The 70,902-nt window shown below is 46.7% G+C and overlaps 3 long non-coding RNA genes across 3 annotated transcripts; 2 read left to right on the top strand and 1 right to left on the bottom strand.

The window, feature by feature from the left end:
• Nucleotides 1–15,798: 15,798 nt before the first annotated feature.
• On the bottom strand, nt 15,799–17,176 carry LOC147596057 (uncharacterized). Its single transcript, XR_015261641.1, has 3 exons — nt 17,069–17,176; nt 16,699–16,800; nt 15,799–15,859 (listed from the first exon to the last, which is right to left on the bottom strand). It is a non-coding gene; the product is annotated as an uncharacterized LOC147596057 (long non-coding RNA).
• A 26,523-nt stretch (nt 17,177–43,699) lies between these two features.
• On the top strand, nt 43,700–51,719 carry LOC147596056 (uncharacterized). The gene is made up of 2 exons (XR_015261644.1): nt 43,700–43,823; nt 51,507–51,719. It is a non-coding gene; the product is annotated as an uncharacterized LOC147596056 (long non-coding RNA).
• A 13,883-nt stretch (nt 51,720–65,602) lies between these two features.
• On the top strand, nt 65,603–69,076 carry LOC147596055 (uncharacterized). Its single transcript, XR_015261642.1, has 3 exons — nt 65,603–65,646; nt 67,330–67,582; nt 67,695–69,076. It is a non-coding gene; the product is annotated as an uncharacterized LOC147596055 (long non-coding RNA).
• The last annotated feature ends 1,826 nt before the right edge of the window (nt 69,077–70,902 follow it).

Here is a 70,902-nt window from a genome sequence, read left to right as displayed (position 1 = left end):
AACCCGTGCTGTTGATCAAATGGGTGCGCACGCTAGGTGGAGCGATCCCCCGTGCACCCAGCGCTGCAATAAAGAAGTGCCTGCTTCTTAACTTCTCGTTGCTGTTAAGGAGTTTTATTCCGGATTTCGGTAACAGTTTTGGCGACCCAGATGGGACCTTGCGAGTGAGACTGAACGAGATCGAGTGTTGATCGAACTCCAGCCGGCACCGAGGTATTCTCGGGGAGACCCATCGCTCTCGACTCACAAAGCTCCTCGCAACGTTCCCTGGAGAAAAGGGTAAGGCACTTCTTCTTTGAAATCTGTCTGCTCTGGATAGCCTGCCCGTAAGGCGCGGCGAAAGCTTCGCAGGGTTGGGGCTTAGAGGGTACCCGTTTGGTTTGGAAGCCTAGGCGTCTGCCCGTAAGTCATAAGCGAAAGCTATTGCTGGGTTGGACATTTGTGTATTTGGGACAATTGTCATTTGCATTTGTTTGGTTTTTGTATTTGGGACAACTGTCATTTGCATTTGTTTGGTTTTTGTATTTGGGACAATTGTCATTTGCATTTGTTTGGTTTTTGTATTTGGGACAATTGTCATTTGCATTTATCTGGTATTTGGCATTTAATCTAAATTGTTTAAGAGTAAGAGTATGGGGAGTATTGGTAAGATTTGTACATAGCTTGGAAAGGGGCCCCAGGGTGTTTTAGAAGTGATTTACAAGCTGGTAATTGTTGCTTCAGTGCGTTTTTGTTTTGTTTTGTTTTGTTTTGTTTTTAAGTCTGTATGCATGTGTTGCAGTGTAGGGACTTGAATGATATACAGTATTGCATTTGGGGTTTTAAACTTTTCTTGGTGACGGGATTGACTTTGTTTGTAGAACAGTGTTATTGTCTTTTTGGTACCAAAAACTCCTTTGTAAAATATGGGAAAACACATATCTTCTATGTCTACCTCAATGGTAGGGGAAATATTAATGAAGTCTCCACTGGGATGTGTTCTTAAACATTGGGAGGATATAAGGGGAGACCCAGTAACTAGAAAAAAAAATTGATACAATATTTTACAGTTGATGTTATCTTGTAGAAGGGAAGGAAAGTGAGATGTGGTCCCCGATGTTGATTTGTTCTTTACTTTGGGAAATCATCCCAAGTGGCAGAAAGATTGCAGATACGTCCCCAAGGATCCGATGGTTTTGGCATAAAAAAAAAAAACAAAAAAAAAAAAAAAAAAGGAAAAAGGTTGAAAAGATCCTGGCTTGTAGTATAGAAAGTGATGTTTAAAATGTGGAACTGAAGAGGAAAGCATAGAATTCATGTGTTAAATTTCTGTATTATCTTTATGTGTGGTCTGGAAGTGTTGATGCAGGTTTAACAAATGAAACAGTAGAAAAAGGGGCCAGAACACCGAACCCCTGGTGGGAGCTGTAGAGTGGGACAGTTGAATTATGAGGGTTTCAGTCCTATTGCAGGGAGAACTGGAAGCTGACAAGGCCAGATAGAACAAGGAGCGGCTCAAGCCTTGCCCCCCCTACCACTTCGACAAGCAGTAGGGGAACAAACCGGGGATGAGGTCGGGGTGTGGTAGAGGAATGGATAAAATAACTGCAGTAGGAGAGAGATTGGGAATATCAGTGTGCAAAGTGTGAAGCATGGTGGCACTGGAAAAATGCGTGTCCTTATTCTGAAAAAGAAACAAAAAACTGGCAGCACAGCAGATGCCTTTGTCAGAGGTGCAAAGAGGACTGGGGGAGAATTCCGCAGCAGAACCCCTGGTTACAATCCAGCTGGGGACCCAAACCATGGATTTTCTATTTTGATACTGGAGCTATTCATTTTAAGTACTGGTAGAAGAAAATTGAGTAAAAAGCATGTAGACAAAATTGGTGCCACAGGGAAAGCTGAAAATAATTTTTTCATTCAATCCTTAACTTTAAGGTGGGTAAAAATGGGGAACTGGCCAATTTTTATATATACCAGAGTGTCCTGTTGCCTTATTGGGGAGAGATTTATTGAGCAAATTGAAAGCACAAATTAATTTTTAAAACTGTGACATTCAATTAAATATACCCTAATCAAAAGCCAGAGAGGCAAGAATTTTTATGTTGCAGACAACTTCAGAGCCATATGAAATCCCTCAAGAAGTGGACAATGCAGTAACCCTTTGGTGTGGGCTGGCGAAGTTCCCGGACATTCAAAAGCAGCAGAACCGGTAAAGATTTTTCTAAAGGAGAGCACCAAACCGGTAAGACAAAAACAGTACCCTTTAAAATTAGAAGCTAGAAGAGGCCTTGAGAAAATGATTGAAAATTTTTTAAAAAAATATCGACTATTAGTCGAATGTGAATCAGAATTCAATACTCCCATTTTACCTGTGAAAAAGCCAGAAAGTGAGGAATATAGGTTAGTACAAGATTTTAATAGCAATAAATTTAATAGTTCAAGATATTCACCCCTTAGTGGCAAACCTGTATCCTTGTTGACAGCTTTAAAAGAAAATCACAAGTGGTTCACTGTATTGAACTTATAGGATGCCTTTTTCTGTATTCTTCTTGACAAAAATAGTCAGGCATATTTTGCCTTTGAACTGCAAAATCCCACAACTAGGCAGAAGACTCAGCTCACCTGGGCAGTGCTACCTCAAGGATTTAAAAATAGCCCAATGATCTTTGGAAATCAATTGGCTAAGGAATTAGAAACATGCAAAATAATTTATCCTGAAAGACTGGTGTTGCAATATGTAGATGATATTTTAATAGCCACAGAAACCAGAGAAGAATATTTCAACTTGACTACTAACCTGCTAAATTTCTTGGGCCAAAGTGATAACAGATTTTCCAAGAAGAAAGCACAGATTGGAAAAGAGACTGTCATGTATTTGGGATTTGAAATCACACAGGGACAAAGACAACTGGGAAATGAGAGAAAAGAGGCAATTTGCCAAATGCCGGAGCCAAAAGGAGCTAAGGAGCTGCAAACATTTCTGGGAATGGCTGGCTGGTGTCACCTGTGGATTAAAGGAATTGAAGGAGGGACCCCTTGTGTGAGAACCTGAAGCTCGAAAGGCATTCCAGAATGTAAAGGTAGCTCTGATGTTCACTCCTGCTCTAGGGTTGCCCGATTTAACCAAACCCTTTGAACTGTTTGTTCATGAAAGACAACATTTGGCCCTCAGAAGAATCCTTTCTCAGAAAAATGGAGAATGAAGAAGACCGGTTGGTTATTTCTCCAAACAATTGGACAATGTTAGCTAAGGATGACCAGGTTGTCTATGGGCTGTAGCAGCAACTGTCCTCCTGACTTAAGAAGCTTGTAAGCTGACAACGGGACACCCAAGAACAGCTTATGTACCGCATATGGTACTTTCTGTTCTGGAACAGAAAGGAGGACACTGGTTATCCCCAAGCAGGATGCTCAAACATCACATTGTCCTGTTGGAACAAGATTATGTCAAATCAAAAACAACTACAACAATAAATCCTGCCATCTTTTTAAGTTCAATAGAAGAAGAAGTTCTAAGTCATGACTGTCTACAGACCATCAAACAAGTTTATTCCAGCAGAAGTAACAGAAGAGTGAACATACCTGACCCAGAATTCGAGATATGTACTGATGGAAGCAGCCTCGTGAGAAATGGAAGAAGATTGGCTGGATATGCAATAACAATAACAAACTCTGTTATTGATGCAAAGCCGCTCTCAGTGAACACCTCAGCACAAAAGGCTGAATTGATAACTAGCCCTCATAAAAGCCCTAAAATGGACAGAACATAAAAAGTGAATATATGGACTGATTTAAAGTATGCTTTTGGAGTAGTACATGCCCATGGAGCCACATGGAAAGAAAGAGGAATGCTGACAGCACAAGGAACATCCATGAAACACCAAGAAGAAATTCTGCAATTGCTCCAAGTGGTGCAGAAACCCAAAGAAGCTGCAGTAATGCACTGCAAAGCCCACCAATTTGGGAATTTCCCAGTGAATATTGGAAATAAATTAGTCAATAAAAAGGCAAAGAAGAGAGCAGAAAAAGGCATCATGACAATAATACTAGTTAAAGAAGTGAAATTTGAACAACAAACCCCAAATTACAGTAAGGTTGATTTGGAATTAGCTAAATCAATTCAAATAAATATGAAAAATGATCATTAGTCCTAAAAATCAAGTTGTGGTCTCACCACAATCAAAGCTAAAAGCATAGAAAAATTCATTGGGAAACAGAGGCAATGATCAGTGATTTAAGAAGACAGGTGATTAGTGTTAGGATGATAAAGCTAATAAAATCAGTAACAAAAAGTGTGAAACTTGTTTAAAGAATAACCCGAGAAATATTAAATAACCACCCCCAGGAACCATATATATGGGAAACTTGCCTGAAAATTATTGGCAGATTGATTTTTCAGAATTGCCACAACAAAATGGATATAGATATCTATTGGTATTAGTAAATATGGCCAAAAGATTTTCTTTTCCTGTCGCACCAATAGGCAAGAGAAGTGGCTAAAAATATGTTAAAAGAAATAATATCATGGTTTGGAATCCCCAAAAGAATATAATCAAATAGAGGTCCTCATTTTGTGTCTGAAATTATTCAAATATTGAGGAAAATTCTGGGAATCAAATTGAATTTACACACTCCTTGAAGGCCACAATCTAATAGACAAGTAAAATTTGTCAGAAAATATCTTTAAAATGGCCTCATGCTCTTCCTTAAGCACTTCCGAGAATCAAGATTCAATCCAGATCTAGGACTAAAATTAGTCCATATGTTAATGTATGGAAAATCTTATCAGACTCTAACCCTTATTCAAAATGTGACTGCTACTGGGGATAATGAAATGGAATTGTATTTGATATCCCTTGGAAGAACTCTGATATGGATATGGAACTGCCACAGAGCCTCTTTCTTTAGATTCCCCAGTTCATCATTTTTAACCAGGAGATTACGTGTACCTGAAAATTTGGGAATCAGAAACTCTTCAATAAAAATGGAAAGAACCATATCAGGTGCTTCTAGCAATATATACAGCCCCTAAATTTGAAGATATTGATTCTTGGATTCATTATTTGAGAGTCAAGAAGCACAGCCTCCAAAACAGAAACAATGGATTTCTAAAGAAATATGTCATTTAAAGTTAACAGTCTCTCATTTTTAATGAATTAGACAAAATCATATCAAAATAATGAAATCTATCAAAGGAATTTTAGTAGTAATGCTAATAATACTTTTTGGTTTACTGATTATGGAGATTAGTTATAAGTAAATGAGACTTATTGAAAAAAATTAAATAAGTCTCAAAGGGGGGAAATGTTACATGACATAAATGTTGAAAATTAAATATCAGTATGAGGTGATTCTTGCTAACTGTAGAACTGTAGTCACATAGGTTAAGTTTTATACGAAATCTATTTGTCCTTAGAGGGAGTGGGACCCTAGAGATCTTATAATACGCATTTGTTAGAAGCTAGCCTAGCATATCTTTAATACAATGGTAAGTCCCAAACACCCCCAAACCCCACCTGCAGAAATAGGCCCTGAGCCATCACTTTGGAGCCAGGAAAATCAAGCAGCACCGCGACCTGTTCTCAAGACCAGATATGGAGATTTCAAGGAGGAGTTTGACCAGCGAATTCGAGGAGGGGGCGTTTTGATGACCACCAAGACCACCAAAAGACCCTCGACTCAAAAGACTGGGCATGCGCGAGTGGGTAGGGAAATGATGTAATGGTTTCTCAGAAAATTTATGTTTATGCATATTATTTCTTGGAATTTAATGAATATGTATAATTAATGTGTATTTAACCCGTGCTGTTGATCAAATGGGTGCGCACGCTAGGTGGAGCGATCCCCCGTGCGCCCAGCGCTGCAATAAAGAAGTGCCTGCTTCTTAACTTCTCGTTGCTGTTAAGGAGTTTTATTCCGGATTTCGGTAACAGCTCCATCCGTTCATTTTCGCTCCCGCACCGCCAGGAGAGCGCGGCCGGGCAGAGACAGCCCACACAAGCCTGAGGCGAGTGCAGTCAACAGCGTTCCCAGGGGAGGAACGGACAGCCACGGCCTCTGGGAGAGGGAAAGAAGAAGCAGCGACCGTTATTACCGCACGCGGCCCCTGGCCGGAGCGCCTGCTGCCGCAGGGGATTCTCCAGATACACTGAGGTCCCCCCTCGCAGCCTTCAGGGCAGGGTGTGGCCCGGTGCTACGGGACAGGCTTCAGGGGACGCGCCGGAGCGGCGGGCAGCTGCACGGGGCCGGGGGAGGCTCGGGGGGAGCTCTGGCGAGCTGGGGAGGTGCCCGGCGTCTCCGCCCGGGAGGGGGGGCCCCCTCCTGCCCCTCTTCCCTTCTCTCTGCTCTCGGGTCACTCCCCGGGGCTGCCCTCGCCCGGCTCGGCTCCGAGCGGGCGGCTTGAGGCTCCCCGGGCGGGCAGGAGACAGCGCTGCAGCCACGAAAGGGGCTCGCTCACCTCACGGGTGCCCTCGGTACTCACCCGTCACCGCCGCCGGGACCCGCCGGCCGCACACCGCCATGCTGCTCCCGGCCGCATGCGCAGTCCGAAGTCCGAACACAGTGCCTGCCGGGAGAAGGGCAGAGCACTGCGCACGCGCGACTCCCGAGCTGCAGTTCCCGCTTTCCGTCACCAGGTGGCAGCAGCCCCCTACCGCTCCGGTCCTGGGTGTTCAGCCGGACGAGCCACGGCCGGTTCCTCCTGACGTGCGGAAAACGGACTCCACAATCCGTAAGACTGTAAAGTAGGTATGCTTATTCAGCGCTGGGCAGCACCGGGGGGTAGTCCCACCAAAACCGTGCGCGCCTTACGTGGCAACTCACTTTAAATTTATACAACCAAATGTTACATATACATCAAGTTTCACAATACGCCTAGACATATGCATGACCTATCCCCGCTTCGTATTAAAATTAGTCCCAAGGGGTCATTTTCATAAACTCCTCCTGTCTGGGCTTGCGCAGTGCCTCCTGCTGGTGGTCGTCGGGGGTCGTGGGGATGAAGGCAGGTGACTCCTCTTCGTCACCGCTAGTAACCTTTTGTTCCTGCGCAAACTCAGTTATCCCTTGGCTTTCATTCAAGCTGCAGGGTCGGTTTTAGCTGGTTCTTGAAGCGACCCCCCTAGTCCTTACCGGGAACTGTCTTTCGTGAAGAATTGCAAGACTTTCTGCTTCAAATAGTTTGCACAATGGTTAGCAAATTATTAAGCAAGTAGTTAACAAAACATTAAGCACTATTTATCAACTTGATTCCTTAGGATGCACAGCAATAATTAATCAATGCCATATCTATTAAGATTTCTTTAACTCCTTCTCTCAGTCCCCCCTTTTCTAGAAAATTAGTAAATTCTTTTACTGCCAGCTATGTTCATCGTTTGTAGATTTACCAGGATTACACAAACCTTAATCCACATTCTACCTTCTCAGTTTAAGCTTTAGGGGTCCCTGAACTTCAGAAGTCCAGAGTTTTTGTGGTGCCTTTTTTACCCTAGTGTGGTGTATCCAGGCATTCTGCTCTCTGATCTTGATTGCTGTAAAGGAGGTGAGGAGTACCTGGTATGGTCCTTCCCACTGTGGTTCCAAGGTTTTTTCTGCAAGAGACTTTACATATACATCATCTCCAGGTTGTATATCATGCACAGGTTCATCTAGACCTCTTCCCCGGGTCCCAATTACATGCTTTCCAATTTTATTGAGCTGTTTGCCCAATGCCACCATGTAGGAAGTCATAATTTCATCCCCAGCTTGCGTAGACATTCCCCTCTGTATTCCATAGGGTCGTCCATACAAAATTTCAAAGGGACTCAGTCCTTCCTTTGCCCTTGGTCTCGTTCGTATACGCAGAAGGGCTAAAGGGAGTGACTGAGGCCACGTTAAGTTTGCTTCTTGTCCCAATTTCACAATTTGCTGCTTGATTAAGTGATTCATTTTCTCTACTTGGCCACTCGACTGAGGGCGATACGGGGTATGAAGTTGCCAATCTATACCTAAATGGTGGCTGATTTGTTGCACTATTTTTGAGACAAAATGTGGTCCTCTGTCTGAGGATATGGTTGCTGGAACCCCAAAACGTGGTATTCTCTCTTGTACCAACACTTTAGTTACCTCCCGAGCCTTGGCTGTCCTAGTTGGGAACGCTTCTGGCCAACCTGAAAAGGTATCAGTTAATACCAGCAAATAGCGATACCCCCCTTTTCTTGGAAGTTCTGTAAAATCAACCTGCCATTGTTGTCCAGGCCCATTGCCCTTCCCAATCTGGCCCATTTCTGGTTTGGGAGTATTTTTTGGATTAGTCTGGAGGCAAAGGTCACACTGTTGAGTCACCTGTCTCACTGTGGTATATAAGTTTCTAGCCACGATTTCCCTTATCAAATGTTTATACAGAGCCTCTGTTCCCCAATGCCTTTTTCTATGTTCCTCCCGTTATCAAGTGCCACAGTAAACAAGAGGGAATAATTAGTCTTCCCTGTGGGGTATAAGCCCACCCCTCTTCATTATATGACCCTTCCAAGTCTGTGATAAGTTTCTGATCTTCCTTGGTATATTCTGGCTTACCTTCTAGAGAGATTTGCCTATCAGGAATTAGAGCCCCTTCTATTCTCACCTTCATTTTGGCCGCTTGTTTTGCCTCTCTGTCCGCCAGTTCATTCCCTTTCTCCAAATCGGAGCTCACTCTCTGCTGTGCCTTAATATGCATAATTGCCACTTTCTCAGGGAGCTGGACAGCTTCTAGTAGCTTCAAAATTTCTTCTGCATGTTTGATATTTTTTCCCTGGGAGTTCAATAGTCCTCTTTCTTTCCAGATTGCTCCATGTGCGTGCACAACTCCGAAGGCATATTTTGAGTCCGTGTCAATGTTCACAGTTTTGCCCTGGGCCAACTCCAGGGCTCGGGTTAGGGCAATTATTTCTGCCTTCTGTGCGGAGGTGTTCATGGGCAAAGGCCCTGACTCTATTACCTGCTGGCTGGTAGTGATGGCATATCCCGCGTGTCGATTGCCATTTAAGACATAACTGCTCCCGTCTGTGAACCAGTTTTCCCCATTTTCCATGGGGCTATCCTTCAGGTCTGGGCGGCTTGCATATGTTGCTTCGATGGTTTCCAAACAGTCATGGTGCACTGGTTCTCCTGTGTTCCCACCGAGAAAAGAAGCTGGGTTGACAATGTTAGTGACCACGATTTCCACATCGTCCTGTTCTACTAATACAGCTTGATATCTCAGGAACCTTTGTGGAGAGAGCCAGTGCCCACCCTTTGCTTCCAGTACTGCTGATACTGTATGAGACACCAAAACAGTCATTTTCTGGCCCAGGGTAAACTTTCGGGCTTCCTGTATGTTCAGTATCACAGCTGCAACCGCCCGTAGGCATCCAGGCCAACCCTTTGCAGTGGCGTCTCACTGCTTAGAGAGATAGGCAACTGCCCGTCGATATGGACCCAGATCTTGTGCTAATATTCCCAGGGCAATACCCTGTTTCTCATGGGAGAAAAGAAGAAACGGCTTACTCACATCTGGGAGTCCTAAGGCCGGGGCCGACATCAACGCCTTTTTCAGTAGCTCAAAGGCTCGTTCGGTCTCTTTGTTCCACTCAAGGTGCTTCTGCTCAGTAGCTGTCAGAGCATACAGTGGTTTAACAAGCAGTCCATAATTATAGATCCACAATCGGCACCACCCGGTCATTCCCAGAAAAGTCCGTAACTCCTTTACTGTCTGAGGTCTCTGAGTCTGGCATATTGCCTCTTTGCGGGCCTGTCCCAAAGTTCTCTGCCCCGCACTAATTTCATAGCCCAAATAATTCACTTTACGTTGCATTACCTGGGCTTTCTTCTTGGAGACACGGTATCCCTGGAGTCCCAAGAAATTCAACAGACTCACCGTCCATGCCATACAGTCTTCCTCTGTTTTCGTGGCAATCAGGATATCATCTACATACTGCAACAATTTTCCTTCCCCAGATGGGGTTTCCCAGGATTCTAAGTCTTTTGCAAGCTGATTCCCAAAAATGGTAGGACTATTTTTAAATCCTTGTGGCAACGCCGCCCAAGTGAGCTGGGTCTTCCGACCACTTTTAGGGTTTTCCCATTCGAACGCAAACAATTTTTGACTGGCTTCATGGAGAGGGAGGCAAAAGAAAGCATCCTTCAAATCTAAAACAGTAAACCAAATTAGTTCAGGTGTCAACACAGTCAGCAGGGTATATGGATTGGCCACTACTGGGTAGAGGTCCTCAGTTATCTTATTCACCGCCCGTAAGTCTTGGACCACCCTATATGACCCATCGGGTTTCCGAACAGGTAATATAGGGGTATTGAATTCTGACTCACACTCCTTTAATAGTCCTAACTGTAGAAATTTTTCTATCACCGGCCGGATTCCTTCTCTGTCTTCCTTCTTTAGGGGATATTGTTTAATTCTTACCGGTCGTCGGCCTTCCTTAACCTTAACTTCAACAGGTGGAGCACTTTTCGCCCTTCCAGGTACATCAGTAGCCCATACCCCCGGGTACACTTGGTTTAGGATTTCCTCACTAATTTTTCCTTCTGAGGGGAGACTGGTTAAGGTTAGACTCAATATCTGAATATATTGCTGATCTTTTACCTCCAGAGTAATTTCTCCTTTTTCAAATATAATTTTTGCTCCCAATTGTTCCAATAGATCTCTCCCCAAAAGTGCTTTCGGGGAGTTGGGCATATATAAAAATTTGTGGATACCCCATTGTTTTCCCAATTTGTATTTTAGAGGCTTACAAAAATATGCCTTTTCACTTTGGCCAGTCGCTCCTTTTACCATGACATAATCATTTCCCAGGGGCATCAAAGCTTGATTCAGAACCGAATATGTTGCCCCTGTATCTACTAAGAATTCTACTTGTTGTTGTTTTTCCCCTAGCTTAATTATAACCAGTGGATCCGCTAGGGTAGACTCCCCACGTTCCCGTCAGTCTTCTATCACATTAGCTATCCTCACATTCGCCGGGATCCTCCGGCCTTCTTTCTTGTTCCTTGGGCATTCCTTTTTCCAGTGGCCAAAGCCCTTGCACATTGCACACTGATCCTTTTCCAACCCCAACCGAGGCTGATTTCGCCTACCTCTCCACTCCCCATCTCCCCGAACGACAGCCACCAACCTTCTTTGTCCCTGCCGATACCCTTCTTCTCTATTACTGAACACTCTCCAAGCCTCATCCAGCAATATCTCTAAATTCCTGCTTTCCGCAGGAAAAAGCAACTTTTGAAGCTTTCGTCTTATGTCCCCCGTAGACTGACCCAGGAACAGAGCAGAGAAACTAGTTGCTGTATCCCTACCTCAGACCCCGGGTCCAGCGGCGTGCTACGACGCATCACATCCCTCAGTCGATCCGGGAATTCAGATGGAGACTCGGAAGGACCTTGTTTAATTGCATATAAGGCTGACCAATTTATAGTCTTAGGGATTGCCCGTTCCATCCCCTTCGAAATCCACTCCTGATATTCCTGCAATCTTTCCATATGTACTGACCTGTTTACCTCCCATTTCGGGTCCTGGAGGGGGAAGTGTTCCTTAACATCTCCCCCGGTAACTTTATAATAATCCTCGGCTAGATTTCCTGCCGTTTTTAAAATCAACTGCTTCTCCGTTTCAGTCATGTATTCTAATAGCAGCTGTATGTCTTTCCAGTCCGGATTATGTTGTTTTACAATGAACTGGAAATGTTTAGCCACACTTACCGGATCGCTTCTGTAATCTTTAGCAATTTTTCTCCACTCTCCCAAGTCAGCGGTGGAGAAGGGTACTTTAATTAACATTGTTCCGCCATCCGGCCCCACCGCCTCCCGGAGGGGTGCTTGTAAGATTGTCGGAGCAGATTTCTGTCTAGTACGGGAAGATACAGGGCTATCAGGGGGATTCGATGTCCCTTCCGAGTCTGCGTCCTGGTCCTGTGATCGGGGGGGGAGGTTTAAACAAATCACTTAAATCTTGTTCTGGAACCTGGCGTACTTTATCTGCTTTCGTACACCTCTGCCCAATGCTGCATGATGAACAGCACCTTTTTAACCTGCCCCCACCCCCCTTGTTCTCCCGTTCGAGTGCGAGTACCATAGGGTCCTGCGGGGATATCATCCCACAGTCCCTTTGCCACTCTGGGTGATTTCGTAGGGTAAAAAACATATCTGCATACGACACCTCGTCCCATTTCCCTTCTCTTCTAAGAAACAACATAAGCTGCAACACAGTATTGTAATCCAACGTTCCATTGAACGGCCACTTGACTTCACCCTCTAACTTATACAATGGCCACCACTGATTGCAATATTTAATAAGAGTCTTTTTACTTTCCGTACCTCCACCCCCGGCAATATCTTTCCAGTGGGCGAGTATGCAGCCCAGGGGGCTTTTCCTTAATATTCCCCCTTGAGTGTTGCCCATTTTATATTTCCTCTGTGAGAGGGTCTCAAGGAATGATTCAAATTTAGACTAACTATTTCACTCCTCCACACCACACTTACAATCAATCACTCAACCACACTCTCTTAACCATACAGCACAGGGATCCCTCATTCATACCAGCCTTTTAAAGCAGCTGCAAAACGGTTGCAAGAACAAACTCACCTACTGATGTTAAACTATCTCCAAATCCGGGTTAAAGAGGCCCGCTTACCCTTCTCCTGCTTCTCATGTACCGATCATCAGCAGGTCCATCCTGGCTCCCAGCAATGGGATGCAGCGGTTACCTCGGACTCGCTCGATCTACCCCCAAGATCGCTAGCGGCCGCTCTATCGGTCAGCGAGTCCCCTTTGATGCTCCAAACTAACCTGGGTACCCAACCAACGGGGACTATGCTGCACGCCAGACGTCTCTGCGCGATTTACCAGCTGCCCCAGCCACGCGTACGACTTACAGGCCCCTACCATTAAACATACCGTTTGGTCCGCGGCTTCAGGAGGTCGTTGTCTGCTCCTGCGGTGAGCGGCTGGCAGCGGAGGCTCCTCCGAGGAAAGTGCTCGGGGCGCGCCTAGGGGCGTCCGCTCCGCAGTCGATCCCGCAGCCAAGCAGAGATCCTCCTGGCTGGCTCGCCAAACTGACGTGCGGAAAACGGACTCCACAATCTGTAAGATTGTAAAGTAGGTATGTTTATTCAGCGCTGGGCAGCACAGGGGGGTAGTCCCACCAAAACCGTGCGCGCCTTACGTGGCAACTCACGTTGGGGGTGGGGGGCACTGGGCAAGTTGGGGAACACAGGCAGCGCCCCCAGGATCCCGAGACAGAGGGGTCATGGGGAGGCAGCGCCAAAAAGGGGGGCGTCGAACAGGGACACAAAACAAGAGTGCAGGGCACGCAACGGGCAAAACACAGGGGAAAAAAAACTCACAAGGGAGGAAAACCTCACACGGTGGGGGGGTGTTTTAGTGAAAAGCATTTGCAAGTGATACAGGGAATTAACGGTCTGCTAAATATTGCTTGATTTAGAAGACTGACTGTCTGCATACTGCTTGATTTAGGAGACTAACTGTCTGCTAGACAATGCCTAACAATCCTCTTTGCCTTGAAACTCACTTAAGCTTATCAGGGACTGGTACTTGTCAAGAAACTGGTATTCAGTCAAGGACTAATATGTCAAGCAAAGGACATGATAACAGGAGTCGTTCAGAAACTGCTGAAATCCCCAAGTGAAAGGAGAGCATGGGTGAATGACTGAAGTTCATCTAGAGGAAGATCAGACCCCTGAAGAAGTAAACGACCACCAGAGACAGATCTGAAATGCTAACGCAAGTGGTTTTTTAATAACCCCGCCTCGCTTATGCACATGTATGTCTGTATTGTGCAATCCTAGGAATGTGTGTACCTGCACTGGATACATTTTTGGTAAAATGTGCTGTCAGTGTGCGTGCTTTTGGAGAAGCAATCCCCCACGCACCCGGTGCCAAATAAACATGCCTGCTTTATAACTCTCTCCGAGTTGTAGAGTTTGATCCACGCGTCAGGAGGGCTGAGAAACACAGAGCGGGACAGTGGGGACGGATACGAGGGAGAGACGGACACGCAAGGACAAGGGGTACGTGCGGGAAGAAAGGTGCGTAAGGATGACCTATAGCAGGGAGTCCACGCAGGACAATCCACAGCACGTAACTCACCCGGCATAACCTGCACGAGATGACCCACACCGGACAATGGACCCACACTGCGTAATCCCCAGCGAGAACCCCTCCGTCTCCCACTGGGTCACACCAACTATCCCCAAATTGAGTGGCTTTTTTTTTTTTCCTTGTCCAGAATATTTTTTTTCCCATGGCCAGACTATGCTCCAGACCACACCTCATTTGATTTTTCCTGTGTCTGAATATTTAGTTAAAAGACTACAGAAGGAAAATCACCACATTCTTAACATTCACTCTAAAATCCATGCGGCAAGTCCCTTAGGAAAAATGCAGTCACGCATCGCAGACGTACCTTGTACTTGCAGACCGCTGCGGCTCCTTTCCATCCATCTCGTACTTTCACGGCCAAGGAAAGGGCGACCACGGTGAAACGCTGGCAGCAGACATTCAGCAGAGAGAGGGAAAAACCCCTTAGTTTGAAGCTAGGCAGGAATCTAACTCTTCCTTTTGGGGCGAGGTTTCTCAGGACTAAAACCACGTGAAGGACAGAGTATCTTGCAGCACCTTTGGTACAGCTGCTGATACCGGCCTTTAAAGCTTTTGCATTTTTCAGACACCCAGGCCTTTTTTTGACTCATTGGCAGCTTTAGTTTCACTCGAACCGCTGTCCTACATACAGGCAGGGGACAGACACAGATGCCTACATACATTTTCTGAACCCTAAGTACAGCCGAGATCTCCTCACCCTCTATGTGCCAAGTTGAATATTTGTTTGTTAAGGAGCACAGCAACACTTCTGTCCTCGTGAACTGCCTCCGAGCAGAGGAGGGCTCTGGGATTTCCTGGACGCCAGTGCTCCCGCTTTCACTGTCAGCTCCGCACGGCCACCCACCGGAAAAAAGGCCTCAAAATAACGAACGTCAGACGATTGCTGCCACACCAAAAGTGCCAGCACTGAAAGCTCGTGCTGCTCCTCGCCGGCCCTTGCCAGCGCCTCTACAGGCCCACAAACGTTATCCAGCCTAGAGACTGCATAAAAGGCAGACCGCCCCAGGCTGCAACACTCTTGCCCAGCGTACACTGACCAGTAACGTCTCCCCCTTCACCTTCCCGAGAGAGACTGTTCCCAGGGAGCCCTCTTCCTCCCATCAATTTACTACACCCTCCCTGCAGTTTTCAGCCTTGTTCCCTCCTCGGCTGTGGTCCCTCAACTTAGCTCTCAAATGGCCAGAAATCAGATTACATCCTCAAAAGAACAACCCCATGCTAACTAAGATGGCGCTTCCTCGCCCAGCTCCTCATCACCATCTGCAAAAAAAAAAAACCCAAAAATAAAACCTACCAAACAGCACCGCCCTTCAACATCACACCACTTACCACCAATCTCTTCTATGGCACTCTCCTCCTCAAAAGCGCCGCAGTGCTCTGCTCACCGGCTCCACTCATTGCCAAGAAGTCCGACGCCGCAACTGCCGCTCGTGGTGCTTCAGATGCTGAGAGACGCAAAGCTCAACTTACTTTTTCTGGGGTGTAGGTAGAAAAAATAGGTGTCATACCAAGCTAACTAGAAAAGTATGTCATTACATGCAATGACAACATTATCAAAAACCACCTGCTTTAGCTTCCTACAAGAAAACAAATGCTCCAGGCTTCATTTCTAGCAAGACCATGCATGCTATCTAACTTCTACCACAGCTACGTTCTGGACAGGGCTGAATGACAAATGTAGCAGAACGTGGTGGCTCGCACACGTGGCCAACAGAGGCACGGAGCTCCTGGCACTGCGTCCTGGTGTCTGCTCTGTCAGGGAGGGCTCAGATGGACCAGCCTCTCCTTGCTGGAGGCACCTGCCTGTGATTCACTCCTCAGTCCCCTCCAGCAGCCATGCCCAGGCGGCCCCCTTTACAGCTGGAGGCCCCTCATACAGCAGGGCCAGGGCCAGGGCCAGGGCCACCCTCAGCCTCACTGGACCCATCTGGGGCTGCCCCACCTCCAGCCCCAGCTGGAGCCCATCAGGAGCAGGGGCCCTTGCCAAAGCCCCACAGCACATCACCCCCTTCCCTGTGCCTGTCCTCAGCCATCAGCTCTGCACCCAGGGGCTGCAAACACATCCAGGGGCACAGAGGAGGTCACAGACAGTGAGATACAGAACAGAAAAAAAAAAACAGTGACAGTACGCAAGACAAAGAGATAGAGAAAGAAAGATAAGAAAAGAAAGAGAGAGATAGAAAGGCAGAGGCACAGGGCAGGCATGCAGAGGCGCAAAGAAAAGCAGGCCAGAAAACAGGCTGGAGAAATTAGTTGGGGGGAGAAGACGGATGCAGATCAGGACAAAGAGATGGAAAAGGCAAAAACAGCAATGGGCCGCAGGACAGAGACAGAGGACAAACAAAGGAAGGAAAGGGAGCAGAACAAAAGTGCAGGGATACAAAACAAAAGGAAGCGGTAGAACAAGAGATTTAAAGGGAGAGAGAAAGGGGGAAGAGCATACAAGAACAGACAGAAGAGGAGAGGTAGAAGGAAACAATAACAACAACAACAAATCACAGCAGCTTGGGAAAGGTAGGGGTCACGGGAGCGGCAGGGAAGGACAGGGACGCACAAGAGAGGAGGCAGAGCCCCAGGGGCCGGGGACTCACCACAGCTCTCACTCCCGGCACTGCTGGGAGAATCTGACAGGTCAGATGCTGCTTTCTGCTTCTCTCCTCTTCTGTAACTCCGACCACTTGGCTGTCCTCCACCTAAGAGAATACGTGGGTGTCCTACAGCTCTTAGACAAAAAGCTTCCTAGACACGTAGCCACCCACCCACGCTCGCTCGCTCGCGCGCTATGTGGCCGTACCGTGCTTCAGGTTCCACGTACAGACTGTGCAGTGCGCACTGGCGGTCTGGCCTGCTGAAGAGTACAAAGAGGGATCCTTCCTCACCCGGAGAGGCAGGCTAGGCTCTCTCTGGCCTGCAGCGGGAGGCAGCTGCTGGCTGGCTGGCCTTTGGTTTCTTCTTCTCTACCTTTCTGTGGCCTCTCCAGCTTCAGCTGCAGCAGCTCCTCTCCACAGGCAGTAAGCGCTCCATCCGTTCATTTTCGCTCCCGCACCGCCAGGAGAGCGCGGCCGGGCAGAGACAGCCCACACAAGCCTGAGGCGAGTGCAGTCAACAGCGTTCCCAAGGGAGGAACGGACAGCCACGGCCTCTGGGAGAGGGAAAGAAGAAGCAGCGACCGTTATTACCGCACGCGGCCCCTGGCCGGAGCGCCTGCTGCCGCAGGGGATTCTCCAGATACACTGAGGTCCCCCCTCGCAGCCTTCAGGGCAGGGCGTGGCCCGGTGCTACGGGACAGGCTTCAGGGGACGCGCCGGAGCGGCGGGCAGCTGCACGGGGCCGGGGGAGGCTCGGGGGGAGCTCTGGCGAGCTGGGGAGGTGCCCGGCGTCTCCGCCCAGGAGGGGGGGCCCCCTTGTTACAGGACATAAACATTGAAAATTAAATATCAATATGAGGTGATTCTTGCTAACTATAGAACTGTAGTCACATAGGTTAAATTTTATACGAAATCTATTTGTCCTTAGAGGGAGTGGGACCCTAGAGATCTTATAATACGCATTTGTTAGAAGCTAGCCTAGCATATCTTTAATACAATGGTAAGTCCCAAACACCCCCAAACACCACCTGCAGAAATAGGCCCTGAGCCATCACTTTGGAGCCAGGAAAATCAAGCAGCACCGCGACCTGTTCTCAAGACCAGATATGGAGATTTCAAGGAGGAGTTTGACCAGCGAATTCGAGGAGGGGGCGTTTTGACGACCACCAAGACCACCAAAAGACCCTCGACTCAAAAGACTGGGCATGCGCGAGTGGGTAGGGAAATGATGTAATGGTTTCTCAGAAAATTTATGTTTATGCATATTATTTCTTGGAATTTAATGAATATGTATAATTAATGTGTATTTAACCCGTGCTGTTGATCAAATGGGTGCGCACGCTAGGTGGAGCGATCCCCCGTGCACCCAGCGCTGCAATAAAGAAGTGCCTGCTTCTTAACTTCTCATTGCTGTTAAGGAGTTTTATTCCGGATTTCGGTAACAGTTTTGGCGACCCAGATGGGACCTTGCGAGTGAGACTGAACGAGATCGAGTGTTGATCGAACTCCAGCCGGCACCGAGGTATTCTCATGGAGACCCATCGCTCTCGACTCACAAAGCTCCTCGCAACGTTCCCTGGAGAAAAGGGTAAGGCACTTCTTCTTTGAAATCTGTCTGGTCTGGATAGCCTGCCCGTAAGGCGCGGCGAAAGCTTCGCAGGGTTGGGGCTTAGAGGGTACCCGTTTGGTTTGGAAGCCTAGGCGTCTGCCCGTAAGTCATAAGCGAAAGCTATTGCTGGGTTGGACATTTGTGTATTTGGGACAATTGTCATTTGCATTTGTTTGGTTTTTGTATTTGGGACAACTGTCATTTGCATTTGTTTGGTTTTTGTATTTGGGACAATTGTCATTTGCATTTGTTTGGTTTTTGTATTTGGGACAATTGTCATTTGCATTTATCTGGTATTTGCCATTTAGTCTAAATTGTTTAAGAGTAAGAGTATGGGGAGTATTGGTAAGATTTGTACATAGCTTGGAAAGGGGCCCCAGGGTGTTTTAGAAGTGATTTACAAGCTGCTAATTGTTGCTTCAGTGCGTTTTGTTTTGTTTTGTTTTGTTTTGTTTTTAAGTCTGTATGCATGTGTTGCAGTGTAGGGACTTGAATGATATACAGTATTGCATTTGGGGTTTTAAACTTTTTTTTGGTGACGGGATTGACTTTGTTTGTAGAACAGTGTTATTGTCTTTTTGGTACCAAAAACTCCTTTGTAAAATATGGGAAAACACATATCTTCTATGTCTACCTCAATGGTAGGGGAAATATTAATGAAGTCTCCACTGGGATGTGTTCTTAAACATTGGGAGGATATAAGGGGAGACCCAGTAACTAGAAAAAAAAAAATTGATCCAATATTTTACAGTTGATGTTATCTTGTAGAAGGGAAGGAAAGTGAGATGTGGTCCCCGATGTTGATTTGTTCTTTACTTTGGGAAATCATCCCAAGTGGCAGAAAGATTGCAGATACGTCCCCAAGGATCCGATGGTTTTGGCATAAAAAAAAAAAAAAAAAAAAAAAAAGGAAAAAGGTTGAAAAGATCCTGGCTTGTAGTATAGAAAGTGATGTTTAAAATGTAGAACTGAAGAGGAAAACATAGAATTCATGTGTTAAATTTCTGTGTTAAATTTCTGTATTATCTTTATGTGTGGTCTGGAAGTGTTGATGCAGGTTTAACAAATGAAACAGTAGAAAAAGGGGCCAGAACACCGAACCCCTGGTGGGAGCTGTAGAGTGGGACAGTTGAATTATGAGGGTTTCAGTCCTATTGCAGGGAGAACTGGAAGCTGACAAGACCAGATAGAACAAGGAGCGGCTCAAGCCTTGCCCCCCCTACCACTTCGACAAGCAGTAGGGGAACAAACCGGGGATGAGGTCGGGGTGTGGTAGAGGAATGGATAAAATAACTGCAATAGGAGAGAGATTGGGAATATCAGTGTGCAAAGTGTGAAGCATGGTGGCACTGGAAAAATGCGTGTCCTTATTCTGAAAAAGAAACAAAAAACTGGCAGCACAGCAGATGCCTTTGTCAGAGGTGCAAAGAGGACTGGGGGAGAATTCCGCAGCAGAACCCCTGGTTACAATCCAGCTGGGGACCCAAACCATGGATTTTCTATTTTGATACTGGAGCTATTCATTTTAAGTACTGGTAGAAGAAAATTGAGTAAAAAGCATGTAGACAAAATTGGTGCCACAGGGAAAGCTGAAAATAATTTTTTCATTCAATCCTTAACTTTAAGGTGGGTAAAAATGGGGAACTGGCCAATTTTTATATATACCAGAGTGTCCTGTTGCCTTATTGGGGAGAGATTTATTGAGCAAATTGAAAGCACAAATTAATTTTTAAAACTGTGACATTCAATTAAATATACCCTAATCAAAAGCCAGAGAGGCAAGAATTTTTATGTTGCAGACAACTTCAGAGCCATATGAAATCCCTCAAGAAGTGGACAATGCAGTAACCCTTTGGTGTGGGCTGGCGAAGTTCCCGGACATTCAAAAGCAGCAGAACCGGTAAAGATTTTTCTAAAGGAGAGCACCAAACCGGTAAGACAAAAACAGTACCCTTTAAAATTAGAAGCTAGAAGAGGCCTTGAGAAAATGATTGAAAATTTTTTAAAAAAATATCGACTATTAGTCGAATGTGAATCAGAATTCAATACTCCCATTTTACCTGTGAAAAAGCCAGAAAGTGAGGAATATAGGTTAGTACAAGATTTTAATAGCAATAAATTTAATAGTTCAAGATATTCACCCCTTAGTGGCAAACCTGTATCCTTGTTGACAGCTTTAAAAGAAAATCACAAGTGGTTCACTGTATTGAACTTATAGGATGCCTTTTTCTGTATTCTTCTTGACAAAAATAGTCAGGCATATTTTGCCTTTGAACTGCAAAATCCCACAACTAGGCAGAAGACTCAGCTCACCTGGGCAGTGCTACCTCAAGGATTTAAAAATAGCCCAATGATCTTTGGAAATCAATTGGCTAAGGAATTAGAAACATGCAAAATAATTTATCCTGAAAGACTGGTGTTGCAATATGTAGATGATATTTTAATAGCCACAGAAACCAGAGAAGAATATTTCAACTTGACTACTAACCTGCTAAATTTCTTGGGCCAAAGTGATAACAGATTTTCCAAGAAGAAAGCACAGATTGGAAAAGAGACTGTCATGTATTTGGGATTTGAAATCACACAGGGACAAAGACAACTGGGAAATGAGAGAAAAGAGGCAATTTGCCAAATGCCGGAGCCAAAAGGAGCTAAGGAGCTGCAAACATTTCTGGGAATGGCTGGCTGGTGTCACCTGTGGATTAAAGGAATTGAAGGAGGGACCCCTTGTGTGAGAACCTGAAGCTCGAAAGGCATTCCAGAATGTAAAGGTAGCTCTGATGTTCACTCCTGCTCTAGGGTTGCCCGATTTAACCAAACCCTTTGAACTGTTTGTTCATGAAAGACAACATTTGGCCCTCAGAAGAATCCTTTCTCAGAAAAATGGAGAATGAAGAAGACCGGTTGGTTATTTCTCCAAACAATTGGACAATGTTAGCTAAGGATGACCAGGTTGTCTATGGGCTGTAGCAGCAACTGTCCTCCTGACTTAAGAAGCTTGTAAGCTGACAACGGGACACCCAAGAACAGCTTATGTACCGCATATGGTACTTTCTGTTCTGGAACAGAAAGGAGGACACTGGTTATCCCCAAGCAGGATGCTCAAACATCACATTGTCCTGTTGGAACAAGATTATGTCAAATCAAAAACAACTACAACAATAAATCCTGCCATCTTTTTAAGTTCAATAGAAGAAGAAGTTCTAAGTCATGACTGTCTACAGACCATCAAACAAGTTTATTCCAGCAGAAGTAACAGAAGAGTGAACATACCTGACCCAGAATTCGAGATATGTACTGATGGAAGCAGCCTCGTGAGAAATGGAAGAAGATTGGCTGGATATGCAATAACAATAACAAACTCTGTTATTGATGCAAAGCCGCTCTCAGTGAACACCTCAGCACAAAAGGCTGAATTGATAACTAGCCCTCATAAAAGCCCTAAAATGGACAGAACATAAAAAGTGAATATATGGACTGATTTAAAGTATGCTTTTGGAGTAGTACATGCCCATGGAGCCACATGGAAAGAAAGAGGAATGCTGACAGCACAAGGAACATCCATGAAACACCAAGAAGAAATTCTGCAATTGCTCCAAGTGGTGCAGAAACCCAAAGAAGCTGCAGTAATGCACTGCAAAGCCCACCAATTTGGGAATTTCCCAGTGAATATTGGAAATAAATTAGTCAATAAAAAGGCAAAGAAGAGAGCAGAAAAAGGCATCATGACAATAATACTAGTTAAAGAAGTGAAATTTGAACAACAAACCCCAAATTACAGTAAGGTTGATTTGGAATTAGCTAAATCAATTCAAATAAATATGAAAAATGATCATTAGTCCTAAAAATCAAGTTGTGGTCTCACCACAATCAAAGCTAAAAGCATAGAAAAATTCATTGGGAAACAGAGGCAATGATCAGTGATTTAAGAAGACAGGTGATTAGTGTTAGGATGATAAAGCTAATAAAATCAGTAACAAAAAGTGTGAAACTTGTTTAAAGAATAACCCGAGAAATATTAAATAACCACCCCCAGGAACCATATATATGGGAAACTTGCCTGAAAATTATTGGCAGATTGATTTTTCAGAATTGCCACAACAAAATGGATATAGATATCTATTGGTATTAGTAAATATGGCCAAAAGATTTTCTTTTCCTGTCGCACCAATAGGCAAGAGAAGTGGCTAAAAATATGTTAAAAGAAATAATATCATGGTTTGGAATCCCCAAAAGAATATAATCAAATAGAGGTCCTCATTTTGTGTCTGAAATTATTCAAATATTGAGGAAAATTCTGGGAATCAAATTGAATTTACACACTGCTTGAAGGCCACAATCTAATAGACAAGTAAAATTTGTCAGAAAATATCTTTAAAATGGCCTCATGCTCTTCCTTAAGCACTTCCGAGAATCAAGATTCAATCCAGATCTAGGACTAAAATTAGTCCATATGTTAATGTATGGAAAATCTTATCAGACTCTAACCCTTATTCAAAATGTGACTGCTACTGGGGATAATGAAATGGAATTGTATTTGATATCCCTTGGAAGAACTCTGATATGGATATGGAACTGCCACAGAGCCTCTTTCTTTAGATTCCCCAGTTCATCATTTTTAACCAGGAGATTACGTGTACCTGAAAATTTGGGAATCAGAAACTCTTCAATAAAAATGGAAAGAACCATATCAGGTGCTTCTAGCAATATATACAGCCCCTAAATTTGAAGATATTGATTCTTGGATTCATTATTTGAGAGTCAAGAAGCACAGCCTCCAAAACAGAAACAATGGATTTCTAAAGAAATATGTCATTTAAAGTTAACAGTCTCTCATTTTTAATGAATTAGACAAAATCATATCAAAATAATGAAATCTATCAAAGGAATTTTAGTAGTAATGCTAATAATACTTTTTGGTTTACTGATTATGGAGATTAGTTATAAGTAAATGAGACTTATTGAAAAAAATTAAATAAGTCTCAAAGGGGGGAAATGTTACATGACATAAATGTTGAAAATTAAATATCAGTATGAGGTGATTCTTGCTAACTGTAGAACTGTAGTCACATAGGTTAAGTTTTATACGAAATCTATTTGTCCTTAGAGGGAGTGGGACCCTAGAGATCTTATAATACGCATTTGTTAGAAGCTAGCCTAGCATATCTTTAATACAATGGTAAGTCCCAAACACCCCCAAACCCCACCTGCAGAAATAGGCCCTGAGCCATCACTTTGGAGCCAGGAAAATCAAGCAGCACCGCGACCTGTTCTCAAGACCAGATATGGAGATTTCAAGGAGGAGTTTGACCAGCGAATTCGAGGAGGGGGCGTTTTGACGACCACCAAGACCACCAAAAGACCCTCGACTCAAAAGACTGGGCATGCGCGAGTGGGTAGGGAAATGATGTAATGGTTTCTCAGAAAATTTATGTTTATGCATATTATTTCTTGGAATTTAATGAATATGTATAATTAATGTGTATTTAACCCGTGCTGTTGATCAAATGGGTGCGCACGCTAGGTGGAGCGATCCCCCGTGCGCCCAGCGCTGCAATAAAGAAGTGCCTGCTTCTTAACTTCTCGTTGCTGTTAAGGAGTTTTATTCCGGATTTCGGTAACAGCTCCATCCGTTCATTTTCGCTCCCGCACCGCCAGGAGAGCGCGGCCGGGCAGAGACAGCCCACACAAGCCTGAGGCGAGTGCAGTCAACAGCGTTCCCAGGGGAGGAACGGACAGCCACGGCCTCTGGGAGAGGGAAAGAAGAAGCAGCGACCGTTATTACCGCACGCGGCCCCTGGCCGGAGCGCCTGCTGCCGCAGGGGATTCTCCAGATACACTGAGGTCCCCCCTCGCAGCCTTCAGGGCAGGGCGTGGCCCGGTGCTACGGGACAGGCTTCAGGGGACGCGCCGGAGCGGCGGGCAGCTGCACGGGGCCGGGGGAGGCTCGGGGGGAGCTCTGGCGAGCTGGGGAGGTGCCCGGCGTCTCCGCCCGGGAGGGGGGGCCCCCTCCTGCCCCTCTTCCCTTCTCTCTGCTCTCGGGTCACTCCCCGGGGCTGCCCTCGCCCGGCTCGGCTCCGAGCGGGCGGCTTGAGGCTCCCCGGGCGGGCAGGAGACAGCGCTGCAGCCACGAAAGGGGCTCGCTCACCTCACGGGTGCCCTCGGTACTCACCCGTCACCGCCGCCGGGACCCGCCGGCCGCACACCGCCATGCTGCTCCCGGCCGCATGCGCAGTCCGAAGTCCGAACACAGTGCCTGCCGGGAGAAGGGCAGAGCACTGCGCACGCGCGACTCCCGAGCTGCAGTTCCCGCTTTCCGTCACCAGGTGGCAGCAGCCCCCCACCGCTCCGGGCCTGGGTGTTCAGCCGGACGAGCCACGGCCGGTTCCTCCTGACGTGCGGAAAACGGACTCCACAATCCGTAAGACTGTAAAGTAGGTATGCTTATTCAGCGCTGGGCAGCACAGGGGGGTAGTCCCACCAAAACCGTGCGCGCCTTACGTGGCAACTCACTTTAAATTTATACAACCAAATGTTACATATACATCAAGTTTCACAATACGCCTAGACATATGCATGACCTATCCCCGCTTCCTATTAAAATTAGTCCCAAGGGGTCATTTTCATAAACTCCTCCTGTCTGGGCTTGCGCAGTGCCTCCTGATGGTGGTCGTCGGGGGTCGTGGGGATGAAGGCAGGTGACTCCTCTTCGTCACCGCTAGTAACCTTTTGTTCCTGCGCAAACTCAGTTATCCCTTGGCTTTCATTCAAGCTGCAGGGTCGGTTTTAGCTGGTTCTTGAAGCGACCCCCCTAGTCCTTACCGGGAACTGTCTTTCGTGAAGAATTGCAAGACTTTCTGCTTCAAATAGTTTGCACAATGGTTAGCAAATTATTAAGCAAGTAGTTAACAAAACATTAAGCACTATTTATCAACTTGATTCCTTAGGATGCACAGCAATAATTAATCAATGCCATATCTATTAAGATTTCTTTAACTCCTTCTCTCAGTCCCCCCTTTTCTAGAAAATTAGTAAATTCTTTTACTGCCAGCTATGTTCATCGTTTGTAGATTTACCAGGATTACACAAACCTTAATCCACATTCTACCTTCTCAGTTTAAGCTTTAGGGGTCCCTGAACTTCAGAAGTCCAGAGTTTTTGTGGTGCCTTTTTTACCCTAGTGTGGTGTATCCAGGCATTCTGCTCTCTGATCTTGATTGCTGTAAAGGAGGTGAGGAGTACCTGGTATGGTCCTTCCCACTGTGGTTCCAAGGTTTTTTCTGCAAGAGACTTTACATATACATCATCTCCAGGTTGTATATCATGCACAGGTTCATCTAGACCTCTTCCCCGGGTCCCAATTACATGCTTTCCAATTTTATTGAGCTGTTTGCCCAATGCCACCATGTAGGAAGTCATAATTTCATCCCCAGCTTGCGTAGACATTCCCCTCTGTATTCCATAGGGTCGTCCATACAAAATTTCAAAGGGACTCAGTCCTTTCTTTGCCCTTGGTCTCGTTCGTATACGCAGAAGGGCTAAAGGGAGTGACTGAGGCCACGTTAAGTTTGCTTCTGGTCCCAATTTCACAATTTGCTGCTTGATTAAGTGATTCATTTTCTCTACTTGGCCACTCGACTGAGGGCGATACGGGGTATGAAGTTGCCAATCTATACCTAAATGGTGGCTGATTTGTTGCACTATTTTTGAGACAAAATGTGGTCCTCTGTCTGAGGATATGGTTGCTGGAACCCCAAAACGTGGTATTCTCTCTTGTACCAACACTTTAGTTACCTCCCGAGCCTTGGCTGTCCTAGTTGGGAACGCTTCTGGCCAACCTGAAAAGGTATCAGTTAATACCAGCAAATAGCGATACCCCCCTTTTCTTGGAAGTTCTGTAAAATCAACCTGCCATTGTTGTCCAGGCCCATTGCCCTTCCCAATCTGGCCCATTTCTGGTTTGGGAGTATTTTTTGGATTAGTCTGGAGGCAAAGGTCACACTGTTGAGTCACCTGTCTCACTGTGGTATATAAGTTTCTAGCCACGATTTCCCTTATCAAATGTTTATACAGAGCCTCTGTTCCCCAATGCCTTTTTCTATGTTCCTCCTGTTATCAAGTGCCACAGTAAACAAGAGGGAATAATTAGTCTTCCCTGTGGGGTATAAGCCCACCCCTCTTCATTATATGACCCTTCCAAGTCTGTGATAAGTTTCTGATCTTCCTTGGTATATTCTGGCTTACCTTCTAGAGAGATTTGCCTATCAGGAATTAGAGCCCCTTCTATTCTCACCTTCATTTTGGCCGCTTGTTCTGCCTCTCTGTCCGCCAGTTCATTCCCTTTCTCCAAATCGGAGCTCACTCTCTGCTGTGCCTTAATATGCATAATTGCCACTTTCTCAGGGAGCTGGACAGCTTCTAGTAGCTTCAAAATTTCTTCTGCATGTTTGATATTTTTTCCCTGGGAGTTCAATAGTCCTCTTTCTTTCCAGATTGCTCCATGTGCGTGCACAACTCCGAAGGCATATTTTGAGTCCGTGTCAATGTTCACAGTTTTGCCCTGGGCCAACTCCAGGGCTCGGGTTAGGGCAATTATTTCTGCCTTCTGTGCGGAGGTGTTCATGGGCAAAGGCCCTGACTCTATTACCTGCTGGCTGGTAGTGATGGCATATCCCGCGTGTCGATTGCCATTTAAGACATAACTGCTCCCGTCTGTGAACCAGTTTTCCCCATTTTCCATGGGGCTATCCTTCAGGTCTGGGCGGCTTGCATATGTTGCTTCGATGGTTTCCAAACAGTCATGGTGCACTGGTTCTCCTGTGTTCCCACCGAGAAAAGAAGCTGGGTTGACAATGTTAGTGACCACGATTTCCACATCGTCCTGTTCTACTAATACAGCTTGATATCTCAGGAACCTTTGTGGAGAGAGCCAGTGCCCACCCTTTGCTTCCAGTACTGCTGATACTGTATGAGACACCAAAACAGTCATTTTCTGGCCCAGGGTAAACTTTCGGGCTTCCTGTATGTTCAGTATCACAGCTGCAACCGCCCGTAGGCATCCAGGCCAACCCTTTGCAGTGGCGTCTCACTGCTTAGAGAGATAGGCAACTGCCCGTCGATATGGACCCAGATCTTGTGCTAATATTCCCAGGGCAATACCCTGTTTCTCATGGGAGAAAAGAAGAAACGGCTTACTCACATCTGGGAGTCCTAAGGCCGGGGCCGACATCAACGCCTTTTTCAGTAGCTCAAAGGCTCGTTCGGTCTCTTTGTTCCACTCAAGGTGCTTCTGCTCAGTAGCTGTCAGAGCATACAGTGGTTTAACAAGCAGTCCATAATTATAGATCCACAATCGGCACCACCCGGTCATTCCCAGAAAAGTCCGTAACTCCTTTACTGTCTGAGGTCTCTGAGTCTGGCATATTGCCTCTTTGCGGGCCTGTCCCAAAGTTCTCTGCCCCGCACTAATTTCATAGCCCAAATAATTCACTTTACGTTGCATTACCTGGGCTTTCTTCTTGGAGACACGGTATCCCTGGAGTCCCAAGAAATTCAACAGACTCACCGTCCATGCCATACAGTCTTCCTCTGTTTTCGTGGCAATCAGGATATCATCTACATACTGCAACAATTTTCCTTCCCCAGATGGGGTTTCCCAGGATTCTAAGTCTTTTGCAAGCTGATTCCCAAAAATGGTAGGACTATTTTTAAATCCTTGTGGCAACGCCGTCCAAGTGAGCTGGGTCTTCCGACCACTTTTAGGGTTTTCCCATTCGAACGCAAACAATTTTTGACTGGCTTCATGGAGAGGGAGGCAAAAGAAAGCATCCTTCAAATCTAAAACAGTAAACCAAATTAGTTCAGGTGTCAACACAGTCAGCAGGGTATATGGATTGGCCACTACTGGGTAGAGGTCCTCAGTTATCTTATTCACCGCCCGTAAGTCTTGGACCACCCTATATGACCCATCGGGTTTCCGAACAGGTAATATAGGGGTATTGAATTCTGACTCACACTCCTTTAATAGTCCTAACTGTAGAAATTTTTCTATCACCGGCCGGATTCCTTCTCTGTCTTCCTTCTTTAGGGGACATTGTTTAATTCTTACCGGTCGTCGGCCTTCCTTAACCTTAACTTCAACAGGTGGAGCACTTTTCGCCCTTCCAGGTACATCAGTAGCCCATACCCCCGGGTACACTTGGTTTAGGATTTCCTCATTAATTTTTCCTTCTGAGGGGAGACTGGTTAAGGTGAGACTCAATATCTGAATATATTGCTGATCTTTTACCTCCAGAGTAATTTCTCCTTTTTCAAATATAATTTTTGCTCCCAATTGTTCCAATAGATCTCTCCCCAAAAGTGCTTTCGGGGAGTTGGGCATATATAAAAATTTGTGGATACCCCATTGTTTTCCCAATTTGTATTTTAGAGGCTTACAAAAATATGCCTTTTCACTTTGGCCAGTCGCTCCTTTTACCATGACATAATCATTTCCCAGGGGCATCAAAGCTTGATTCAGAACCGAATATGTTGCCCCTGTATCTACTAAGAATTCTACTTGTTGTTGTTTTTCCCCTAGCTTAATTATAACCAGTGGATCCGCTAGGGTAGACTCCCCAGGTTCCCGTCAGTCTTCTATCACATTAGCTATCCTCACATTCGCCGGGATCCTCCGGCCTTCTTTCTTGTTCCTTGGGCATTCCTTTTTCCAGTGGCCAAAGCCCTTGCACATTGCACACTGATCCTTTTCCAACCCCAACCGAGGCTGATTTCGCCTACCTCTCCACTCCCCATCTCCCCGAACGACAGCCACCAACCTTCTTTGTCCCTGCCGATACCCTTCTTCTCTATTACTGAACACTCTCCAAGCCTCATCCAGCAATATCTCTAAATTCCTGCTTTCCGCAGGAAAAAGCAACTTTTGAAGCTTTCGTCTTATGTCCCCCGTAGACTGACCCAGGAACAGAGCAGAGAAACTAGTTGCTGTATCCCTACCTCAGACCCCGGGTCCAGCGGCGTGCTACGACGCATCACATCCCTCAGTCGATCCGGGAATTCAGATGGAGACTCGGAAGGACCTTGTTTAATTGCATATAAGGCTGACCAATTTATAGTCTTAGGGATTGCCCGTTCCATCCCCTTCGAAATCCACTCCTGATATTCCTGCAATCTTTCCATATGTACTGACCTGTTTACCTCCCATTTCGGGTCCTGGAGGGGGAAGTGTTCCTTAACATCTCCCCCGGTAACTTTATAATAATCCTCGGCTAGATTTCCTGCCGTTTTTAAAATCAACTGCTTCTCCGTTTCAGTCATGTATTCTAATAGCAGCTGTATGTCTTTCCAGTCCGGATTATGTTGTTTTACAATGAACTGGAAATGTTTAGCCACACTTACCGGATCGCTTCTGTAATCTTTAGCAATTTTTCTCCACTCTCCCAAGTCAGCGGTGGAGAAGGGTACTTTAATTAACATTGTTCCGCCATCCGGCCCCACCGCCTCCCGGAGGGGTGCTTGTAAGATTGTCGGAGCAGATTTCTGTCTAGTACGGGAAGATACAGGGCTATCAGGGGGATTCGATGTCCCTTCCGAGTCTGCGTCCTGGTCCTGTGATCGGGGGGGGAGGTTTAAACAAATCACTTAAATCTTGTTCTGGAACCTGGCGTACTTTATCTGCTTTCGTACACCTCTGCCCAATGCTGCATGATGAACAGCACCTTTTTAACCTGCCCCCACCCCCCTTGTTCTCCCGTTCGAGTGCGAGTACCATAGGGTCCTGCGGGGATATCATCCCACAGTCCCTTTGCCACTCTGGGTGATTTCGTAGGGTAAAAAACATATCTGCATACGACACCTCGTCCCATTTCCCTTCTCTTCTAAGAAACAACATAAGCTGCAACACAGTATTGTAATCCAACGTTCCATTGAACGGCCACTTGACTTCACCCTCTAACTTATACAATGGCCACCACTGATTGCAATATTTAATAAGAGTCTTTTTACTTTCCGTACCTCCACCCCCGGCAATATCTTTCCAGTGGGCGAGTATGCAGCCCAGGGGGCTTTTCCTTAATATTCCCCCTTGAGTGTTGCCCATTTTATATTTCCTCTGTGAGAGGGTCTCAAGGAATGATTCAAATTTAGACTAACTATTTCACTCCTCCACACCACACTTACAATCAATCACTCAACCACACTCTCTTAACCATACAGCACAGGGATCCCTCATTCATACCAGCCTTTTAAAGCAGCTGCAAAACGGTTGCAAGAACAAACTCACCTACTGATGTTAAACTATCTCCAAATCCGGGTTAAAGAGGCCCGCTTACCCTTCTCCTGCTTCTCATGTACCGATCATCAGCAGGTCCATCCTGGCTCCCAGCAATGGGATGCAGCGGTTACCTCGGACTCGCTCGATCTACCCCCAAGATCGCTAGCGGCCGCTCTATCGGTCAGCGAGTCCCCTTTGATGCTCCAAACTAACCTGGGTACCCAACCAACGGGGACTATGCTGCACGCCAGACGTCTCTGCGCGATTTACCAGCTGCCCCAGCCACGCGTACGACTTACAGGCCCCTACCATTAAACATACCGTTTGGTCCGCGGCTTCAGGAGGTCGTTGTCTGCTCCTGCGGTGAGCGGCTGGCAGCGGAGGCTCCTCCGAGGAAAGTGCTCGGGGCGCGCCTAGGGGCGTCCGCTCCGCAGTCGATCCCGCAGCCAAGCAGAGATCCTCCTGGCTGGCTCGCCAAACTGACGTGCGGAAAACGGACTCCACAATCTGTAAGATTGTAAAGTAGGTATGTTTATTCAGCGCTGGGCAGCACAGGGGGGTAGTCCCACCAAAACCGTGCGCGCCTTACGTGGCAACTCACGTTGGGGGTGGGGGGCACTGGGCAAGTTGGGGAACACAGGCAGCGCCCCCAGGATCCCGAGACAGAGGGGTCATGGGGAGGCAGCGCCAAAAAGGGGGGCGTCGAACAGGGACACAAAACAAGAGTGCAGGGCACGCAACGGGCAAAACACAGGGGAAAAAAAACTCACAAGGGAGGAAAACCTCACACGGTGGGGGGGTGTTTTAGTGAAAAGCATTTGCAAGTGATACAGGGAATTAACGGTCTGCTAAATATTGCTTGATTTAGAAGACTGACTGTCTGCATACTGCTTGATTTAGGAGACTAACTGTCTGCTAGACAATGCCTAACAATCCTCTTTGCCTTGAAACTCACTTAAGCTTATCAGGGACTGGTACTTGTCAAGAAACTGGTATTCAGTCAAGGACTAATATGTCAAGCAAAGGACATGATAACAGGAGTCGTTCAGAAACTGCTGAAATCCCCAAGTGAAAGGAGAGCATGGGTGAATGACTGAAGTTCATCTAGAGGAAGATCAGACCCCTGAAGAAGTAAACGACCACCAGAGACAGATCTGAAATGCTAACGCAAGTGGTTTTTTAATAACCCCGCCTCGCTTATGCACATGTATGTCTGTATTGTGCAATCCTAGGAATGTGTGTACCTGCACCGGATACATTTTTGGTAAAATGTGCTGTCAGTGTGCGTGCTTTTGGAGAAGCAATCCCCCACGCACCCGGTGCCAAATAAACATGCCTGCTTTATAACTCTCTCCGAGTTGTAGAGTTTGATCCACGCGTCAGGAGGGCTGAGAAACACAGAGCGGGACAGTGGGGACGGATACGAGGGAGAGACGGACACGCAAGGACAAGGGGTACGTGCGGGAAGAAAGGTGCGTAAGGATGACCTATAGCAGGGAGTCCACGCAGGACAATCCACAGCACGTAACTCACCCGGCATAACCTGCACGAGATGACCCACACCGGACAATGGACCCACACTGCGTAATCCCCAGCGAGAACCCCTCCGTCTCCCACTGGGTCACACCAACTATCCCCAAATTGAGTGGCTTTTTTTTTTTTCCTTGTCCAGAATATTTTTTTTCCCATGGCCAGACTATGCTCCAGACCACACCTCATTTGATTTTTCCTGTGTCTGAATATTTAGTTAAAAGACTACAGAAGGAAAATCACCACATTCTTAACATTCACTCTAAAATCCATGCGGCAAGTCCCTTAGGAAAAATGCAGTCACGCATCGCAGACGTACCTTGTACTTGCAGACCGCTGCGGCTCCTTTCCATCCATCTCGTACTTTCACGGCCAAGGAAAGGGCGACCACGGTGAAACGCTGGCAGCAGACATTCAGCAGAGAGAGGGAAAAACCCCTTAGTTTGAAGCTAGGCAGGAATCTAACTCTTCCTTTTGGGGCGAGGTTTCTCAGGACTAAAACCACGTGAAGGACAGAGTATCTTGCAGCACCTTTGGTACAGCTGCTGATACTGGCCTTTAAAGCTTTTGCATTTTTCAGACACCCGGGCCTTTTTTTGACTCATTGGCAGCTTTAGTTTCACTCGAACCGCTGTCCTACATACAGGCAGGGGACAGACACAGATGCCTACATACATTTTCTCAACCCTAAGTACAGCCGAGATCTCCTCACCCTCTATGTGCCAAGTTGAATATTTGTTTGTTAAGGAGCACAGCAACACTTCTGTCCTCGTGAACTGCCTCCGAGCAGAGGAGGGCTCTGGGATTTCCTGGACGCCAGTGCTCCCGCTTTCACTGTCAGCTCCGCACGGCCACCCACCGGAAAAAAGGCCTCAAAATAACGAACGTCAGACGATTGCTGCCACACCAAAAGTGCCAGCACTGAAAGCTCGTGCTGCTCCTCGCCGGCCGTGCCAGCGCCTCTACAGGCCCACAAACGTTATCCAGCCTAGAGACTGCATAAAAGGCAGACCGCCCCAGGCTGCAACACTCTTGCCCAGCGTACACTGACCAGTAACGTCTCCCCCTTCACCTTCCCGAGAGAGACTGTTCCCAGGGAGCCCTCTTCCTCCCATCAATTTACTACACCCTCCCTGCAGTTTTCAGCCTTGTTCCCTCCTCGGCTGTGGTCCCTCAACTTAGCTCTCAAATGGCCAGAAATCAGATTACATCCTCAAAAGAACAACCCCATGCTAACTAAGATGGCGCTTCCTCGCCCAGCTCCTCATCACCATCTGCAAAAAAAAAAAACCCAAAAATAAAACCTACCAAACAGCACCGCCCTTCAACATCACACCACTTACCACCAATCTCTTCTATGGCACTCTCCTCCTCAAAAGCGCCGCAGTGCTCTGCTCACCGGCTCCACTCATTGCCAAGAAGTCCGACGCCGCAACTGCCGCTCGTGGTGCTTCAGATGCTGAGAGACGCAAAGCTCAACTTACTTTTTCTGGGGTGTAGGTAGAAAAAAAATAGGTGTCATACCAAGCTAACTAGAAAAGTATGTCATTACATGCAATGACAACATTATCAAAAACCACCTGCTTTAGCTTCCTACAAGAAAACAAATGCTCCAGGCTTCATTTCTAGCAAGACCATGCATGCTATCTAACTTCTACCACAGCTACGTTCTGGACAGGGCTGAATGACAAATGTAGCAGAACGTGGTGGCTCGCACACGTGGCCGACAGAGGCACGGAGCTCCTGGCACTGCGTCCTGGTGTCTGCTCTGTCAGGGAGGGCTCAGATGGACCAGCCACTCCTTGCTGGAGGCACCTGCCTGTGATTCACTCCTCAGTCCCCTCCAGCAGCCATGCCCAGGCGGCCCCCTTTACAGCTGGAGGCCCCTCATACAGCAGGGCCAGGGCCAGGGCCAGGGCCACCCTCAGCCTCACTGGACCCATGTGGGGCTGCCCCACCTCCAGCCCCAGCTGGAGCCCATCAGGAGCAGGGGCCCTTGCCAAAGCCCCACAGCACATCACCCCCTTCCCTGTGCCTGTCCTCAGCCATCAGCTCTGCACCCAGGGGCTGCAAACACATCCAGGGGCACAGAGGAGGTCACAGACAGTGAGATACAGAACAGAAAAAAAAAAACAGTGACAGTACGCAAGACAAAGAGATAGAGAAAGAAAGATAAGAAAAGAAAGAGAGAGATAGAAAGGCAGAGGCACAGGGCAGGCATGCAGAGGCGCAAAGAAAAGCAGGCCAGAAAACAGGCTGGAGAAATTAGTTGGGGGGAGAAGACGGATGCAGATCAGGACAAAGAGATGGAAAAGGCAAAAACAGCAATGGGCCGCAGGACAGAGACAGAGGACAAACAAAGGAAGGAAAGGGAGCAGAACAAAAGTGCAGGGATACAAAACAAAAGGAAGCGGTAGAACAAGAGATTTAAAGGGAGAGAGAAAGGGGGAAGAGCATACAAGAACAGACAGAAGAGGAGAGGCAGAAGGAAACAATAACAACAACAACAAATCACAGCAGCTTGGGAAAGGTAGGGGTCACGGGAGCGGCAGGGAAGGACAGGGACGCACAAGAGAGGAGGCAGAGCCCCAGGGGCCGGGGACTCACCACAGCTCTCACTCCCGGCACTGCTGGGAGAATCTGACAGGTCAGATGCTGCTTTCTGCTTCTCTCCTCTTCTGTAACTCCGACCACTTGGCTGTCCTCCACCTAAGAGAATACGTGGGTGTCCTACAGCTCTTAGACAAAAAGCTTCCTAGACACGTAGCCACCCACCCACGCTCGCTCGCTCGCTCGCGCGCTATGTGGCCGTACCGTGCTTCAGGTTCCACGTACAGACTGTGCAGTGCGCACTGGCGGTCTGGCCTGCTGAAGAGTACAAAGAGGGATCCTTCCTCACCCGGAGAGGCAGGCTAGGCTCTCTCTGGCCTGCAGCGGGAGGCAGCTGCTGGCTGGCTGGCCTTTGGTTTCTTCTTCTTCTTTACCTTTCTGTGGCCTCTCCAGCTTCAGCTGCAGCAGCTCCTCTCCACAGGCAGTAAGCGCTCTGTTACATGACATAAATGTTGAAAATTAAATATCAGTATGAGGTGATTCTTGCTAACTGTAGAACTGTAGTCACATAGGTTAAGTTTTATACGAAATCTATTTGTCCTTAGAGGGAGTGGGACCCTAGAGATATTATAATACGCATTTGTTAGAAGCTAGCCTAGCATATCTTTAATACAATGGTAAGTCCCAAACACCCCCAAACACCACCTGCAGAAATAGGCCCTGAGCCATCACTTTGGAGCCAGGAAAATCAAGCAGCACCGCGACCTGTTCTCAAGACCAGATATGGAGATTTCAAGGAGGAGTTTGACCAGCGAATTTGAGGAGGGGGCGTTTTGATGACCACCAAGACCACCAAAACACCCTCGACTCAAAAGACTGGGCATGCGCGAGTGGGTAGGGAAATGATGTAATGGTTTCTCAGTAAATTTATGTTTATGCATATTATTTCTTGGAATTTAATGAATATGTATAATTAATGTGTATTTAACCCGTGCTGTTGATCAAATGGGTGCGCACGCTAGGTGGAGCGATCCCCCGTGCGCCCAGCGCTGCAATAAAGAAGTGCCTGCTTCTTAACTTCTCATTGCTGTTAAGGAGTTTTATTCCGGATTTCGGTAACACCTCCCCTTAGCTCTTTGAGGTTTTTTGGTATTTCTCCGGGCACTCTCGCAACCCCTGCCCTCCTGTCTCATGCCCTCACTCCCCCCTCCACCCCTGCTCTGCCTCCCCGTATTTGACCCTGCCCCCCGTAACCCCTCTGCCTGCAGACCCTGGGGTGATGCCTGCCCCCCACCACCCCCAAACTGAAACCTCCCACCTGCTTCCCTGCACCTCACTCCATCTCAGTTGTTTTAATTGATAATTTGCAATTGTTTTCAGTTTTATCACTTCTCTTTCTGGGCATTTATTGTTCTCTCCTTTCCTCACAAGGGGTATTGGTGGTGGTTTGTTTCTTCTTAATTGTTAAACTGTTTTCATCTCAACCCGCGAGTTTCCTCACTTTCACCCTTCTCATTCTCTCCCCCTCCCACGGGGACGCTTTTTGGTACAGAGGCCACAAATGTCACTGCCCAGGCTGCGCGGGGGGAAGGGGCAGCCGTGCCCCGGGAAGGGGTGACCGGCTGCGGACGGCGCGAACGGGAGGGAGGAACCGGCCGTGGCTCGTCCGGCTGAACACCCAGGACCGGAGCGGTGGGGGGCTGCTGCCACCTGGTGACGGAAAGCGGGAACTGCAGCTCGGGAGTCGCGCGTGCGCAGTGCTCTGCCCTTCTCCCGGCAGGCACTGTGTTCGGACTTCGGACTGCGCATGCGGCCGGGAGCAGCATGGCGGTGTGCGGCCGGCGGGTCCCGGCGGCGGTGACGGGTGAGTACCGAGGGCACCCGTGAGGTGAGCGAGCCCCTTTCGTGGCTGCAGCGCTGTCTCCTGCCCGCCCGGGGAGCCTCAAGCCGCCCGCTCGGAGCCGAGCCGGGCGAGGGCAGCCCCGGGGAGTGACCCGAGAGCAGAGAGAAGGGAAGAGGGGCAGGAGGGGGCCCCCCCTCCCGGGCGGAGACGCCGGGCACCTCCCCAGCTCGCCAGAGCTCCCCCCGAGCCTCCCCCGGCCCCGTGCAGCTGCCCGCCGCTCCGGCGCGTCCCCTGAAGCCTGTCCCGTAGCACCGGGCCACGCCCTGCCCTGAAGGCTGCGAGGGGGGACCTCAGTGTATCTGGAGAATCCCCTGCGGCAGCAGGCGCTCCGGCCAGGGGCCGCGTGCGGTAATAACGGTCGCTGCTTCTTCTTTCCCTCTCCCAGAGGCCGTGGCTGTCCGTTCCTCCCCTGGGAACGCTGTTGACTGCACTCGCCTCAGGCTTGTGTGGGCTGTCTCTGCCCGGCCGCGCTCTCCTGGCGGTGCGGGAGCGAAAATGAACGGATGGAGCTGTTACCGAAATCCGGAATAAAACTCCTTAACAGCAACGAGAAGTTAAGAAGCAGGCACTTCTTTATTGCAGCGCTGGGCGCACGGGGGATCGCTCCACCTAGCGTGCGCACCCATTTGATCAACAGCACGGGTTAAATACACATTAATTATACATATTCATTAAATTCCAAGAAATAATATGCATAAACATAAATTTTCTGAGAAACCATTACATCATTTCCCTACCCACTCACGCATGCCCAGTCTTTTGAGTCGAGGGTCTTTTGGTGGTCTTGGTGGTCATCAAAACGCCCCCTCCTCGAATTCGCTGGTCAAACTCCTCCTTGAAATCTCCATATCTGGTCTTGAGAACAGGTCGCGGTGCTGCTTGATTTTCCTGGCTCCAAAGTGATGGCTCAGGGCCTATTTCTGCAGGTGGGGTTTGGGGGTGTTTGGGACTTACCATTGTATTAAAGATATGCTAGGCTAGCTTCTAACAAATGCGTATTATAAGATCTCTAGGGTCCCACTCCCTCTAAGGACAAATAGATTTCGTATAAAACTTAACCTATGTGACTACAGTTCTACAGTTAGCAAGAATCACCTCATACTGATATTTAATTTTCAACATTTATGTCATGTAACATTTCCCCCCTTTGAGACTTATTTAATTTTTTTCAATAAGTCTCATTTACTTATAACTAATCTCCATAATCAGTAAACCAAAAAGTATTATTAGCATTACTACTAAAATTCCTTTGATAGATTTCATTATTTTGATATGATTTTGTCTAATTCATTAAAAATGAGAGACTGTTAACTTTAAATGACATATTTCTTTAGAAATCCATTGTTTCTGTTTTGGAGGCTGTGCTTCTTGACTCTCAAATAATGAATCCAAGAATCAATATCTTCAAATTTAGGGGCTGTATATATTGCTAGAAGCACCTGATATGGTTCTTTCCATTTTTATTGAAGAGTTTCTGATTCCCAAATTTTCAGGTACACGTAATCTCCTGGTTAAAATGATGAACTGGGGAATCTAAAGAAAGAGGCTCTGTGGCAGTTCCATATCCATATCAGAGTTCTTCCAAGGGATATCAAATACAATTCCATTTCATTATCCCCAGTAGCAGTCACATTTTGAATAAGGGTTAGAGTCTGATAAGATTTTCCATACATTAACATATGGACTAATTTTAGTCCTAGATCTGGATTGAATCTTGATTCTCGGAAGTGCTTAAGGAAGAGCATGAGGCCATTTTAAAGATATTTTCTGACAAATTTTACTTGTCTATTAGATTGTGGCCTTCAAGGAGTGTGTAAATTCAATTTGATTCCCAGAATTTTCCTCAATATTTGAATAATTTCAGACACAAAATGAGGACCTCTATTTGATTATATTCTTTTGGGGATTCCAAACCATGCTATTATTTCTTTTAACATATTTTTAGCCACTTCTCTTGCCTATTGGTGCGACAGGAAAAGAAAATCTTTTGGCCATATTTACTAATACCAATAGATATCTATATCCATTTTGTTGTGGCAATTCTGAAAAATCAATCTGCCAATAATTTTCAGGCAAGTTTCCCATATATATGGTTCCTGGGGGTGGTTATTTAATATTTCTCGGGTTATTCTTTAAACAAGTTTCACACTTTTTGTTACTGATTTTATTAGCTTTATCATCCTAACACTAATCACCTGTCTTCTTAAATCACTGATCATTGCCTCTGTTTCCCAATGAATTTTTCTATGCTTTTAGCTTTGATTGTGGTGAGACCACAACTTGATTTTTAGGACTAATGATCATTTTTCATATTTATTTGAATTGATTTAGCTAATTCCAAATCAACCTTACTGTAATTTGGGGTTTGTTGTTCAAATTTCACTTCTTTAACTAGTATTATTGTCATGATGCCTTTTTCTGCTCTCTTCTTTGCCTTTTTATTGACTAATTTATTTCCAATATTCACTGGGAAATTCCCAAATTGGTGGGCTTTGCAGTGCATTACTGCAGCTTCTTTGGGTTTCTGCACCACTTGGAGCAATTGCAGAATTTCTTCTTGGTGTTTCATGGATGTTCCTTGTGCTGTCAGCATTCCTCTTTCTTTCCATGTGGCTCCATGGGCATGTACTACTCCAAAAGCATACTTTAAATCAGTCCATATATTCACTTTTTATGTTCTGTCCATTTTAGGGCTTTTATGAGGGCTAGTTATCAATTCCGCCTTTTGTGCTGAGGTGTTCACTGAGAGCGGCTTTGCATCAATAACAGAGTTTGTTATTGTTATTGCATATCCAGCCAATCTTCTTCCATTTCTCACGAGGCTGCTTCCATCAGTACATATCTCGAATTCTGGGTCAGGTATGTTCACTCTTCTGTTACTTCTGCTGGAATAAACTTGTTTGATGGTCTGTAGACAGTCATGACTTAGAACTTCTTCTTCTATTGAACTTAAAAAGATGGCAGGATTTATTGTTGTAGTTGTTTTTGATTTGACATAATCTTGTTCCAACAGGACAATGTGATGTTTGAGCATCCTGCTTGGGGATAACCAGTGTCCTCCTTTCTGTTCCAGAACAGAAAGTACCATATGCGGTACATAAGCTGTTCTTGGGTGTCCCGTTGTCAGCTTACAAGCTTCTTAAGTCAGGAGGACAGTTGCTGCTACAGCCCATAGACAACCTGGTCATCCTTAGCTAACATTGTCCAATTGTTTGGAGAAATAACCAACCGGTCTTCTTCATTCTCCATTTTTCTGAGAAAGGATTCTTCTGAGGGCCAAATGTTGTCTTTCATGAACAAACAGTTCAAAGGGTTTGGTTAAATCGGGCAACCCTAGAGCAGGAGTGAACATCAGAGCTACCTTTACATTCTGGAATGCCTTTCGAGCTTCAGGTTCTCACACAAGGGGTCCCTCCTTCAATTCCTTTAATCCACAGGTGACACCAGCCAGCCATTCCCAGAAATGTTTGCAGCTCCTTAGCTCCTTTTGGCTCCGGCATTTGGCAAATTGCCTCTTTTCTCTCATTTCCCAGTTGTCTTTGTCCCTGTGTGATTTCAAATCCCAAATACATGACAGTCTCTTTTCCAATCTGTGCTTTCTTCTTGGAAAATCTGTTATCACTTTGGCCCAAGAAATTTAGCAGGTTAGTAGTCAAGTTGAAATATTCTTCTCTGGTTTCTGTGGCTATTAAAATATCATCTACATATTGCAACACCAGTCTTTCAGGATAAATTATTTTGCATGTTTCTAATTCCTTAGCCAATTGATTTCCAAAGATCATTGGGCTATTTTTAAATCCTTGAGGTAGCACTGCCCAGGTGAGCTGAGTCTTCTGCCTAGTTGTGGGATTTTGCAGTTCAAAGGCAAAATATGCCTGACTATTTTTGTCAAGAAGAATACAGAAAAAGGCATCCTATAAGTTCAATACAGTGAACCACTTGTGATTTTCTTTTAAAGCTGTCAACAAGGATACAGGTTTGCCACTAAGGGGTGAATATCTTGAACTATTAAATTTATTGCTATTAAAATCTTGTACTAACCTATATTCCTCACTTTCTGGCTTTTTCACAGGTAAAATGGGAGTATTGAATTCTGATTCACATTCGACTAATAGTCGATATTTTTTTAAAAAATTTTCAATCATTTTCTCAAGGCCTCTTCTAGCTTCTAATTTTAAAGGGTACTGTTTTTGTCTTACCGGTTTGGTGCTCTCCTTTAGAAAAATCTTTACCGGTTCTGCTGCTTTTGAATGTCCGGGAACTTCGCCAGCCCACACCAAAGGGTTACTGCATTGTCCACTTCTTGAGGGATTTCATATGGCTCTGAAGTTGTCTGCAACATAAAAATTCTTGCCTCTCTGGCTTTTGATTAGGGTATATTTAATTGAATGTCACAGTTTTAAAAATTAATTTGTGCTTTCAATTTGCTCAATAAATCTCTCCCCAATAAGGCAACAGGACACTCTGGTATATATAAAAATTGGCCAGTTCCCCATTTTTACCCACCTTAAAGTTAAGGATTGAATGAAAAAATTATTTTCAGCTTTCCCTGTGGCACCAATTTTGTCTACATGCTTTTTACTCAATTTTCTTCTACCAGTACTTAAAATGAATAGCTCCAGTATCAAAATAGAAAATCCATGGTTTGGGTCCCCAGCTGGATTGTAACCAGGGGTTCTGCTGCGGAATTCTCCCCCAGTCCTCTTTGCACCTCTGACAAAGGCATCTGCTGTGCTGCCAGTTTTTTGTTTCTTTTTCAGAATAAGGACACGCATTTTTCCAGTGCCACCATGCTTCACACTTTGCACACTGATATTCCCAATCTCTCTCCTATTGCAGTTATTTTATCCATTCCTCTACCACACCCCGACCTCATCCCCGGTTTGTTCCCCTACTGCTTGTCGAAGTGGTAGGGGGGGCAAGGCTTGAGCCGCTCCTTGTTCTATCTGGCCTTGTCAGCTTCCAGTTCTCCCTGCAATAGGACTGAAACCCTCATAATTCAACTGTCCCACTCTACAGCTCCCACCAGGGGTTCGGTGTTCTGGCCCCTTTTTCTACTGTTTCATTTGTTAAACCTGCATCAACACTTCCAGACCACACATAAAGATAATACAGAAATTTAACACATGAATTCTATGTTTTCCTCTTCAGTTCCACATTTTAAACATCACTTTCTATACTACAAGCCAGGATCTTTTCAACCTTTTTCCTTTTTTTTTTTTTTTTTTTTTTTTTTTTTTATGCCAAAACCATCGGATCCTTGGGGACGTATCTGCAATCTTTCTGCCACTTGGGATGATTTCCCAAAGTAAAGAACAAATCAACATCGGGGACCACATCTCACTTTCCTTCCCTTCTACAAGATAACATCAACTGTAAAATATTGGATCAATTTTTTTTTTTCTAGTTACTGGGTCTCCCCTTATATCCTCCCAATGTTTAAGAACACATCCCAGTGGAGACTTCATTAATATTTCCCCTACCATTGAGGTAGACATAGAAGATATGTGTTTTCCCATATTTTACAAAGGAGTTTTTGGTACCAAAAAGACAATAACACTGTTCTACAAACAAAGTCAATCCCGTCACCAAGAAAAGTTTAAAACCCCAAATGCAATACTGTATATCATTCAAGTCCCTACACTGCAACACATGCATACAGACTTAAAAACAAAACAAAACAAAACAAAACAAAAACGCACTGAAGCAACAATTACCAGCTTGTAAATCACTTCTAAAACACCCTGGGGCCCCTTTCCAAGCTATGTACAAATCTTACCAATACTCCCCATACTCTTACTCTTAAACAATTTAGATTAAATGCCAAATACCAGATAAATGCAAATGACAATTGTCCCAAATACAAAAACCAAACAAATGCAAATGACAATTGTCCCAAATACACAAATATCCAACCCAGCAATAGCTTTCGCTTATGACTTACGGGCAGACGCCTAGGCTTCCAAACCAAACGGGTACCCTCTAAGCCCCAACCCTGCGAAGCTTTCGCCGCGCCTTACGGGCAGGCTATCCAGACCAGACAGATTTCAAAGAAGAAGTGCCTTACCCTTTTCTCCAGGGAACGTTGCGAGGAGCTTTGTGAGTCGAGAGCGATGGGTCTCCACGAGAATACCTCGGTGCCGGCTGGAGTTCGATCAACACTCGATCTCGTTCAGTCTCACTCGCAAGGTCCCATCTGGGTCGCCAAAACTGTTACCGAAATCCGGAATAAAACTCCTTAACAGCAATGAGAAGTTAAGAAGCAGGCACTTCTTTATTGCAGCGCTGGGCGCGCGGGGGATCGCTCCACCTAGCGTGCGCACCCATTTGATCAACAACACGGGTTAAATACACATTAATTATACATATTCATTAAATTCCAAGAAATAATATGCATAAACATAAATTTTCTGAGAAACCATTACATCATTTCCCTACCCACTCGCGCATGCCCAGTCTTTTGAGTCGAGGGTCTTTTGGAGGTCTTGGTGGTCGTCAAAACGCCCCCTCCTCAAATTCGCTGGTCAAACTCCTCCTTGAAATCTCCATATCTGGTCTTGAGAACAGGTCGCGGTGCTGCTTGATTTTCCTGGCTCCAAAGTGATGGCTCAGGGCCTATTTCTGCAGGTGGTGTTTGGGACTTACCGTTGTATTAAAGATATGCTAGGCTAGCTTCTAACAAATGCGTATTATAATATCTCTAGGGTCCCACTCCCTCTAAGGACAAATAGATTTCGTATAAAACTTAACCTATGTGACTACAGTTCTACAGTTAGCAAGAATCACCTCATACTGATATTTAATTTTCAACATTTATGTCATGTAACAGAGCGCTTACTGCCTGTGGAGAGGAGCTGCTGCAGCTGAAGCTGGAGAGGCCACAGAAAGGTAAAGAAGAAGAAGAAACCAAAGGCCAGCCAGCCAGCAGCTGCCTCCCGCTGCAGGCCAGAGAGAGCCTAGCCTGCCTCTCCGGGTGAGGAAGGATCCCTCTTTGTACTCTTCAGCAGGCCAGACCGCCAGTGCGCACTGCACAGTCTGTACGTGGAACCTGAAGCACGGTACGGCCACATAGCGCGCGAGCGAGCGAGCGAGCGTGGGTGGGTGGCTACGTGTCTAGGAAGCTTTTTGTCTAAGAGCTGTAAGACACCCACGTATTCTCTTAGGTGGAGGACAGCCAAGTGGTCGGAGTTACAGAAGAGGAGAGAAGCAGAAAGCAGCATCTGACCTGTCAGATTCTCCCAGCAGTGCCGGGAGTGAGAGCTGTGGTGAGTCCCCGGCCCCTGGGGCTCTGCCTCCTCTCTTGTGCGTCCCTGTCCTTCCCTGCCGCTCCCGTGACCCCTACCTTTCCCAAGCTGCTGTGATTTGTTGTTGTTGTTATTGTTTCCTTCTACCTCTCCTCTTCTGTCTGTTCTTGTATGCTCTTCCCCCTTTCTCTCTCCCTTTAAATCTCTTGTTCTACCGCTTCCTTTTGTTTTGTATCCCTGCACTTTTGTTCTGCTCCCTTTCCTTCCTTTGTTTGTCCTCTGTCTCTGTCCTGCGGCCCATTGCTGTTTTTGCCTTTTCCATCTCTTTGTCCTGATCTGCATCCGTCTTCTCCCCCCAACTAATTTCTCCAGCCTGTTTTCTGGCCTGCTTTTCTTTGCGCCTCTGCATGCCTGCCCTGTGCCTCTGCCTTTCTATCTCTCTCTTTCTTTTCTTATCTTTCTTTCTCTATCTCTTTGTCTTGCGTACTGTCACTGTTTTTTTTTTTCTGTTCTGTATCTCACTGTCTGTGACGTCCTCTGTGCCCCTGGATGTGTTTGCAGCCCCTGGGTGCAGAGCTGATGGCTGAGGACAGGCACAGGGAAGGGGGTGATGTGCTGTGGGGCTTTGGCAAGGGCCCCTGCTCCTGATGGGCTCCAGCTGGGGCTGGAGGTGGGGCAGCCCCACATGGGTCCAGTGAGGCTGAGGGTGGGCCTGGCCCTGGCCCTGGCCCTGCTGTATGAGGGGCCTCCAGCTGTAAAGGGGGCCGCCTGGGCATGGCTGCTGGAGGGGACTGAGGAGTGAATCACAGGCAGGTGCCTCCAGCAAGGAGTGGCTGGTCCATCTGAGCCCTCCCTGACAGAGCAGACACCAGGACGCAGTGCCAGGAGCTCCGTGCCTCTGTCGGCCACGTGTGCGAGCCACCACGTTCTGCTACATTTGTCATTCAGCCCTGTCCAGAACGTAGCTGTGGTAGAAGTTAGATAGCATGCATGGTCTTGCTAGAAATGAAGCCTGGAGCATTTGTTTTCTTGTAGGAAGCTAAAGCAGGTGGTTTTTGATAATGTTGTCATTGCATGTAATGACATACTTTTCTAGTTAGCTTGGTATGACACCTATTTTTTTTCTACCTACACCCCAGAAAAAGTAAGTTGAGCTTTGCGTCTCTCAGCATCTGAAGCACCACGAGCGGCAGTTGCGGCGTCGGACTTCTTGGCAATGAGTGGAGCCGGTGAGCAGAGCACTGCGGCGCTTTTGAGGAGGAGAGTGCCATAGAAGAGATTGGTGGTAAGTGGTGTGATGTTGAAGGGCGGTGCTGTTTGGTAGGTTTTATTTTTGGGTTTTTTTTTTTTGCAGATGGTGATGAGGAGCTGGGCGAGGAAGCGCCATCTTAGTTAGCATGGGGTTGTTCTTTTGAGGATGGAATCTGATTTCTGGCCATTTGAGAGCTAAGTTGAGGGACCACAGCCGAGGAGGGAACAAGGCTGAAAACTGCAGGGAGGGTGTAGTAAATTGATGGGAGGAAGAGGGCTCCCTGGGAACAGTCTCTCTCGGGAAGGTGAAGGGGGAGACGTTACTGGTCAGTGTACGCTGGGCAAGAGTGTTGCAGCCTGGGGCGGTCTGCCTTTTATGCAGTCTCTAGGCTGGATAATGTTTGTGGGCCTGTAGAGGCGCTGGCAAGGGCCGGCGAGGAGCAGCACGAGCTTTCAGTGCTGGCACTTTTGGTGTGGCAGCAATCGTCTGACGTCCGTTATTTTGAGGCCTTTTTTCCGGTGGGTGCCCCTGCGGAGTTGACAGTGAAAGCGGGAGCACTGGCGTCCAGGAAATCCCAGAGCCCTCCTCTGCTCGGAGGCAGTTCACGAGGACAGAAGTGTTGCTGTGCTCCTTAACAAACAAATATTCAACTTGGCACATAGAGGGTGAGGAGATCTCGGCTGTACTTAGGGTTGAGAAAATGTATGTAGGCATCTGTGTCTGTCCCCTGCCTGTATGTAGGACAGCGGTTCGAGTGAAACTAAAGCTGCCAATGAGTCAAAAAAAGGCCCGGGTGTCTGAAAAATGCAAAAGCTTTAAAGGCCAGTATCAGCAGCTGTACCAAAGGTGCTGCAAGATACTCTGTCCTTCACGTGGTTTTAGTCCTGAGAAACCTCGCCCCAAAAGGAAGAGTTAGATTCCTGCCTAGCTTCAAACTAAGGGGTTTTTCCCTCTCTCTGCTGAATGTCTGCTGCCAGCGTTTCACCGTGGTCGCCCTTTCCTTGGCCGTGAAAGTACGAGATGGATGGAAAGGAGCCGCAGCGGTCTGCAAGTACAAGGTACGTCTGCGATGCGTGACTGCATTTTTCCTAAGGGACTTGCCGCATGGATTTTAGAGTGAATGTTAAGAATGTGGTGATTTTCCTTCTGTAGTCTTTTAACTAAATATTCAGACACAGGAAAAATCAAATGAGGTGTGGTCTGGAGCATAGTCTGGCCATGGGAAAAAAAATATTCTGGACAAGGAAAAAATAAAAAGCCACTCAATTTGGGGATAGTTGGTGTGACCCAGTGGGAGACGGAGGGGTTCTCGCTGGGGATTACGCAGTGTGGGTCCATTGGCCGGTGTGGGTCATCTCGTGCAGGTTATGCCGGGTGAGTTACGTGCTGTGGATTGTCCTGCGTGGACTCCCTGCTATAGGTCATCCTTACGCACCTTTCTTCCCGCACGTACCCCTTGTCCTTGCGTGTCCGTCTCTCCCTCGTATCCGTCCCCACTGTCCCGCTCTGTGTTTCTCAGCTCTCCTGACGCGTGGATCAAACTCTACAACTCGGAGAGAGTTATAAAGCAGGCATGTTTATTTGGCACCGGGTGCGTGGGGGATTGCTTCTCCAAAAGCATGCACACTGACAGCACATTTTACCAAAAATGTATCCGGTGCAGGTACACACATTCCTAGGATTGCACAATACAGACATACATGTGCATAAGCGAGGCGGGGTTATTAAAAAACCACTTGCGTTAGCATTTCAGATCTGTCTCTGGTGGTCGTTTACTTCTTCAGGGGTCTGATCTTCCTCTAGATGAACTTCAGTCATTCACCCATGCTCTCCTTTCACTTGGGGATTTCAGCAGTTTCTGAACGACTCCTGTTATCGTGTCCTTTGCTTGACATATTAGTCCTTGACTGAATACCAGTTTCTTGACAAGTACCAGTCCCTGATAAGCTTAAGTGAGTTTCAAGGCAAAGAGGATTGTTAGGCATTGTCTAGCAGACAGTTAGTCTCCTAAATCAAGCAGTATGCAGACAGTCAGTCTTCTAAATCAAGCAATATTTAGCAGACCGTTAATTCCCTGTATCACTTGCAAATGCTTTTCACTAAAACACCCCCCCACCGTGTGAGGTTTTCCTCCCTTGTGAGTTTTTTTTCCCCTGTGTTTTGCCCGTTGCGTGCCCTGCACTCTTGTTTTGTGTCCCTGTTCGACGCCCCCCTTTTTGGCGCTGCCTCCCCATGACCCCTCTGCCTCAGGATCCTCGGGTTGCTGCCTGTGTTCCCCAACTTACCCAGTGCCCCCCACCCCCAACTTTTATGGAGATTGTTTCTTACAAGTGTGTTCATTTGTATCAGTTGCATGTCTCGGGTTTTCTTTTGCTGTATTTTTTTTTTTGTTCCGCTTTTCCTTACCAGTGTTGGTTGTTTTTTTCCTTAATATTAAACTGTTTTTATCTCAAGACCCAAGAGTTGTCACGTTGACCTTTCTGAGTCTCTCCCCATCCCACAGGGTCGGGGGCAGTGAGCGAGCACAGTTGCTGGCTGGGGTTAAACCGCGGCACAAGGTCAGCTGCAAGCCCTGCCTGGCTGATGCTTTAGGCTGTCGATGTCATTCCTAGTGTCTTGACAGTTTGTCTTTGTTCTTTGTCATTGCTTTTTAGTGCCTTTTCCTCCGCTGTTTTGGGCAGCGGTGGTTGTGGAGCCGCTCCAGGTAGCCACTCTCTCAAGGGCAAGGGGGTGGCAAAGCCGCAAGCTGGTGCGCAGTCCGGTCGGACGAAGGCAGCCACCTGTCACTGTGGATCGGTATTCCGGAAGACGTAACTGAAGGCCGTCTGACCGGCAGCTGCCTGTGCTGCGTGCAAGAGACAGCCTGCCTCTCTGGGTGAGGAAGATCCCGTTTTGAAGGCCGCAGCAGGCTAGATCGCCAAAGAGCGCCGCAGGGTCTGTACACATAATTTAAAAAGGGGGCACGGTCAAGTACTGGGTGAGCGAGGCTGCGTTTCTAGGGAGCTTTGTCTCCTAAGAGCTGTAACGCATCCTCCTCTTTTCTTAGGTTGGGGACAGTCAAGCAACTGGAGTGACAGAAGAGGAACGGAAGAGCAGAGAAAGAAGGGTCTGAACTGGCAAACTCTCCCTGGAGCGCCGAGAGCTGCGGTGAGTCCCGGGCCCTCGGGGCCCCTTCTCCCCTCCTCTCCATCCCAGGGCCTCCTTGGCCCTCCCCCAGCTGCCTCTCTTTCCCTTTTTCTTTCTCACGCTGCTGTGATTTTCTTGGCTTCCCTGTATCTCTCTTCTTGTTCTATTTTTTTTTTTGTTTTCTCAGTCTTTCTCTTTCCCCTTCTCTCTCTTCTTGTACAGCACCCTTTCTTTTTCTATCTGGGCTCTTGTTCTCCCCTCTCCTCTTCCTTTTTTCCACCCTCTGGCTTTGTCCTGCAGCCCATCGCTGTTTTTTCCTTTTATTTCCCTTTGTGCCATTCTGCATCCTTCTCTTTTTTTCTTTGCAGTTTCTCTGGTCTGTTTTCTGGCATTTGTTTCCTCCCTGTGCCTGTACGTGCTGCTCTGAGTCCCTGCCTTCCTGTCTCTCTCCTCCCTTCCCTTTCTTGCTTTATCCCTTTGTCTTGCTTGGTGTTGCTGTTTTTCTTCCATTCTGCCTCTCACTCCGTCCTGTTCATCTCTTGCTGTCTCTGGGCCTTCATGCTGTTCCCTGGCCCTTTTTATTAAGTTGATGTGCCTTTGTAGCTCTTTTGAGATCTATCTTTATCTCTCCAACCCCTGTGGCTCTCACAAGTGCATGCTCTCTCTCTTTCAATGCTTTTTTGTTCTGTCTGTCTTGCTCCCTGTCTTGTCGTTTCTTGCTATATCCCTTTCATAGAATCATAGAATCATAGAATCACATGGTTGGATGGGACCTATAAGATCATCTAGTCCAACCGTCTTCCCACTACCATTGCTGCCACAGCTACTAAACCATATCCTGTAGCTTCTCATCAAGCCGCCTCTTGAACACTGCCAGGGACGGAGACTCCACCACCTCCCTGGGCAGGCCGTTCCAGTGCCTTACCACTCTTTGAGAGAAAAAGTTTTTCCTCAAGTCCAATCTAAACCTCCTCTGGTACAACTTGTGGCCATTTCCTCGGGTCCTGCTTGTTGCCTGGAAGAAGAGGCCAAACCCCTGTTCATCACAACCTGCCTTCAGGAAGCTATAGAGTGCAATGAGGTCCCGATCCTTGCTCATATTCATGTTCTTCTCTGTCCGGCTGTCTATCCAAGGTTTTTTTCCCACCCCCATCTCCGTCTGGCTGCTGCCATTTTTTTTCTCTGCCTTCTCCCTTGTCCCTCTTTCTGTCTCTTTTCCTTGGTCAGTGTTTCCCCCCCCGCCATTTTGTCCCAATCTCACTCCTATTCCTATTTATTTTCCTCTTTTTGTCCTTTTCCTCTGCTTCCTTCCACTTTATTGTCTGTTTGTTTCTTTCTCTGTCCCGTTTGCTCTCCTGTCTTTTCTAACTGTGCTCCCCTGTACAGCTGGGTGTCTCTTCTTTCCTTTCTCTTTCCCTCACTGTTTTTTTCCTTTTCTGGTATCTCTCTCCCACTGCCTATCACAGTTGATTTTTCCTCCAGAGCTGTCCTGCTCTCTGTCCTTTTATTCACTCTCTGTCATTCTGTGCTGCTCCCCATGGTTGTTTTCTAATTTCTCCGTCTCGGTCCTGCAGGCCATTGCTTGTATTCATGTTCTTCTCTGTCCTCCTGACAATCTAAGGTTGATGGTTTTTTCCCGTCTCCATCCTGCTGCTGCTGTTTCTTTTCTCTGCCATCTCCCTGTCCCTCTTTCTGTCTCTTTTCCTTGGTCAGTTTTTTTTTTTTCCCTGTTTTGTCCAGATCTCACTCCTATTTTTTCCTGGTTTTGTCCTGTTGCCCTGCTTCCTCCTACTTTATTTTCTGTTTTTCTCTCTGTGTCCCGTTTGCTCTCCTGTCTTTTCTAACTGTATTCCCCTGTTCAGCTGGGTGTCTCTTCTTTCCTTTCTCTTTCCCTCACTGTTTTTTTCCTTTTCTGGTATCTCTCTCCCACTGCCTATCACAGTTGATTTTTCCTCCAGAGCTGTCCTGCTCTCCGTCCTTTTATTCTCTCTCTGTCATTCTGTGCTGCTCCCCGTGGTTGTTTTTTAATTTCTCCGTCTCGGTCCTGCAGGCCATCGCTATTTTGTTTTGCTTCCGTTCCCGTGCCCTGCTTTCTGTCTTTGTTTCTCTTTGCCTTTGTTCAGCCTCCCAGCATTTTTTCCTTTCCCATTCTGTCCTGCTCCCTATCCCTCTTGCTGTCCCAAATCTGGGTTTGTTTACCCAGTGCGCAGTACGCCAGGCTTACGCACGGAGCAGAGGTATTTACTTCTGTAATTTCTGCACAGCGATGGGTACTGTGGGCTAAACCCACAAAGCTAGCCCACCTGCTTGTAATGCTCAGTTTAAATTCTACATTCTCTGTCTTGCAGCTGCACGCTATTTGATTGTTTCCCCTCCATCTCTCTCTGCCTGCGGCTCCCTATCTGTCTGGTAAGCCGTCACTGTTATTTTTTTGTTTCTCCATGTCATTCTGTCTAGCTTCTCAGTCCCCGTTTTTTAATTCTTCCCTCTTCCCTGTATGCCAGTCGTGTTCCTATTATTTCACATTGTGTTCTGCCTGGTCCTCTGACCGTATTTATCCATTGCTCCCTCTCTGCCCTGTGGCCTGTCGCACTTGCCCATTTAATTTCTGCCTCTCTCTCTGTCCAGCTCCCAGTCTCTGGTTTTCCATTTCCTCCCTCTGTGCCCTCTAGCGTGTCGCTTTTCTCCTTTATCCAGCTTGCCGTCTCTGGCTCCCCGATGCACCTGATTTTCCATTCTGCCCCTGTTCTTTCTGTATGCATTGCTACACTGTTTGTTTTTTTTTCCCAGCTCTCTCTTTTTTTCAGGCTCCTTGACCCTATTTCTTAATTCTTCCCTCTCTGCCCTCTAAGCATGCAGCTGTATGATTTGTTTTGTGTTGTCCCCTTGCTGTCACCTCTTCTGTCCAACCTTTGATGTCCTGGCGTCCTGTCCCTGTTGTTTCACTGTTGTTTCATTCCTCCCTCTCTGCCCTGTTCTTGTTATGGCTTTAGCTTTCTCCATCTCTCTCGGTCTGGCTTCCTGCACCTAGTTGTCTTTACCTCCCTGTCGTACTGCCCAGCTCAGGTTTTTCCTGCATCTCCATCCTGCTCCCCATCCTTCTTTGCTGGTCTCTGTCCCGCTCCCTCTCCCTCTTTCTGCTGCCTCTCTTCCTCTCTCCACTGCTTCTTTGCCCACCTCTGTCAGGCTCCCTGTCCTTCTCTGTCCTCATCCTTCTCTCGCTATCCTGTTTCCTGCCTCGTGCTTTCTCGCTACGCCCCTCTGTCTTGCAAGCTGCCTCTCTTCTCTTCTCTTGTGGTGTTCCGTGCCCTGCTCTTTGTTTTTAGCAGCCTCCAAGTCTGCCCAGCAGCCCGGCGCTCCAGGACGCAGCCAACCCACCGTACGTTCCCTGCCGAACCAACGAGCGTGGCTCCTGGAATGACTTGGCAGTCGTTCCAGTGACACGGAGAGGGGATCGGAGGCTGCAAGCTCCAGAGCAGACTCGCTGCTCGGACTTATGTGCGTGACTGAATAAACACTCGCTGTCTCCTTTGACTTCATGGCTGCGTTTCTGCTCCCTTTGCCCGGGGCCATGGGAGGTGAGGAGCCCAGGGGAGGAGGTGATGCAGTGTGGGGGTCAGGCGATGGCCCCCAGTTCCTGCCGGGCTCCAGCTGTGGGCTGGGGCTGGAGGAGCCCCAGGTGCGGGCAGTGAGGGTGATGGAGGCGGCCCCTCCCTGTAAAGGGGTGGGTGCTGCTGGAGGGGCTGGTGCTGCCCTGCCCTGCCCCGGGTGGCCGTGGAGGGGCCAGTGCGAGCCACGGGGGGCGTGGAGCGGTCCCGAGCGCCGCCGGGCTGCGGCTGCGCCTGCAGCGATGGAGAAGGTGAGCGGGGCCGGGCGATGGACCGGCGGGTCTCGGAAAAAGCCCCGAGGAGCGCAGCGGCCGGGCTGGCGCGGTCTGTGTGCGGGTACAGGAAGTGGCGGGGGCGCGGCCGTGCTGCGGCGTGCTGCAGTCAGCGGTGGGGGCTGCCAGCGTCCGCGCTGGGGGTTGCGAGGCTCTGCAGTGGCGCTCGGCGCAGGGGTAACGGTGTGCCCCACAGGAACGGCTGCTTTGTGCGGCATGCTGGGAACTGTAGTCCTGGGGTACAGGGCTTGCGGTTGGCCGTTATGGCTTCGCAGAGCATGCCGGGAGCTGAAGTCCTGAGGCACGAGGCGTCTGCTCCGCCATGATGTCTCCGCGGAGCATCCTGGGAGGTGTAGTCTTTCCGCACCCAGGGCCGAGCACCCATCCTGTGTTTGCCAGTGCGTGCAGGTAGGTTTAGTTTTTGCTGCCACGCCGCCGCATTGCTCTCGGGCTTATGTGGAGCATGTGCTCCCTCCTGTATGGCCTGAAGTCCATTGATATTGTTTTTCCATCTGGGCCCCTCCCTGTGGCTCCCTTGCCCTATTTCTCAAGCCCATGTCTCTGTCCTGGGGCTGATCACTGTTGTATTGGGGTTACGTGGCAAGGTTATGTTAGCTGTGGTGGCAGGGCCGGGCAGGGGCTGCAGGGATGGGTTCTGTGAGAAGACACTGGGAGCTGCCTCCGCGCTGGACACAGCCACTTCTAGTTCCAAGACCCCTTTGCTGCCGGTCAAAGCCGAGACCGTCAGCAACACCGGTAGCACCTCTGCGATGAACGTTTTAGAGCAGGTAAAAAATGCTGCGCGCAAGCTGTGACAGAGAAAATGCGAACCAGCCCTGCCGATGCCAAGGTCAGTGAAAAAGGGGGCTGGGGGGGGCACTCCAGATGCCAGAGCAGAGGTTTCCCTGCAGCCTGTGGTGATGACCACGCTCAGGCAGGCTGTCGTCCGGCAGCGCGTGGAGCACCCCACAGCAGAGCAGGAGGATGTGTCTGTAGGAAGGTGTGTCCACGCAGAGAGATTGCGCCGGAGGCATCTCCTGGCAGAATCCTAGGCTGCAGCAATAAAAAGAGTTTGAGGACAAAGTAGCGACCGAGACTACATGCGATGAACTGACTGCACCTCTCATCCCGTGTCACCCTGCGTTGCTCAGGGCTACGATGTACAGCAGTAAGCAGTGAAGGTGAGACCAGGAAAAGGGAGAGGGGGTATACGCATTCTGAGAAATGTATTGCATCCAGATAGAGTTGGGCAAGATAAGGTTTGTCCGTTACGATTTGCTACACGTACGCTAGGTGGAACCTATCCCCCGTGTACCTAGCAGCGTCATGAAAGAATGCCAGCTTTTTAAAACTCCAGAATCGAATCTTGGATAGTTTCTTTTGGCCGAGGCTACGGTATCGGGTTGCTGTCCCCCTTTAAGAATTTTTCCCTTATGGTCTTCATCCCTGCAGTCCAGCAAATATTTGTCTGATTTCAGTTCCCTCCCAGCCTTTAATTTGCTGTATTTGTTTTTAAATTCTATCTCATCTTTCATTAGTGTCCTCGCCTTAAAAATTTTCTTTCTATGTGTCTGTCTCGGTTTCACGAGACCATTTTGTCTTCTTTTTCCTTAAATGTCACTGCTTTAAAAAGCATCTGTCTACCTTCGTGCTGGTGATTGTCTTGATTTTTCCCTTCTTTAGTTATTTTTTGTCTGTCATTAGTGTGGTGGCTTTTTAAAGTTTATTTTTACCTCTGGTTTAGCTCCTTGTTTTATGCCTTTTTAAGGTTTTTTTTTCATGATTTAGTTATTACTTTTTGCTTTTTAAGTTTCCTGTCTACTTGTATTATGTTTGCTGGGGTTTTTTTGTTCATTGTTTCTTGTCTTTCCTTAGCTTCCTGGCTTTTTAGAGATTCTTTTTACATCTCTGTTGTGGTCTGCTGTCTCTATTTCCCTCATGCTTGATGTATTTTCTTTTCTTTTTTCTTTTTTCCCGTCTATGTGTACCTTTATATTGGTCACTTTTTTTTTATGTGCATTTTTTCTCTTGTCTGTTTTTAGCGCCGCCACTTTTACAAATATCTGCCTCTGTTTGCTTTTGAGTTCTCTGACTGTATTGTGTGTTCCTTCTTGTCTTAAACCTCGGGCTTTAAAAATTTTCTACTTTTATGTCTTTCAGCATTATTAGTTTTTAACTTTTCCCACGCCCCCCCTCAGTTTTCCCTAGCGCTGTCGCTTTTTACATTTTCCTTCTCTATCTACGTTTTAGTTTGACATTGCTAAGTATTGGGTTTTTTTTCCATTAAGCCCCTTGGTCTTATTTTTTCATTGTTCCTTCTGGGAATTGTACTCTGTTGTTTTCTAAATTTTGCCTTTACAGCTCCACTCATCTCGTGTTCTCTGCCTGTGTTTTTTTATCTCTTTGTGCCTGTCTTCTACCTTTTAAATTACGTTTTGGTAATTTCATCTATTTAGTTTACAACCCCTATTTGGTTCTTCCTCTGTTCCTCATCCCTTTGCATGGTAAATTTTATTTCTACTTTTTTTGTTTCAGTTTACCATTATTTTTTGTTGGTTTTTTTTTTCATTATCCCTGTAGCTTGTGATATTTTATTTTTATTTTTATTTTATTTTTTGTCTTTAAATTTTTTTTTTTGTTATAAGTGCATTTATTTTATAAATTTTCCTTCTACTATTGTTTTAGGTAGGTGTGTTTTTTCAAATTTTTCTATTTATTGGTGTTATGTTTTACTGTTTAAATTTTCTATTTTTATGTCTTTTCTGTATTTTGTTGTCCCTTAATTAGATATTATGTTGTGTTTGCGTCTCTACATTTCAAATTTTTTATATGCTTATGTTAGTTTATCGTTTTTAGTTTGAAATTTTAACATGTCTTTCCGTGATCTGCCTCACTTTAAAAGGTGTATTCATTCATCATCTTTTTTCCCCGTCCTGATGTGTTTATGCTAATTATTTCTTGTTTTTTATTAGCATCCTTGCTTTTTACATTTTTGTACACACCTGGTTAAGTTTGGGGTCAGGTTTTTTTTTTTGCCTTTTATTTCTGTGTTCTTGCTGCTTTTGCAATGTTTATTCTGTGGCTGTATTTTTCCTTCCACGTCTTTTTTTTTTTTTTTTTTTTTTTTTTTTTTTTTTTGGTATGTCTAGTGTTTTGTTAATGTTGTTCCCCATTAGATTTTTTTTTGTCTTCGTTTTTGTTCGGGTTTTGTTAGTGAGGGGGGGCCTAAGGTGGTAGCTTCTGTAGGAAACTGCTAGAAGTCGCTCCCCTTTGTTCAGTGGACTCGGCCGGGCCTAGGGCGGACCCGCTGCTGGCCAAGGCCGAGCCGATTGGTAGCAGAATGTCCCGTGATAATGCCTCTGCGATAACGTATTTAAATAGGGGAAAACAGAAAAAAAAAAAAAAAAGGGAGAGATGTGAAGCAGCTGAGCGGGGGGCAGAGAGGGGGAAGCGCGAGCCTCGTGGGCCTTGCAGGCCTCACCCTCTGGCCTCTCGCCGGGCAGCTGACTGGGCCCAACTCGGCCCGGCCTGGCTGCAAGAAGTGGAGAGGAGCAGTTGAAGTGAATAAGATGTAAAAAGGATCCTGAGAGGCGTCTGCCAGCCTGTTGTGAGGAACGGCTGCAGACGCCAAGGTCAGTGAAGGAGGAGGGGGAGGAGTAATGCGGCTCCTGGCCAAGATTCCTCTGCAACTCGTGGTGACGACCATGGTGGAGCAGGTTGTCCCCCTGCAGCCCATGGAGGTCCACGGAGGGGCAGAGATCCACCTGCAGCCCGTGGAGGACCCCACGCCGGAACAGGTGGATGCCTGAAGGAGGCTGTGCCCCATGGAGGGCCCGCTGGGACAGCTGTTCTAGAGGGACTGCACCCCGTGGAAGAGATGACCCACGCCGGAGCAGTTTCACGGAGGACTGTGGCCCGTGGGAGGGACCCCACGCTGGAGCAGAGGAGGAATGCAAGGAGTTCTTCCCCCGACGATCATACAGCGGCGTAAAACAACGCGTGATGAACTGACCGCGACCCCCATTCCCTTCCCCCTCCCCCCCCCCCGTGCCGCTCGGGAGGGGAAGGTAGTAGAGATAATGTTAAGCCCGGGAAGAGGGAGGAGTGGGGGGGGAGGTTATCTTGTTCCCTGTCTCATTCTCCTGCTAATTTTAGAAATAAATGAATAGTTTTCCCCAAGTTGAGTCTGTTTTGCCCGTGACGGTAACTTTAAGGATTTCTCCCCGTCCTTATCTCAAACCTTGAGCCGTTTTTCTTATATCATCTCCTCCTATTCTCTCGGAGTGTGGGGGGAGCGAGAGAGAGACTGCGTAGTCTGGTCCTGATCAGGGCTGAACTGCGACAGTTTTATTTTGATGTAAATATTTTTTTTATTATTCTCCGTAGTGCCTGTAATTTAAAAAACTTTGTATATTTATATTGCTTGCTGTCTTTATTTATTGGTTTTTAAATTTTTTGTCACGTTTCCTTAGTGTCCGAATTCTTCATTTTTTTTTTAATACATCTGTTTTAGGTAGCTGTCTGCCTTTTTTTTTTTTTTTTTTTTACTTTTTGTCTTATTTTCTCTAACACTCACCACTTTTTCGTACCTACTTTTCTTTTGTGTGCTGTCTTTTAAAAACTATTTATTTCCTTAGCATTCTTGATTTTGATAGTTTCTTCCTAATTCTTTTTTTGCCGTGCTGTACCTATTTTTTTTAGATTTCCTTTTATCAGCTATTCCCCGTTCCTTTTTCAGCATTTCAGTGGCTAATTTTATGCCCTTTGCAGTTTTAAAATAATAATTTCTTGTTGTTCCACAGAATCCTGACTTTCAAAATTCTCTTTCTCCTTTTTTATTTTTGTTGGTTGACATTGAGTGTTTTATTTCTTTTTTTTTTTTGTAATTTCTTTAATCTTCAATTGATGTTGATATGTTGTCTTTACTTCTATCTGGTTTATGTCTTTATTTTGCTATCTTTATTTTTTTTTTTAATTACATTCCAACAATGTCTAGTGTCCTTGATTTTTAAATTTTGTACGTCTCTTAGGTGGACTCTGTTATTTGGGAATTTTTCACCCAATTTCATTATTTCTATTTTATTTTGATATTGCTACTTGTTTTTTTTTCATTATTTCTGTAATCTTACTGTATTCTAACATATTATGATTTTTAATCTCCTTGCTGTATTTATTTTTGAAGCATTTCTTTATTGGAGCATTTGCTTTTCACATTTTTTTTTGCATTTCTGGTTTAGGTTTTCATCAGGTTTTTTTTTATGCTTGTTTCTATAAATCATTTTGCTTTTTGAATGTTCTGCATTTATCTTGTTTGCTGTCTTTATGTTGTTGCTTTTTTGCCAATGTTTTTTGCCTTTCATTTGCAACCTTGCTTTTTCAAGTATCTCTACATGACTGAGTTTGTCGTCTTTACGGTTTAATTTTTCTATTTATTTACTTGAATGATCTTGCTTTTTCCTTGCTTATTCTATGTGTACTTTACTTTTATTAAAAAAAACCAAAACAGTATAGTGTTTATCCAGTCCTGTGATTTTTGTAGTTTTTGTTCTATCTTGGTTTTAGTGTGCTGTTCCTATTTTTTGGGGTTTTTTTTGTCTATTTTGGGAATGCCCTGTGCTTTTTTCAGGTTTTTTTATGTTTATTGCATTGGTTAGTTTTCATTATTTATCAACCTTCCTTAGTGTTGCTGCTTTTTAATTTTTTTTCTACATCTACATTTTAGTTTGCCCTCAATGTTTTTTAATTTTTTGTTATTTCCCCCATCTCTGTTGCTTTAAAAAGTTTGTCTAGTTTTATTGGTTTTTTTGTATTCATTTTGCAGTATCTATTTTTATACCTTGAATTTTGTTAGCCTCCTCGCTTTTTAGATTTTATTTGTACATGTGTTTAGCTCCCTGTGTTGATTTCAAATTTTTTTTCATTTATTTCCATTATCTCAGTTGTTTATGTTTTCTACCTTTATCCCATTTCCCGTTTTTAAATTGCTCTTTCATATTTTACTTAGTCTCAGTGTTTCCTTAGAGGTATTGATTTTTCCATTTATTGTTACATTTATTTTGGTTAGCTGTCCCTATCTTTCATTTTTTCCCTTATTTCTTTGTTACCACATGTTTTTTAAATACTCTTTCTATGCATACTTTATTTCTGTTCCCTGTTTTTACACAATTATTTCTAATCCTTTGGTGCTGCCGTTAGCTTGTAAATTTTTTTGCACAGATGTGTTTTGGTTTGCCATTTTTGTCTTTTTAAAATTTTTTCTTTATGTCGTTATTCATTTGTGTAGGTTTGGGTTGGGGGATTGTATTTTCTGGCTAGACGGGGTCAGCTGTTCCAGGTATATCCGTCTCAGTTTCCTGCACCCGCACATTAGCGGACCCTGGAAGACAAGATAGTGGTCTTGGTCTGTATCAGAACAAGTAACAACATCAGTGTGTTTGTCAATATTGTTCTGATAGGAAATTAAAAAAACACATTAGGTATTGAGAGGAAATGTAAGTCCATCTTAGATGAAACTAGAACAATCTCTCTAAACTCCGTAGGTTTTCGTATTTTCTGTCTCATTTTAATCAGCTTAATATTTAGTGTAGTGTTTTTCTGGTTTGTGCTATACACCACTTATTTGTGATTTTTTTACCCCGTTGTTCATGTTTTAACACATTGTTTTTACATTTCAATTTTTTTTCTATTTTCCTAATCTTTTCTTTGTAAGATCCACTGCCTTTGTTTACTTTTATAGCAGTCACAGGTTTTTTTTTTTTAACCAAATCGTTTCTTAATTTTCTTTAGTCACGGTGATTTTTGGAATTTTTTCTATGTATAGAAAGTGTTAAGATAGTGGGCTTGGTTTGTATCCGAAGAAGTAATAATATCAGTGTGTTTGTCAATATTGTTCTGTTGTTGTTAGGTGTCCTTTTTTTTTTTTTTTTTGTGCCTTTATTTTTTTTATTCCTCTTGATTTTAAATTGTTTTTTTTTGTATGTTTAATCTTATCTCAGTCCTCGTTGTGTTTTTTATTACCTGTTTGTCACCAAGTCGGTTTTCAAATTTTCTTCTTGTTATGTGTAATTTTCTCTAGGTAACTGTTCCTATCGTTCCATTTTTGTCTGTCTGTGTTTTTTTTTATTTTCAAACTTCTTACCATTGGTGTTTGTTTATTTCATTTTCTATGTCAACTTTCAAATTTTTTTTATGTTTACTGTGTGCTGTCACTCTAAAAATTTTTGTTTTACGTCTACTTTTATCAGGATGTCTCTCTCTGGTTTTTCATGTTCTGCCGTATGTCTTGTATGCTGTCACCTTGTAAATTTACCTTTCTCCTCTTTATTTTTATTTGATTTTTCATATTTACTTTTTAATGTTGTAGTTTGTCCTGTACCCAGTCGCTTTTTACATTTTCTTTCTGTGTCTTTCTCTGTTTAATTTTTTTGGCTGTTTTTAATTTTTTTCTTTATCTTTATGCCCTTGCTATTAAATTTTTGTTCATACATTCCCTTTTATGGATTTTTTTGGTCTTTATTTTTGGTTTTTTTTTTTTTTCTATGAGTCCTGTACACTGTCACCTTTAACATTTTCTTTCTGTCTACTTTTATTCAGGTTCATGATTTTTTATTGGTTCCTTATTTTTTCATGTCTTTGTGGGTCCTTGTGTCGTTTTTTTTTTTTTCTGTGTCTTTTTATCTGGGTCATTGTAATTTTTTTTTTTCCATTCTAGTCTGTAGTGTACCTTGTTGTTTTGTTTATTTTTTTATCTATGTGTTTGTTTACTTTGATATGTCTGTTATCCTTTTTCCTATTTTCATTTCTTTTTTTCTTGCAGTTTAAAAAATTTTTTTTTTATGTTTGCTTTTATTCAGGTCCCATGTCTATTTAATTTTTTCTCATGTCCCACCTACTCTCTCAATTTTTCAATTGTATTTCCGCTTCCCTGTTTACTTTGCATCTTGTGCTTGTCTATTCATTTTTTCATCTTCTTATGGTGCTGTTTTCTATTTGTTTTGTTCTATGCCCAGTTTTATCTAGCATTCTGTCCCTACTTGCATTCTTTTTTCCTTTTTGCCTTATACCACGTTGACTTTAGGATTTTATTTCTATGTCTACTGTTACTGAGCTGCATATTTTTATTTTTTTATGTCTGTCACTCGCGTTGAGCTTTTAAAAATTTTATTTTTGTCTCAGACGGTTTTTCTCTTGTCTCCATTTCTTTGTGAGGCTTCAGAGGGTCTCCTTGGCTGGCTTTTACCTCTGGAACGTAATTTGTATATTTGTTTGTCAGAACATCTCATCGGGTCATTCCTTATGCTCAGAGATGTAATTTAGTCCCACCCTCCATTTTGTTAATCTTCCTCACGCATCCTGTGCCGTCTGTTCCAATTTCTTCCCAATACCTTTGCGCCTTCAAGCCGCTTTCTATTTCTCCGCGTATTTTGGCTCCCCTCTGTTTCTCGCACGTCGCTTCCTGTAAGCGTCCTTGTGTTCTCTGGCCATCCTTCAGGTATGCGGCAAGTTTTTTGTCTTTGTTAATTGAGGAGACAAGTCTTCCTCGGGCTTTCAATTTGTGTCAGAGCGTTCATACTGTTCTTCCGCCCCATCCAGTGTCTGTGTTTCATCATCAGTTCCCCAAGGATATCTGTACTCTGTTTGGATCTCATCCCTAGTACCTCGTTGTGTCAGCGGTCCTTCATTTGCCTCTAATTCCACGCTCCTCTCGCCCCCACCAGAGCTCTCTGTCATTTCCTCAGCAGAGTTGTGGAGTCTGCATCTCTGATGCAGGCTAGCAGTTTGGTTCTGTCTTCCCTCTAGCCATGTCTGTATTTGTTTCCTGGCCCTAAGATGCAATGTTTTGATTTCGTCTGCAGTTGCTGCTTTCATGAGCCGAATGCAGGTTTCACAGTAAGCCTCGGTTGCTATTCCCACGGGTGGAGTGCAGTTTCTGTGGAAGCCAGAGGCGTAACGGTCCTGCAGCGGGGACAGCAGACTGTCCGTTCTCCATTACCAGGGAAGGAGCTGGCCTGCTAAGATAACCGCATAGATGCTATCCAGGAAGTAGGGACTTGTGCTTCACCCCCCGGCCTAGCCAGTCAGTCAATCCAGTCCTTGTTTGAAAACCGCAGAAGGAGGACTGCGAGGCACCTGTCAGCAATGCTGTCTTTACAGTTTATCCCTCGAGGAGCTGAGCAAGGTGGTATCAAAGTGGTCTAACCGGAAATGATATTCACTTGAAGGAAAAGAAATGTCACGCATCTGCTGACAGCCCCACCTTTGTGGGAGATGGGCAACACAAACAGTGGGCTTTTTTTCATGGAAGCAGGAAAAATACACCCCATCAGTACCCAGTGGATAATACCCTCCTTTTAACTGCTTGTTGCATCCTCAACCGAGCATATTTTTTTTTTCTTTTGTTTTTCACAGGAATTCTGAGTGAGCTGCACAGGCCTGATAATTAATTTGGAAGCCTAAATTTTAAAAGTGATCAATCGTTTAACTGGATTTATGATCAGCCTTGTAATATTTTTCTGCATCTTAGCAGTAATGTGTAACTGAAAGAATACATAACGGCAAGGTCTCGTTTGATGCGACAGCATTATAGGACGTTCTTCCAGAGACGGTCACCCAAATTTAGCTACCTTAGTAACATGTGATGAACAAATTGGCTACCACAACTACCGGGGTGACTAAACTACAACATCCTTTATAATCTTCCCTGTTGGATTTGGGAAGTAACCAATGGATGTTTACCAAAATGGGAGTAGGTGGATGAAGAGAGCGCGCGCGTGTGAGAGAGAGCGCGCGGGCGCGTGTGAGAGAGAGTGCGCGGGCAAGAGAGAGAGAGTGTGTGTTCGTCAGGGAAAGCCCGGAGCCCCGATGTCTGTGGTGCTGTAGATGCGCTGCCAATGGCCGGTGAGGAGCAGCAAGAGCTTGACTGGCTGGCACTTTCGGTGTGGGAGCAATCGTCTGATGTTCGTGATTTTTCGGGGGTTTTTTTCAGTTGGCGCCCAGGTGCAGCGGGTGCTAAACGTCGAAGCCCTGTTGGTCAGGGAAAGCCCAGAGTCCCGATGTCTGTGGTGCTGTAGATGCGCTGGCAATGGCCGGTGAGGAGCAGCAAGAGCTTGACTGGCTGGCACTTTCGGTGTGGGAGCAATCGTCTGATGTTCGTGATTTTTCGGGGGTTTTTTTCAGTGGGCGCCCAGGTGCAGCTGGTGGTAAATGTCGAAGCCCTGTTGGTCAGGGAAAGCCCAGAGCCCCGATGTCTGTGGTGCTGTAGATGCGCTGGGAATGGCCGGTGAGGAGCAGCAAGAGCTTGACTGGCTGGCACTTTCGGTGTGGGAGCAATCGTCCGACGTTCATGATTACATGGGATTTTAATTTCAGTGGGCGCCCATTTGGAGCTGGTGGTAAACGTCGAAGCCCTGTTGGTCAGGGAAAGCTCGGAGCCCCGATGTCTGTGGTGCTGTAGATGCGCTGCCAATGGCTGGTGAGGAGCAGCAAGAGCTTGAGTTGCTGGCACTTTCGGTGTGGGAGCACTCGTCCGACGTTCGTAATTTTTCGTTTTTTTTTTTTTTCAGTGGGTGCTGAGGTGCAGCTGGTGGTAAACGTCGAAGCCCTGTTCGTCAGGGAAAGCCCGGAGCCCCGATGTCTGTGGTGCTGTAGATGCGCTGTGAATGGCCGGCGAGGAGCAGCAAGAGCTTGACAGGCTGGCACTTTCAGTGTGGGAGCAATCGTCCGATGTTCATGATTTTTCGTTTATTTTTTTCAGTGGGCGCCCAGGTTCAGCTGGTGGTAAACGTCGAAGCCCTATTGGTCAGGGAAAGCCCGGAGCCGCAATGTCTGTGGTGCTGTAGATGCGCTGGGAATGGGCGGTGAGGAGCAGCAAGAGCTTGTGTTGCTGGCACTTTTGGTGTGGGAACAATCGACCGATGTTTGTGGTTTTTCGGGGCTTCTTTTCAGTGGGCGCCCAGGTGCAGCTGGTGGTAAACGTCGAAGCCCTGTTCGTCAGGGAAAGTCCAGAGCCCTGATGTCTGTGGTGCTGTAGATGCACTGGGAATGGGCGGTGAGGAGCAGCAAGAGCTTGACAGGCTGGCATTTAAGGTGTGGCAGGAATCGTCCGACATTTGTGATTTTTGGGGTTTTTTTTTTCAGGGGGCACCCAGGTGCAGCTAGTGGTAAACGTCGAAGCCCTGTTGGTCAGGGAATGCCCGGAGCCCCGATGTCTGTGGTGTTGTAGATGCGCTGCCAATGGCCGGTGAGGAACAGCAAGAGCTTGTGTTGCTGGCACTTTCGGTGTGGGAGCAATCGTCCGACCTTCGTGATTTTTCGGGGTTTTTTTCAGTGGGCGCCCAGGTGTACCTGGTGGTAAACGTCGAAGCCCTGTTGGTCAGGGAAAGCCCGGAGCCCCGATGTCTGTGGTGCTGTAGATGCGCTGGGAATGGCCCGTGAGGAGCAGCAAGAGCTTGACTGGCTGGCACTTTCGGTGTGGGAGCAATCGTCCGACGTTCGTGATTTTTCGGGGATTTTTTTCATTGGGCGCCCAGGTGCAGCGGGTGGTAAACGTCGATGCCCTGTTGGTCAGGGAAAGCCCAGAGCCCCGATGTCTGTGGCGCTGTAGATGCGCTGCCAATGGCCGGTGAGGAGCAGGAAGAGCTTGACTGGCTGGCACTTTTGGTGTGGGAGCAATCGTCCGATGTTAGTGATTTTTTTGGGGTTTTTTTTCCAGGGGGCACCCAGGTGCAGCTGGTGGTAAACATCGAAGCCCTGTTGGTCAGGGAAAGCCCGGATCCCCGATGTCTGTGGTGCTGTAGATGCGCTGGCAATGGCCGGTGAGGAGCAGCAAGAGCTTGACTGGCTGGCACTTCCATTGTGGGAACAATCGTCCGACGTTCGTGATTTTTCGGTGTTTTTTTTTCAGTGGGCACCTAGGTGCAGCTGGTGGTAAATGTCGAAGCCCTCTTTGTCAGGGAAAGCCCGGAGCCCCGATGTCTGTGGTGCTGTAGATGCACTGGGAATGGTTGGTGAGGAGCAGCAAGAGCTTGACTGGCTGGCACTCTCGGTGTGGGAGCAATCGTCCGACGTTTGTGATTTTTCGGGGTTTTTTTTTAGTGGGAGCCCAGGTGCAGCTGGTGGTAAACGTCGAAGCCCTGTTGGTCAGGGAAAGCCCGGAGCCCCGATGTCTGTGGTGCTGTAGATGCGCTAGGAATGGGTGGTGAGGAGCAGCTAGAGCTTGACAGGCTGGCATTTAAGGTGTGGCAGGAATCGTCCGACATTTGTGATTTTTGGGGTTTTTTTTTCAGGGGGCACCCAGGTGCAGCTGGTGGTAAACATCGAAGCCCTGTTGGTCAGGGAAAGCCCGGATCCCCGATGTCTGTGGTGCTGTAGATGCGCTGCCAATGGCCGGTGAGGAACAGCAGGAGCTTGACAGGCTGGCACTTTCTGTGTGGGATCAATCGTCCGACGTTTTTGATTTTTCAGGGTTTTTTTTCAGTGGGCGCCCAGGTGCAGCTGGTGTAAAATGTCGAAGCCCTGTTGGTCAGGGAAAGCCTGGAGCCCCGATGTCTGTGGTGCTGTAGATGCGCTGCCAATGGCCCGTGAGGAGCAGCAAGACCTTGTGTTGCTGGCACTTTCGGTGTTGGCGTAATAGTCCGATATTCGTGAATTTTCGGGGGCTTTATTCAGTGGGCGCCCAGGGGCAGCGGGTGGTAAATGTTTAAGCCCTGTTGGTCAGGGAAAGCCCAGAGCCCCGATGTCTGTGGTGCTGTAGATGCGCTGGCAATGGCCGGTGAGGAGCAGCAAGAGCTTGACTGGCTGGCACTTTCGGTGTGGGAGCAATCGTCTGACGTTCGTGATTTTTCGGTTTTTTTTTCCAGTGGGCTCCCAGGTGCAGCTGGTGGTAAATGTCGAAGCCCTGTTGGTCAGGGAATGCCCGGAGCCCCGATGTCTGTGGTACTGTAGATGCTCTGCCAATGGCCGGCGAGGAGCAGCACAAGCTTTCAGTCCTGGCACTTTTGGTGTGGCAGCTATCGTCTGACGTTCGTTATTTTGAGGCCTTTTTTCCGGTGGGTGGCCGTGCGGAGCTGACAGTGAAAGCGGGAGCACTGGCGTCCAGGAAATCCCAGAGCCCTCCTCTGCTCGGAGGCAGTTCACGAGGACAGAAGTGTTGCTGTGCTCCTTAACAAACAAATATTCAACTTGGCACATAGAGGGTGAGGAGATCTCGGCTGTACTTAGGGTTGAGAAAATGTATGTAGGCATCTGTGTCTGTCCCCTGCCTGTATGTAGGACAGCGGTTCGAGTGAAACTAAAGCTGCCAATGAGTCAAAAAAAGGCCCGGGTGTCTGAAAAATGCAAAAGCTTTAAAGGCCAGTATCAGCAGCTGTACCAAAGGTGCTGCAAGATACTCTGTCCTTCACGTGGTTTTAGTCCTGAGAAACCTCGCCCCAAAAGGAAGAGTTAGATTCCTGCCTAGCTTCAAACTAAGGGGTTTTTCCCTCTCTCTGCTGAATGTCTGCTGCCAGCGTTTCACCGTGGTCGCCTTTTCCTTGGTCATGAAAGTACGAGATGGATGGAAAGGAGCCGTAGCGGTCTGCAAGTACAAGGTACGTCTGCGATGCGTGACTGCATTTTTCCTAAGGGACTTGCCCCATGGATTTTAAAGTGAATGTTAAGAATGTGGCGATTTTCCTTCTGTAGTCTTTTAACTAAATATTCAGACACAGGAAAAATCAAATGAGGTGTGGTCTGGAGCATAGTCTGGCCATAGTAAAAAAAATATTCTGGACAAGGAAAAAAAAAAAAGCCACTTAATTTGGGGATAGTTGGTGTGACCCAGTGGGAGACGGAGGGGTTCTCGCTGGGGATTACGCAGTGTGGGTCCATTGTCCGGTGTGGGTCATCTCGTGCAGGTTATGCCGGGTGAGTTACGTGCTGTGGATTGTCCTGCGTGGACTCCCTGCTATAGGTCATCCTTACGCACCTTTCTTCCCGCACGTACCCCTTGTCCTTGCGTGTCCGTCTCTCCCTCGTATCCGTCCCCACTGTCCCGCTCTGTGTTTCTCAGCCCTCCTGACGCGTGGATCAAACTCTACAACTCGGAGAGAGTTATAAAGCAGGCATGTTTATTTGGCACCGGGTGCGTGGGGGATTGCTTCTCCAAAAGCACGCACACTGACAGCACATTTTACCAAAAATGTATCCGGTGCAGGTACACACATTACTAGGATTGCACAATACAGACATACATGTGCATAAGCGAGGCGGGGTTATTAAAAAACCACTTGCGTTAGCATTTCAGATCTGTCTCTGGTGGTCGTTTACTTCTTCAGGGGTCTGATCTTCCTCTAGATGAACTTCAGTCATTCACCCATGCTCTCCTTTCACTTGGGGATTTCAGCAGTTTCTGAACGACTCCTGTTATCATGTCCTTTGCTTGACATATTAGTCCTTGACTGAATACCAGTTTCTTGACAAGTACCAGTCCCTGATAAGCTTAAGTGAGTTTCAAGGCAAAGAGGATTGTTAGGCATTGTCTAGCAGACAGTTAGTCTCCTAAATCAAGCAGTATGCAGACAGTCAGTCTTCTAAATCAAGCAATATTTAGCAGACCGTTAATTCCCTGTATCACTTGCAAATGCTTTTCACTAAAACACCCCCCCACCGTGTGAGGTTTTCCTCCCTTGTGAGTTTTTTTTCCCCTGTGTTTTGCCCGTTGCGTGCCCTGCACTCTTGTTTTGTGTCCCTGTTCGACGCCCCCCTTTTTGGCGCTGCCTCCCCATGACCCCTCTGCCTCAGGATCCTCGGGTTGCTGCCTGTGTTCCCCAACTTACCCAGTGCTCCCACCCCCAACTTTTATGGAGATTGTTTCCATTCTAAAATGAAAACACTCTAAATTAGAAACTTACAAGTGTGTTCATTTGTATCAGTTGCATGTCTTGGGTTTTCTTTTGCTGTATTTTTCTTTTGTTCCGCTTTTCCTTACCAGTGGTGGTTCTTTTTCTTTTCCTTAATATTAAACTGTTTTTGTCTCAAGTCACAAGAATTGTTCCTTTGACCTTTCTGAGTCTCTCCCCATCCCACAGGGTCGGGGGCAGTGAGCGAGCACAGTTGCTGGCTGCAGTTAAACTGCAGCACAAGGTCAGCTGCAAGCTCTGCCTGGCTGATGCTTTAGGCTCTCATGTGGTGTCATGTCTCATCTCATGTCATGTCATTCCTAGTGTCTTGACAGTTTGTCTTTGTTCTTTGTCGTTGCTTTTTAGTGCCTTTTCCTCTGTTGTTTTGGGCAGCAGTGGTTGTGGAGCCGCTCCAGGTAGCCACTCTCTCAAGGGCAAGGGGGTGGCAAAGCCGCAAGCTGGTGCGCAGTCCGGTCGGACGAAGGCAGCCACCTGTCACTGTGGATCGGTATTCCGGAAGACGTAACTGAAGGCCGTCTGACCGGCAGCTGCCTGTGCTGCGTGCAAGAGACAGCCTGCCTCTCTGGGTGAGGAAGATCCCGTTTTGAAGGCCGCAGCAGGCTAGATCGCCAAAGAGCGCCGCAGGGTCTGTACACATAATTTAAAAAGGGGGCACGGTCAAGTACTGGGTGAGCGAGGCTGCGTTTCTAGGGAGCTTTGTCTCCTAAGAGCTGTAACGCATCCTCCTCTTTTCTTAGGTTGGGGACAGTCAAGCAACTGGAGTGACAGAAGAGGAAGGGAAGAGCAGAGAAAGAAGGGTCTGAACTGGCAAACTCTCCCTGGAGCGCCGAGAGCTGCGGTGAGTCCCGGGCCCTCGGGGCCCCTTCTCCCCTCCTCTCCATCCCAGGGCCTCCTTGGCCCTCCCCCAGCTGCCTCTCTTTCCCTTTTTCTTTCTCATGCTGCTGTGATTTTCTTGGCTTCCCTGCATCTCATCTTTTTCCATTTTTCTGTTTTTCTCAGTCTTTCTCTTTCCCCTTCTCTCTCTTCTTGTACTGCTCCCTTTCTTTTTCTATCTGGGCTCTTGTTCTCCTCACTCTCCTTCCTTTTCCCCACTGTTTTTAACTTATATTTCCCTTTGTGCTGGTCTGCATCCTTCTCTTTTTTTCTTTGCAGTTTCTCTGGTCTGTTTTCTGGCATTTGTTTCCTCCCTGTGCCTGTACGTGCTGCTCTGAGTCCCTGCCTTCCTGTCTCTCTCCTCCCTTCCCTTTCTTGCTTTATCCCTTTGTCTTGCTTGGTGTTGCGGTTTTTCTTCCATTCTGCCTCTCATTCCGTCCTGTTCATCCCTTGCTGTCTCTGGGCCTTCATGCTGTTCCTTGGCCCTTTTTATTAAGTTGATGTGCCTTTGTAGCTCTTTTGAGATCTATCTTTATCTCTCCAACCCCTGTGGCTCTCACAAGTGCATGCTCTCTCTCTTTCAATGTTTTTTTTTTTTTCTGTCTGTCAGTCTGTCTTGCTCCCTGTCTTGTCGTTTCTTGCTATATCCCTTTGTTCCGATCCTTGCTCATATTCATGTTCTTCTCTGTCCGGCTGTCTATCCAAGGTTTTTTTCCCACCCCCATCTCCGTCTGGCTGCTGCCATTTTTTTTTCTCTGCCTTCTCCCTTGTTCCTCTTTCTGTCTCTTTTCCTTGGTCTGTGTTTTCCCCCCCCACCATTTTGTCCCGATCTCACTCCTATTCCTATTTATTTTCCTCTTTTTGTCCTTTTCCTCTGCTTCCTTCCACTTTATTGTCTGTTTGTTTCTTTCTCTGTCCCGTTTGCTCTCCTGTCTTTTCTAATTGTGCTCCCCTGTACAGCTGGGTGTCTCTTCTTTCCTTTCTCTTTCCCTCGCTATTTTTTTTTCCTTTTTTTGGTATCTCTCTCCCACTGCCTATCACAGTTGATTTTTCCTCCAGAGCTGTCCTGCTCTCTGTTCCTTTATTCTCTCTCTGTCATTCTGTGCTGCTCCCCATGGTTGTTTTCTAATTTCTCCGTCTCGGTCCTGCAGGCCATTGCTTTTTTATTTTGCTTCCGTTCCCGTGCCCTGCTTTCTGTCTTTGTTTCTCTTTGCCTTTGTTCAGCCTCCCAGCATTTTTTCCTTTCCCATTCTGTCCTGCTCCCTATCCCTCTTGCTGTCCCAAATCTGGGTTTGTTTACCCAGTGCGCAGTACGCCAGGCTTACGCACGGAGCAGAGGTATTTACTTCTGTAATTTCTGCACAGCGATGGGTACTGTGGGCTAAACCCACAAAGCTAGCCCACCTGCTTGTAATGCTCAGTTTAAATTCTACATTCTCTGTCTTGCAGCTGCACGCTATTTGATTGTTTCCCCTCCATCTCTCTCTGCCTGCGGCTCCCTATCTGTCTGGTAAGCCGTCACTGTTATTTTTTTGTTTCTCCATGTCATTCTGTCTAGCTTCTCAGTCCCCGTTTTTTAATTCTTCCCTCTTCCCTGTATGCCAGTCGTGTTCCTATTATTTCACATTGTGTTCTGCCTGGTCCTCTGACCGTATTTATCCATTGCTCCCTCTCTGCCCTGTGGCCTGTCGCACTTGCCCATTTAATTTCTGCCTCTCTCTCTGTCCAGCTCCCAGTCTCTGGTTTTCCATTTCCTCCCTCTGTGCCCTCTAGCGTGTCGCTTTTCTCCTTTATCCAGCTTGCCGTCTCTGGCTCCCCGATGCACCTGATTTTCCATTCTGCCCCTGTTCTTTCTGTATGCATTGCTACACTGTTTGTTTTTTTTTCCCAGCTCTCTCTTTTTTTCAGGCTCCTTGACCCTATTTCTTAATTCTTCCCTCTCTGCCCTCTAAGCATGCAGCTGTATGATTTGTTTTGTGTTGTCCCCTTGCTGTCACCTCTTCTGCCCAACCTTTGATGTCCTGGCGTCCTGTCCCTGTTGTTTCACTGTTGTTTCATTCCTCCCTCTCTGCCCTGTTCTTGTTATGGCTTTAGCTTTCTCCATCTCTCTCGGTCTGGCTTCCTGCACCTAGTTGTCTTTACCTCCCTGTCGTACTGCCCAGCTCAGGTTTTTCCTGCATCTCCATCCTGCTCCCCATCCTTCTTTGCTGGTCTCTGTCCCGCTCCCTCTCCCTCTCTCTGCTGCCTCTCTTCCTCTCTCCACTGCTTCTTTGCCCACCTCTGTCAGGCTCCCTGTCCTTCTCTGTCCCCATCCTTCTCTCGCTATCCTGTTTCCTGCCTCGTGCTTTCTCGCTACGCCCCTCTGTCTTGCAAGCTGCCTCTCTTCTCTTCTCTTGTGGTGTTCCGTGCCCTGCTCTTTGTTTTTAGCAGCCTCCAAGTCTGCCCAGCAGCCCGGCGCTCCAGGACGCAGCCAACCCACCGTACGTTCCCTGCCGAACCAACGAGCGTGGCTCCTGGAATGACTTGGCAGTCGTTCCAGTGACACGGAGAGGGGATCGGAGGCTGCAAGCTCCAGAGCAGACTCGCTGCTCGGACTTATGTGCGTGACTGAATAAACACTCGCTGTCTCCTTTGACTTCATGGCTGCGTTTCTGCTCCCTTTGCCCGGGGCCATGGGAGGTGAGGAGCCCAGGGGAGGAGGTGATGCAGTGTGGGGGTCAGGCGATGGCCCCCAGTTCCTGCCGGGCTCCAGCTGTGGGCTGGGGCTGGAGGAGCCCCAGGTGCGGGCAGTGAGGGTGATGGAGGCGGCCCCTCCCTGTAAAGGGGTGGGTGCTGCTGGAGGGGCTGGTGCTGCCCTGCCCCGCCCCGGGTGGCCGTGGAGGGGCCAGTGCGAGCCATGGGAGGACTTACTGGCTGTGGACAGGAGCTGCTGCAGCGGGAAGCTGGAGAGGCTGGTGAAAGGTAAGGAAGAAAAAAACAAATGCCGTCTGACTGGTATCGGCCTCCTGCTGCAGCCCAGAGGGAGCCTCCCTCTCCAGGTGAGGAAGAATTCCTCTTTGTAGCCGGCGGCAG

This window comes from Chlamydotis macqueenii, unplaced genomic scaffold (assembly GCF_036417535.1).
Source record: "Chlamydotis macqueenii isolate bChlMac1 unplaced genomic scaffold, bChlMac1.mat HAP1_SCAFFOLD_238, whole genome shotgun sequence".
NCBI lineage: Eukaryota > Metazoa > Chordata > Aves > Otidiformes > Otididae > Chlamydotis > Chlamydotis macqueenii.
This window is presented reverse-complemented; position numbering and strand designations above follow the sequence as displayed.